General features: G+C 39.2%; 2 protein-coding genes across 4 annotated transcripts; one reads left to right on the top strand and one right to left on the bottom strand.

The window, feature by feature from the left end:
• Positions 1 to 496: 496 nt before the first annotated feature.
• Positions 497 to 10,958, bottom strand: OTUD6B (OTU deubiquitinase 6B). The gene is made up of 7 exons (XM_064706530.1): positions 10,803 to 10,958; positions 8,197 to 8,351; positions 7,027 to 7,122; positions 5,306 to 5,618; positions 3,772 to 3,833; positions 3,076 to 3,182; positions 497 to 2,574 (listed from the first exon to the last, which is right to left on the bottom strand). Exons 1-7 carry the CDS (start codon positions 10,891 to 10,893, stop codon positions 2,490 to 2,492), a joined length of 909 nt encoding a protein of 302 aa, XP_064562600.1. The 5' UTR covers positions 10,894 to 10,958; the 3' UTR covers positions 497 to 2,489.
• A 5,898-nt stretch (positions 10,959 to 16,856) lies between these two features.
• On the top strand, positions 16,857 to 53,981 carry PIP4P2 (phosphatidylinositol-4,5-bisphosphate 4-phosphatase 2). Of its 3 annotated transcripts, none has more exons than XM_064706533.1 (7): positions 16,857 to 16,952; positions 36,086 to 36,234; positions 37,236 to 37,342; positions 39,454 to 39,577; positions 45,220 to 45,272; positions 51,168 to 51,258; positions 52,371 to 53,981. In XM_064706533.1, exons 1-7 carry the CDS (start codon positions 16,928 to 16,930, stop codon positions 52,512 to 52,514), a joined length of 693 nt encoding a protein of 230 aa, XP_064562603.1. In that variant the 5' UTR covers positions 16,857 to 16,927; the 3' UTR covers positions 52,515 to 53,981. The 3 variants fall into 3 exon arrangements, with proteins under 3 accessions (XP_064562603.1, XP_064562602.1, XP_064562601.1); XM_064706532.1 differs by lacking the exon at positions 16,857 to 16,952 and adding an exon at positions 30,075 to 30,299 and having other exon boundaries at positions 36,089 to 36,234; XM_064706531.1 differs by lacking the exon at positions 16,857 to 16,952 and adding an exon at positions 30,078 to 30,299.
• Positions 53,982 to 67,143: the final 13,162 nt, after the last annotated feature.

Raw genomic sequence — 67,143 nt, forward strand, 5'->3', positions numbered from 1 at the left:
GTACACAATTTACTGCAGACCACTAGACAGCTTCCCCCCTGTTCATGTGAGTATTCCTGCTGGCAACTAATCTTAATTAATGTTGCAAAAAATACCCCAAAAATATCCTTTTCCTTAAAAGAAATAGCAGTTGAAGAAACTGAATTACAGATAAAAGCAAGGAAAGCTCCTGAAACACACTTGAAGTAAATAGTGTTATTGTGCAGAGAAAAGTGTAATCTGACAAAAGTTAGAAGCTAAATTGTGAGAAGACCCCCGAAGTTCAACAGGATTTTCAAATACAGTTTTTCAGAAGAGCACAAGTTTAACTGCTAAAATGCAAAGGATAAATTCAGTTCAAAAACAATTTCATACGGAGTGAAGCACTGGTTGCCTGAATACAATCAGTTGTTTTAGAATTCCTATTACAATAGGATCCTAAAACTTAAACAGGTAAGCTTATGCTAGGAAATAAGTGAACATTTGAGTATAAAATAAAACTGACCCAAACAAGATTTGCCACAAATAAACCAATTTATTACTTTTTGGCAAGTCCCATATAGCATAAGCAAGGATCTTTCACTCACTATATTAAATTATTTAACTTTATACAAACTGTAAACATCTTCAACATGACAAACTCTTGGTACAGGTGTTCCCCAATTCTGGCATCTTTTCTCTCTGAATTAATCAAACAAAACTGAAACCCAAATAAACCAAAGAACTGTGTATCTATAAAATGCAGCATGTACATTTTATATCACATCAATTCTAAGCAATGCAGAGAAGAGTACTTTTTATTATTTTTAGTGAAATTTTTAATGGCATTATGAATAGAAACATTGTTTCCATGCTGTTGTATCCTATTCTTTCTTTGAATTAAAACCATCATTTTATACAATCAAATTTTAAAGTAAGCCAGCTGGTTTGGTACATAAACCAGCTATATTTATGACACTTTAACAGATAAATAAGAATGTAAAAACTCCTGATCTGGTTAATACTTTGTTTTCCTGGCAGGCACCAGCCTAAAGACTGCTGTCCAAAAACTCTTGCTGTAATTATCTGGTATTTTTTTACTCCCTCTCTCTCAAAGTGCTTTAATCCAGACATAATCTGACCCACAAAGTGATCACTTATCTCCCTCTTAAGTAAGAGCAGACTTCTCTAAGTTCCAGGAATGTAAGTCTGCAGGCTAGCTTTACTGAAGGACTACAAGATACACACTGTTAGGTCATAATCCTCAAACCAGGGCAAAGGTGTTTAATCTCTTCATGAACCACTTTTCTCCAAACCAACTCAGCAGCAGTAAGATACAATACTTTTATTGACTAAGGCTTTTTAAAAATTAACAATATCCCTTGTTAAAAAACATTTGCATTAAAATTTTGGTTTCAGTATGCTCCTCATTTTGAAGTCACATTTACAGACAACAATCTACATTTCTAATGTAAAAAGTCAAGCCATATTAAAACCTTTCAAGTCTCTGTGCATCATAAGAAGCAATTAAAATAAACTTAACTCTTTTCCAGATCACCTTTGGTTACTGATAAAACCCAAGGTGATTATTTCTACAGCTTGTGTGCAACCAGCTGTTTTAAGCATTATAAAACATCACACTTTAGATGACAAAGTGCTTAGATCAGCAGATCCAGAAATTGTAAATTCAGATGAGTTTCAGTACCTCAAGTGAGGACACTGAGAAGCTCTGAAGATTTCGCATTCACCGAAATGCACAGCTGAAAGACTATGGAGAATGAACAGTGCAGTTAACTTGCACTGACAGTGCAGTCATGTACTGTCATAAATAACAATGCACAAGAGTTGGATTCCTACTGCCAACTCAAAAAACCCCTACAAAGACCCTTGGTAAACATCTTACATGGAAGTCTTTAAAAAGATCGTGCAATTCCTTCAGCCAAGCCAAGATATTCTGCTGCTGGATTTACCTCCTCATCTTCTCTGCCCAAATAAAGAAGGGAATCAATACTACATTGTTGAAATTAGATCCTAATAGGACTAGAGAAACACTGCAGATAATATTCCATAAGCAAAATACAATCAGTTCTTTCAAATGCCTGAACTCTTCCATTAGCATGAAAATCTGACAGAAATAATGGAACAGGGACCTTCAGGTAACCTAAAATTTTCAGCAGAAATGCAGATTAACCAAAACGAATTTTTACCACTTGATATTTTCTCTGCAGTATTGGGAGGAAGCTCTATTGAAAAAAACCTGATCTACACAGCCACCATTTTACAGAAAATCTTCAAAACATAATTAATACCAATACGTTCAAAATATTGTTGTGTGGTTTTGGTTTGGTTTTGTTACAAATCAGGAGCCATGTCTGATTTATAGTCAAATCTTGCAGGGTCTTGTATTTCGTATTTTTTTTTTTTTTACTTTCTAATCCATGCCATTTACTTTCCAGTCTTACTGGGAATTTCCTGGAGCCCAACACATCACGATGCAACTGTTATCCATGTGAATGTACAACTTCTGTATGCTAGCTGCTGTTCTCTGTAGCAGTGTCTGTCAGAACTTTCACAGAATTGTAATGTTCTCCTAATCCATAGGCATGCCTCATATACCTAAAAAAATGTTACAGAAATACTGTTCAGTGCAACAAAAAGTATACATCATGCCAAACAGTAACAGCACTGGAAGACAAATGAAATAAAGCCAAGTTTTAGCAACAAAAATATACAGGATCATTACACAGAAGAGTATTAATAAAGACAAGTTTTAATTCTGGTGACTTATAGGCACAGTTTGACAAATACCCTGAAGAAGGAAAAAAGTTTTCTCCATCTTGTATCAATGTCATTATTATTTTGTAAGCATTTACCAGGTAAAATGACCTTGCAGCATTCTCTAAATCAGTGACTGATACACATCAGACACTGTCTAATTACAATTTCTCCAAAGTAAGTGTGTCAATCACAAACAATTTCTGATCTGCACAACCATTACTCAAGCAGTGTATCAACATCAGATGTGTAACAGAAAACAAAAGAGCAGATGAGAATCAAAGCTGAGTCCTGTTACAGAAATAAGTGCACTAAAATTAAGTGATAAAATTGCATACTTACACAAGTGTTATTGGTTTGCCTGAATACTCTTCACCAACAACAATGGGAGGAGAATCCATCTGCACTACTTCAATAGGTGTTTGTAAAATGTGTGACAAAGCCCTTAGCTTTAAGGCAAAAACAATTTATTAATAGGAATAAAGACAATGTAGGTAGGAGACAGGAAGACTAGACATTTCATTTTAGCAGACAGTTCAAGCATAACATTAGAAATATTTTCAGAAATTATGCTTTATTAAAATAAGCAAAATTATTTTAACTTCTAAAACTTTAACTGGAAACAGATTGCCTCAATCATTGTTTAGAGGATACACTGGGCTAGTTTCATTAATTTGCTAAATTTTCTCTCATAAAAAATAAGACAAACTAAAATAAATATGTATTTTTTGAAGCTCAAGTTCTCATTTCCATGACAGCAACCTAACAATACACGCCACTCATTGTGTCAGTCTTTCTAATGATATTTACACCAAAAGAATTCACTAACTTGCATGTTGCCAAATACATCAGAACAGTGGTGCACCATCAGAAAGATGGTGGGAAAACAACCTATAATGACAAGAAAAAGTTCTTGATAAGCTATTTATGACTGTGTTTCCTTATGCCTTCAGGTATTCTTTCTAAAGAAGCCCTTTTTTAAGGTGTATTCACCCACTTCAGAATTTCACAAATAAAAATTATCAACGCAATACTTACTTCCAGCTGACCTCCCCATGCAGCTGTATTTGCTATATCATCACAGTATTTCTCAAATTCCTCTGCAGGAAAAGACAACATTTAGTACTTGTCTTGGTTAAGAACAAGCAACTGTGGAAAAACACTGATTGTGCAAACTAGAGGCAGAAAAGTACAAACACATTATAAAGGAAAATACATATGTTCACTGAAGAAAAAGCAGAGAAAAACAGTTGCCAAAAAAAAAAAAAACCCAGACTCATTCTGCTTTGAAAAGAAAATTTCAGACTGAAGAGAGGGATAGAAAAAGAGTAAAAAAAGAAGTACAGCTAATACTTTAATTTTTTTATTCAGAGAACAACAGGTAACAACACACATGAAATTGCATACAGTTTCCTTCATGTTAAGTTTCAGAGGATGTTTAGAAACTTTAGAAAAGAATGTGACAGTGAGTAGTATATCTAGTTCTTAAATTAGCCAGGTGTCAGGTATGTTTTAAAAATCTTGCAACTGCATGTAGGAAAACAATTGGCTAGGGTTTATTTAAATTCCCAGATTAGCTGCCTTGTTTTCAACCTCTGAAGTATTTATTCTTAATAGTTGCTCTGTAAATAGCTAATCTTTTCAGATCCTGTTCTACAGATACCAAGTTTAAAGTTTGTAAATTACAAACCCTCAAGCTTTTGAACCTTACAGATTTTAAGAAAGAAGAATCTTCAGATTTTCTGAAGACTGCTCAGAATGACTTTTCATTCATTTCCTTTATAACAGAAAAGCACAATTCTTTGTTGCTGTGCAGAATTTTATTCAGTATTCTCCTGGGACATATTTAACCTGTGACATTAATCTCTGTCAACATGGGAAAGACAGCACCCAGTGACCACATGAAATCCACAGCAATGCCTATTAAACAAATGTAGCATTAAGTTAATGAAATTTATGCAGTCATTTCTGTGGTGTTCAAGGCATAATGAATAAATCATATATTGCTCAAATAAGAGGTACATAAACTCTGTTTTGACTCAGCCTACACTGTTACTTCACACTAAAGCTCTTTATATTTTTTAATTTAGTCTATTTGTAAAAGATGGTCCCTAACTACTTTGCAGCAAAAAAAAAAAAAGAATAAGAAAATGCATCTATTCAAACTATTATAAAATAGATTTGATTGAATTTCACACCCATATTTAACAGCTTTCCTGTGTACATTGAAAATACCAATATAAAACGTGACAAGAAAATAATTCCAACCTGCTAGACAAGCTGTTTATAATAACAAAATCACATCCCAGAATGAGTTCAGACCATCTAGTAACCAGCAAGTTCTGTTTTGTTCTGGTTTTTTTTCCAATGGGGAATAATATTTCCTAGATTAATTTAAAAATATATATTTAATTAGAGATCCAGGTGTACCAAGTTTCATAGCAGATCATAATTCTGTGTTCCATGGAACACAATAAAGTAACAAAGTTACAAAAACCATAAAAGTCCCAACTAAGCTGTAACTGAGACTGAGATTTATCAGAAACAGTTACAATTGTTTTTAAAATCTTACCTCTGCTATACATATCTCCAGTATTAGGGTTTGTAAGAAAAGGCAAGAAGTCATCACAGTGACTTTGCATATACTTTGCTGTTTGGCTCCTCAGAGTTGCAACAGTCCAGGAATTTTGGTGATCCTTGAGCTGATCTTCAATAGCTCTGTACATGCAATGGCCATCTGAAGGGATTTGTTTAATCTCTAAGTGCCTTGCTGCCAATAGGCAGGCAAGTTTCTGACTTTCAAGATGTCTAGCACCAGTTAAATTTTGTATCTCAGCTTCAGCTATTCTTTCTTCTCTTTCTTTCTCCAAAGCAGCTTTTTTCTCCTTAGATTAAAAACACACAAAAATTACATCAAATATTAAAATTTAGAATATGCCCATACGGTTCTTGGCTTAGTGCTTGCTTCTAGCTCTTCCAATGCTTTCTCAGTACATTCCTATCTATAAAATATTTGTCTGAATCAGTACCACCTGACTCAGACTGATCTTGGAGACCTCCTAAACCCAAACTTCACCAAATGCTAAGTGACCAATATATCCCAACTGCCTCCACAGTTAACCACACCCAAAATTATATGACAAGAGAAATCTTAATTAAATCAACATTCAAAATAACACTTTACAACACTTACATAAAGTCTATTAATCATAGTGCTTTCTTCAGGATCAACTATTTCAACACTCAAGTATGAGAACTCTTAATTAAACATCAGAAAATATTGCTCTTTCATAAGAAGTGTGAGATCTACCAGTTAAGTATACGACTGCACAGAGCTCATGCCATGAAACTGAAACTCCCTCAGGACAGGTACTCTACATCATAAAAGACTGCTCCTAACCTAAGGATGGATAAGAATGCATGTAGAGAATATTAGTAGAGATGTAATAATAGAAAAAAGAATTACTTTCCTAGAATGTTTCCTAAGTTCACGCTGATGTAACATGGGAACAAGAACCAAAATAAATAAGCAAATAAACAAGGAAGCAGTACGAAGAATGATCTGTCCATTTTCATACTTAAAATTCACCACAAATCAGCACCAGACAGGTTTAGGCAATAAGAATATGGGAAAACTAGACCAGAGTTCCTGGTTTGCCTAGACATGGTACCATGAATTATAAAGATCCTTTTAACATGTTCGTAGCGATCATTTAACAGGGGATGAAATATGCAATACAGCAGTGTTCCCCTGGCCATGACCCAATATTCAGGCAGGTACAACAAGAATGCTAATCCATCGCAACATGTGATGTTTAACCAGATCTAAGCCTAACAGAACAGGACACTAGGCAGTGTTTCTTAACAACTTGATATTTTACAGAATTTCTGCAGTATTGATGTTCTTTCGTTAAATGTGCAAAGTACCACTAGTTGCATCATTTCCGCACAGTATTTTAATTCAATTACTTTACTTCTTTAATAATACTTTTAGTGAAAGTCTTTTAAAAATAATTTGCTTTACATAATTTCTTTTTTGATGGCTCCCATTTCCTGACCTGTTCTGATACCCGGCTCACGGCTGAGGGTAGAGAAGTACAATTATTTATAAAATCCTTACATATCTCTAGGCAGCAGTTTAACAGATTCTCAAGGCATCCAGTAGGTACAGCATCAATACAGAATTACCCAGGTAATGTCCCCAGTAAAAACGTTTACCTTTGGCTATTACAGTTAAGTTTAGCAGAAGATAATCAATCAGTTATTTGCAAAACGTTTAACATGAAGTCATACCCGCCTCTTCTGTGCTTTTGATATTCGATGATGCTGAGTCTGCTGCTCTACTCCTTCAAGCTCTATATTTGCAACCCCATCAGCTATGGAATCTGTCTAAAAGGAAAAAAAAGTTAAATGTTCTCATTAGTATAAACAAAGATATGCATCTTCTGAAACAATTTTAAGTTTTCTTCCAGGGTATTTTCAAGAAGTTTAACCACAAAGATCCATGTATAGCATAGAGGCCATCAAAGTATTTCACATCCCAAACTACTGTCTTGCATTTTGTCACTTTTCTGCAGTCCCAACAGAATTGAGAGTTATGTGCATCTCAAATTTAAGCTGTATGTTCTCTAACACACTGGTGAACACTCCTTACAGGCTGAAAGGAAAAGCTTTCCTCACCACACCAGCCTAAGAGGTATCCCAACAGCCATTAGCAAGCTCTGTGAAAATTAAAGCAGAAGGGTCCATCCTCTCTATCAAAGCATAACCAGGAGTTGAAAAAGAGAGTTGAAACTTCAAGAAAATTACAAACCTAACTCAGTAAATGTATGAGCTATACAAAAAGATCAGTCACACTGTTGACAAAACTGCAAGACAAAACATACTGGATGAGTCAAACACCTGCTGAAGGTTCCAATACTTTAGTAGTCCACATAAGATAACCAGAGAGGCAATACAACAGTACATTAAAAACATAATTCTCTAACATAACTGACTTACCCATGTAGCCTTAAAAGCAACACAAAATACTGCTTGTGGTGGTGCACCTTTCCCCTTACTCTACGTTTAATTTCTATTACAGCTTGGCATTTGTATAATGATTTTCCTTGTATGCCTCATCCATGGGTTCAGTACCAGAGTAAATCTTGCCATCAAACTTTGTCATGCTTTTGCAAATTTATATTAAACCTGTTTTGAAATATCTTTTACAGGGATTCTTTAAGCAACCAAGCCACTCTCTCAAAAGAGCTCAACAACAAAAATCCCTCACTGTTACAAGCCCCTTCTAGCACTGCCCATTTACTGTAACAGCTAAAGCTTTCCTAAGTTGCAAAGAGTTACTAATAGTGCGAAGAATAGGATAACTGCTTTGAAGTATTATTTCACTAGAATTTTTAAAAGTTAAAAAAGCCCTAACACAAATTGTACCTGTACAACTTCAGGTGAAGTTAGGGCACCTACCTTATTCTGTTCAGGTGAAGCTTCCTTCAGCTGCTTCAATTCCTCTTTGTGCTTCTTTTCAAGTTCTGCCTCTAGTTTGGCTACTTCATCTGCCAGCTGTTTTCGTCTCTTCTTATCATTCTTGGGAACAGCATTTTTCATGCCTTGAATTTTTGCTGTTAGAGAAGCAGTGTAATAAAACACTATTTCTTAATATATACTCTATGATCATTGCAGAAAATGACTGCAATTCATACAGAAAAAGTAATTTACAAACACCAACAAATTAGTATAATAGTTTAGCTGTGAGACTGCTGGTTCCAATCTTCACATTTTCCAAATGCCTATATTTTTTCTTAAAAGATGTAAACTGCCTTTTCTTTTCTTTCTTTTTCCGAAGAAGAGAAAAACTTATGCCAGGTTACTAATAAAAACACATATGAACTTCATCAATGCAGCAGACTTTGGGCTGTTGCCTTGAGAAAGATTATGTGGGCATCAAAATATCAAATCACACAGGAAAATGCATAATTTTTTAATTACTCAGCAGACTAAAATTAAAAACTGAGTTTATCCATCCTTAAGACAAAGTTTCTAAAAGCAAAATGGGTATCGAAAAAAAAATCTTAACTTGATTAAAGCCCCTAAGTATTTCTAGGCTGTAAGTCAATGCTTCATTTCTAAAATCACAGAATACTTTGGTTAGAAATGGTGTTGAATGGATACCTAGTTCTACCTCTTTCTCAAAGTGGGGCTGAATTCAAAGCTGCATCAGGTTATGCCAATTCAGATGCACCTGAAATTAATTCAGGTAACTGTGCAGGGATGAGCATTCTGCAACCCTTCTGGGAAACTTTTTTCCCAAAATTTAATGATTCTTGCTATGAAAATATTTTCCCTTATTTTTCCCATGAAGATTTTTCTTGTTGCTCTTCAGCCCGTGTCTCTAGTCCATCCTCTATACTTTGATGAGTCTGGCTCCATCCATTACATAGTAGAAACTAGAACCACATTCCCCCATAGTTTTCTCTTCTTATGTGTTCCTAAATGAACACTCCCCCTACCTCTGTCACTTCTGTATTCACTGTTTTAGAGTTATATCAGCAATTATTTAACACCCTGCTTGCTATTCATCACCTGTACATTTTCTTGTCCTTTATCCCTGACTGACCCAATTGAGCTGAATATGATTGCAATGACAATGAAACTTTTCAAAGGGAGGCAGGAAGATACTTATACTGAAAGATTTATGTTAAGCATTAAGCCCCACAGATGAATAAGCTGAGTATGACAGAAAAGCAGCTTTGTTCATTAAAATTAACGTAACAGAGGAGAAAGGAATCCAGAATATAAAAGGCACACACAAATACACAGGAGAGAGTATGGGTGGTGAAAAGGGAGGAGGGGATTGTGGAGACAAGTACCATCAACCAGATAAGGTGTTGGATTTTCAGAGGTTGAGATACACCTTGTGTTAGTTCTCACAAACAGCTTTGGTCTCTGGTAAACACTTATCAAAGCAGATACCAGGAATGTATTTTACTAGCAGGTAAACGTACCTACCTGTAAGTCATCTGCCTCTCCCAACTGGGAAGAAAAGGACTCTTCCTTGCAGATACCCCTCCCACCATTTGGTAGCGGAGAACTGCCTTTATCACCTTCTCTAGGGGTAAAATCCCTCTGCCCCTCAGCCACTCTCAGTGAAGGTGTCAAGTGCCCCAGCCACCTCTGACAATGCCTGATTCCTACACCTCTTCAATTTCAATCAAACCTGAGGGAGGAACAGGCCTCTCAAAACAGTAAGTTCCTACAGATTTAGTGACAGCATGCAACCTGAGTCCTTTCCTCTTTAACCCTCTGATAAGAGGTTGCAGATGGGCCTATTTCATTACATACCAAAAAACCAAACAAGGAAAAGGCCGTATCAACATACTAGCAACGAGAAAGGCTTAACAAAAATGATATAACAACTATGAAACTCAACAGAATCCATCTATCAGACCTCCTTAATTATACGAATATATTGTAATAGGGTAGGTCAAATGACGCAAAGTGTTACAAGTTTATACTGAAGCACCGTAAGACCATTCATGATGGATGGACAGGACATGAAAATTCAGTTCAGGTCAACTGCACTTGGAATGAAGAAACGTATCAGGCTGAGCAGGAAGAGCCTCTGTGCAGGCTGTTCAATCTAAAATGCCTTAAACGACCACACCTTTTTCAACTTGAAATCAAAGTACCAAACCGCGAACATCACCGCCAATGGCCCAGCATCAAGTCACGGCTCCCGAGGCCAGGGCAAGGCGAGCTCCGCAGGCCGCCCGCCCGCCCAGCGCTGCTCCCGGCAGTGCAGCCCGGCTGCCGCACCGCTGCCGCACCGCCGCCGCACGCACCATTTCTTCCCGCCGTGCTCGTCCCCCTGCGAAAGCACAGCCAGGGCTGCTCCCTCCTTCTCCACAGCCGCCGCCGTCCCTCCGCCCCTCCGGGCTACCCGCGCTGCCGAGCGGGGCTTCCTGCGAGGGAAGGCGGAGCGGGGACGCCGAGCCCAACCGGCCCCGCGTGTTCCCGCCGCCGCTCCCCAGCCTGCTCCCCGCCCGCCCTGCGCCAGGCATAGCGCTCCTCACCCTGGAGCTCCCGCTTCTCCTTGCGCTGCCGCTTCAGCAGCTGCTGCAGCGGCCCCTCGGACCCCGGCTCCTCGTCCTCCGAGCCCTCCATCCTCCATGGGCGCCCGCAGCCGGCGGGCGCGGCTGACCCCCGACCCCGGCGGGAGGCGGGAGCTCGCCGCGCTTCCGCCAGCGCCGCCCCGCCCGGCGCCGCCTCCGCCGCGGCGTGAGGGGCTGGAGCGGCCCGCCCTCCGCGTCGGGGCTCGGGGAGCTAGGGGTGCTAGGTTCGGCGTCCTAGATTCGGCTCCTGGAAGGGAAAGGTGGCCCTTGGTTTGCTCAGGGGCTGTGAGCGTTTCTGTCCGCTGATCTCTGCGGCATACTCGCTGCTGCCGTGATGTCCTCGTAAAGGACTCCCGTGCGCTAGGAAATAGCCATAGGTTTAGTTCAACCTAGAGGTAGGTCCTGTTTTACAGGGAGGTGCGAAGGGAATCAATTAGGGGTTGTACGTAGTTTACCACATTAAGGAAAAACAAATTATTTAACCTGTTCGTTTCTGTGCAAAGTACACGGTGTGCTGCGTGTGCTAGTTTTTCTTATGAAGCTCAAAAACACTAGAAAGGCTCACGATTTTCAAGTTGCGGTGCTTGTGTGTCCTCATCATTGTGAATTACTCCTCAGAAAATGAAACATTTTTGTTACAGTAAAAAGCCAGACTTCGTGTTCGGGGTCAAATCAGCGCCTCAAATTGAGAACTACAAATTGTTGTGTAGTGAGATGCTTTTGTGTCCGGTGCAGGCACCAACACTGGAACATTCGGTTGATATTGACAAAATATAGCCTATAAAAGTTAATATTTTAATCGTGCTTAAAATTACTCAAACTGATCCAAAACTGGTAATGGAACTGCATCTGTCCTTGACTCTTAATGTTACTGCTGTTACATTACTCCTTTTACATTTTTACGAACAGAAAGTCTACAAGAATACCTCTCTAGAGATATTTTAAAAACAGTAAATATGTTTCTTAGAGATATGATTTGGTGCTGGACTTGGCAGGGCTGTGTTAAGAGTTGGACATCGTACACATCTTTCCCAAACAAGACAGTCCTGAGATTCTATGAAGTACAGTGTCAAGTGTAAAGAAAGGACACAAGTCTAAAGCAGAATCATAACATGATATATCAATCAGGACACAAGTCTAAAGCAGAATCATAACATGATATATCAATCTCTCTTGCTATATAGAACTGCTTATTTTTTAGATCCCTTTTAGAATTAGGTTGAAATGTAAAGGATTTTCAGATTCATATGTCCCTATCTGAAAGTATAATATTCTTTTATTTCCACCTGCTATTCACATCTTGATAGAATAAAAGATGTCACAGATCTGCTAGGAAAAGGGAAAGGGGGGAAGCTTTTAGCTAGGAAAACAGTTGGAAAACACTGGAAAGTACTAGGGCAGCCTTGTAAATATTCTGCTAATCCAAAATAGGGACAAATCCTTGTTGGATTTGGTTTAACTAACATAAATGTGCTCTGAATCAGTTTGTATATGGCCTATATGTGTCTACATATGTATCTATATATACATTTAGTACATATTTTTGAATATACTGTCTATTTAAAAGTAGGATACTGATTTATACTGTTTGAAAAACCCCCCTTGCAGATAATCTCGGTGTGCCTTGGCTGGGGAAAGTGGCTGGGGATCCAGACAACGAGCTGTGAATGGGCAAGGGCTTTGGGGAGCGGCGGCACCAGCCAGGGGGTGGCCGGTCACAGCAAGGCTCCGAGGGACCGGATGAACACTGAGGAGAGCCCAGACCAAAACTGGACTTCACACCGCTGGACCAAGAGCTGTGAGAAATGCGGGTGCACAGACTGAGAGGTAATAAAACTCCAGTGATCTCTTTTGGGAGGGTCCTTCCCCAGAGGCCCCCAGGTGCTCCTCGATTAAATCACTCTCAGGTTAACAGCGCGTCTGGCATTGCTGTTATTCCAAGAGCAGGCAGTGACCCTGTGCCAGGAGCATTGGCCGGCTGTAACCTGTAGTAGTAGTTCGGCAGAACAATGGCCATCGTAAGGCACTTTGTGATCTACACAAATTAACTTTCCTGCGGCAGTGTCTGGAAAATGGATTCCCAGATCACATGGATTATTGTTATGTTTGGAGCAGCAGTGCACGGATGAGGAGCCAGCAGAGGGAAGCCGAACCGGCGGTGACACTGGCGGAGCCTCAAAGCAGGAACCCTGGCGCTCTGCCTGCATCGGCACCGCCCTGCTGATCGCGGGGCTCAGCTCCAAAGCAGGAATGCCGCCGCTCTTTCTGCCTCGGCACCGTCCCTTAAATACTCCTTCAACACCATCTCACTTTTCTCCTGTGGGGCTACTCCGCGTTTATCAAACACTCGTGGAGTCCGAGCGATTTGGTTTTATAGGGAAGTGAGATGCCAAGGCTGAGGGAGGGTAGCAAGAAATGTGCTCAGCTGTAATATATGTACTGGACATGACCCAAGCTGGGAGGGCATGCAGGTGCTTTTGAAAGAACTGTTCTGGCCTGGTGAAAGGGAAAAAGTAATGAATAGCAAAGCAGAACTGGCACTGCAAAAAGAAGGAAACAGGAGCCCCTGGCCAGTGAATGACCCAAACTGGAATGATAATACCGCAGAGGACAGGCCTGCATATCAGACAAGAACCTGGTTGAAGCAATATGATCATGGAGAATGAAAGGTTAACTGGACCAAAATAATGGTATGCAGACAGAGAATGGACGACAATCCTAGAGATTTTTGGGGCTGCTTCCAACAGGTTTTGCTAGAATATGGGGCAATGGCTTCACGAAACTTTAATGGTACACATGCAATTAGTGTCTTTGTAGGTCAGGCAGCACCAGACAGCCAAAAGTAATTTAAGGAGCATATGCCAGGGTGGCAGGGAGTAACACTACAGAAAATTCACGTGTTGCAGTATTCATGTGTGATGGGAGAAAGAAAAAACAGAGGGCAAAGCAAGTAGAGGAGAAATGGGAAATTGGAGAAAGTGGAAAATCTGATGGCTGTTGCCATGACAGGAAATCTCCAGGGGAGAAAATGGAAGAGAGGAAGACCAAATACAATTAGTAGACCTAAACCAGAAAGCAGAAAGAGACAGAAAAGGAATGTGAAAATGAAGCGTTACTATTGTAGCAATTTAGAACATAGGCAAAGAGAATGGCCTTTCCAACCAAGTGGGGGAGTAATTATGCAAGGATAGATTGTCACAATGACTAGAGGCCAGCAATTCTACTGAATTTGAGGGAGCCATACAATTAGAAATATAAAATTTGTGGAGAACACCCAGAACAACAGGGACATATAGTAATAGTATGTGGGGATTGGGTGTCATTGTTAAATTTCTTATAGATACAGGAGCCACATTATCCCTCTTAAACTTTGCCCCAAGAGGATCAGACAAAGTTTAACAGACAAAGTATGCATACATGGAGCCACTGGGCAGGGAAAAATTTAAGTAAACCTGTGTTAGCAATGATAGGACGTAAGGTTGTATTAGTAGAAGATTCCTCAGTGTGCTTGCTGACCTTCTACAGGCCTTAGATGCAGAATTGCATGTGTCACCAGAGGGAATGGATTCAATAGTGGCACTGGGTGTGATTACTGAGAGTTTCAAAAATGAGCAGAAGATACTAGAAATATTGAAAGCTGTATTATCAGGGTTCTGGAGTAAGATCCCTACAGGTGGGGAACCAGCCATGTGCATTAAAACTAAGGCAGACATGCCACCCTCTGTGAGACAGTATCCTATTCCTCTGGAAGCTGGGAAAAGTATCCAAAACCAGACAGACCAATACTTGGACAAAGGAATTTTAAAGCATGTGTGTCTGCATATAACATTCCTATATTGCCTGTAAACCAGAATAGGTTAGATGGAGACCCTGAGTACTTGTGCAGGATTTGTGGGTGATTCACCAACATGCAGTGACCCCTCACCCAGTGATGCCAGGCCCCTTGACTATGCTTTTGCAAAAATACCAGTTTAAAATGGCTATTTTATTGTAAATAATTTAACAGCTGTTTTTTTCAGCATCCCAATAGACGAAGGAAGTCAACCTTTGTTTGCCTTCAAACTGTACTGTTAACACAGTGTATTTTGTAGATGCAAAAAGAGCATGTAAGAGCAGAAGAGAAAATTGTGCTGCTCAATTGTATCAGCACATGCCATCTGAAGTACAGGTACATAATATATAGCCTGGAGATGAAGTTTTAATTAAGGTATTCTTTAGAAAATCCAAGTTAGCACCAAAATGAGAAGGCCATATAGTTTCCTACTATGTCCTTATTTTGCTGTTTCAAGTTTTGCTGTTTAAGTTTTAGGTAAGGAAAACTGGATACACGATTCTCACATCAAATGAAGAGTAAGTGATCAATCAGTTGATAAGTAAAAGATTTCTCAGAATCCTTGGTGATTTTGTATTTGTAATCATTTGAGTATTTATGCACAAGAATTTATGAATTTGTATTCTGCCCTACGGTAATCTTGGTAGCCTTAATTTTGTTGTGTTTGTTACTCTCAATAATCCTGTATGCAAAGGCAATGCTTAAATGCCTCGAGAGTTTTTTCTTTTTCCTTTCAGTACATGAGCAGGAGGACTGTTGAGCAATACACGCAGTTCAGATTGCTTGGTGTGTGATGTGCTCAGTGTGCCCTGCATGGCTGGAGCCACAAGCAAGGAGCCATGAAGGAGCACTGACCTTCTGCCTGCAAAGGCCACAGGGACCTGCCACACCAGCCAGGCAGGGATGGTCAGTCACACAGACACTCTGCAGGACCCACTGAACAACAGGAAGACCCCAGACCCAAACCACCTTTGGATCAAGAGGTGCTTGAAGCACAAGTGCACAGACTGTGAGGGTATAAAAACCCAGTCATCTTTTCATTGGGGTTTCTTCCCCAGAGGCAACTTCCCCTAAGTTGCTGCATCACAATTAAATTACTTAAAAGGTACAGGACATCTGGGCCTCTGCTATGGGAAACCTGGGGTCAAGCTGATGTGGAGAGCTTAGGTCTGAGTGTGGGAGTCAAACATGTTACATCACTGGATTTACTTGCTGCAAAGGGGCTCCTGTCCCAGCATTAAAATTTGGAGTAGTGCAAGTGGGACTCCCAGATTGCCATCAGAATGGTCAGATGGGAGAGTTTCTTTAACATATATCCTTCTACATTTCCAGGGGTTTTTTTCAGAATGTTAGAAATTACAGCAAAGTTTAAAAAAAAATCCTAATTTTACCATACAAGACACTATAATTAGATGTTCAGAGATGACACACTCTGTCTGCCATTCAAGCAGGCTGATCTCTCCTGTGTTTTAGGAGACTACAGCCTTTAATCTTTCAGAAAAAAAAGGTAGCTGAGGTTCCTTCCCTCTAGCAGAACTATCCCCAGTCTAAGGGTAGTCACTACAGGGATCCAGTGAAGTCTCTGCAGTGACCACTGGTTTTAGCCCAGGCTTCTGTTATGTCTTTAGGAGTAACACAAAAGAATATAGAATAAATACCAACAACCAAGTAAATATCTCAAGTCACCAAATGGACAGTGCTGAGTTGATTAAAGCTAGTCTCATTTGAACAACACTTAATATAACTGAACTCAAATTGACACAGGAGTGGAGATTTTAGTGCACACTAAGTATGAGGGATGTTGAGATGTTTGAGAACAGCGGTGCCACGAATGCTGGGCAGGTCACGCTGCACAGCCAGCTAATGATGAGTTTCCTCTGCTGCCATGAAACCTGGAATAAATGAAAGCTATTAAGAAGAGCACTTCCATCGCTAGCAGCAGGCCACAGGCTCAATGCCCCAGTTCTGGCCTGCAGTGCTTGTTATCAGCCTGTGGTGAGAGCCTGTCCTGGGAACTGGAGCTTTGTGCCAAGACGGCTGTTATGATCTGCAGTTTCATGTGGGATAACAGCAAAGGCCTTGGAAATACTGAAAACAGAGGAGCCAGCATTATAAACTAACTGATACCAAATTACTGCTTGAAGAAAACCACATCACAAGTCAGTAATGCTTTGAGCCCATCAAAGGAAGCAGCAGTTGAGCTAGAGAGGATCAGCCAAGCAGCAGGAGGAGGCATTTGCTGAGGCCTGAGAAAATGACACTCTCCGGTATCGCCAAGTGTGAGTATGGCCTGTGGGGTGGAGACCAAAGGCAGCTGGCTGATCAGAAATCATCTTATAAAAGGAAAATACATCTGAATTTGGGGAAAATGCCATCACAGGGACCTGCAGTCAAGATGTCTCTGTGAGACTGTCAGGGCAGCCTGTGTGCTGCCTTCTCTCTATGCCTGCCCCTGCTCCAGGGGCCTTCCCTGTTCCTGCCTGCTCCTTGCCTGCTTGCACCAGGGTTCCTCAGGGTCTCTTGATCTGCCACCTCATCAGCATTTTCCCCTCCACATTTTCTGGCTTTCCTCTCTGATAGTCTTACAGCACCTAGCTTGAGCCTTCCTGCATATAAGCTCAGTTTATCTAGCTCCTGAGTAGAAAGGGTGGCTTAACAGATAAAGTCATAATGAAACATAATGGTTAGAAGCTGAAAGGAGGAAAAAAAAAAGACGACTGAAATCTGAGGTAGCCAACTGTGAAGCACTTTATCTAGGATCCGATAGGTTTGCTGTCACAGAGGTCTTTAAATCAAGACTGCAATACTTCCTATGGATATGTGTTAGCTCAGATCTGAGTCACAGTCTTCATGCAAGTAGCATTTACTGACTTTCTGAATTCAAAGCAGTCTGAGTGGATTGCCATAATGGCCCTTTTTGGTATTAAAATTTATGACTTCATTAATCCATTCTGTAGGAATTTGAACCTCCCATTGAAATCAATGATAGCTTAGGAGGCTCTGTGCCAAGCACTGTCTGTCTTACACACTGACAAAATTGAAACTTTCAGAATTAAGGGGTGCTTTTGCAATGCAACTGAATATTGTCAAGTTAGTCACTGAAGTCAATAACTCCACACCTGTGATATCAGCTGATTTGCACAGTGAATTAACCAGCTGCTGTGTTCACTCTCTTTCATATTTGTTTTCTGGGGAGGAAAGCATGCATGGCTATTTAAAGTACTGCACTTTGACATCCTTTCTAGTATCGTTCTCCCAGTGCTGTCACAGTATTTAGTAACAGCTGAACTTCAGGAAGGTTGGTTGTTCATTCATAAGTGAGCTGGGGTGGGACCCCCACTACTTCTGTTACTCTCCAAAAATCTTGATTTTATTTCTTCAATTGCAAAGCCAATAAGCTGTTGGCAGACAGTTTTCATGACTAGTAGTAAAGACTACCCAAATCTTACTGAGCTTAATGATATAAGCTAACATATATATAAAACATTGGTCAAGCAAAGAAGCTATCTTACTGCTTTTGCATCAGTGTGTATCTCATTCCCCCCTATTATCTACAATATGTTTCTTGCAGAGCATTAAAGTGAATTATAGGCTGGTTACAGCTATACATCAAACTGTTAAAATGGCTCTGTTGTTTTGCTAAGGTTTTGTTGAGAGTTTTCTGATTTATGTGCTAAATAATCAGTGAATCTGGGTCACCTGAGCTCAGATACTGAAGGAAAAATAGTTAAATTCTCCTTTTCTTTATGCCCTAAAATTGGCTGGCAGTAAGGTTTTGCAATTAGTCTAAATGAAGAAGAACTATACATGACCTTGCAACGAAGCCTCCACAGAACATAAAGCTCAATATGGCAAGTGCTGTTAGACTCCTAAAATCTCCCAGCATGGTATATGTACTTTCTGAAAGTTCACTTAGATCAGTAAATGAACTAGGTGAGATTTTCCTATTGTTTGTTTATTTTTGCTGGAAACAGTGCTATCAGGTTTTCACAGCAAGACATCTGCAGCTGAGATCCCTCATCTGTTAAACTTTTCTAGTAATTTTTCAACACAAATCTGACAAGAGTCAGGACCTAATGTATAGAAAATCACTTAACAAAATCTGTTATGAGTCATTTATCAGTTAAATAAAATAGTGGGGCTTATTTCTGGATTTGATATTTTTGAGCTTACAAAGACCAATGTATTTATCTTTAATATTTGTAAAATCAGGAGTTGTAAGAAAACTTGGGTTTCTGTTAATGCAAATAGATTCAGTGTCACTCACTCACAGTTGTCTTAATAGTGCTGGGGTACAGAAAAACTTGTTTTTCTCCAGGCTGTTACCTGGAGATGTCCTTGGTTTTTGTGAAGATTGCTTTTGAGAAATGTGTCTGTTAGTGCTAGCACCTTTTTGCCAACCTCAGCAGATGTACTGTGAAATTTGCAGTGTTTTGCTTTTTTAAATTTTAGCAAGGTAGAATGGTGACATTTCATAAAAACCCATGAGTCTGGATTTTTAAGCAGTTTTCTTGGCTATATGACTGAAATGTGATCTTTACTTGACAAGAGGTGACTTGAATGCATTCTAGATGCTCAGAAACAATAAGCAAAGAGAAAAAGCTCAGCTGCAGCTCTTCACACTGCTTTTCATGAGGAAAAAATATTTAAAATTGGACATTTGGGATTTTCAGTATGTAAGTACCATTCCTTAATGCATTCAGCAGACACTTTCAGTTGGGTTTCACAGGGTTAGCACTGGATATCATCACATTTTGCTGGTGTAGAATCTTGGCCAATAATTCAGGCCAATAATTCATAACCCCTTGAAGCTGCTGTCATTTTCACCATACTTTTTTATTTTCACCATGCTGTTTACTTACTTTCTACACTGTGGAATTGCCAACTATAGCTCATCTTATTGTTGTAAAACAAGGAAAGAGAGTGTCACATGTTAAGCAGACTTTTTTTTTTTTTTTGCCAGATAATCTTCCCATATCTCACGATAATGAAAGAAAAGACAAGAGGAACCCTAGGCATTCCTTAAACTGCTAAAATGAGTAATGGGTCAGTTAGTGCTATCTCTGAGACTCTCAAAGTAGTATTCAATAGTAAGCAGTCCAGCTAAAACTGCATTTTACTTGTACATAGTCTTCAAGACAAATATATGACTAAGTATTTGCACTGTGATTTGTGCACTATAAATTCTTATGGCAATAAAATACAGTTATACCTTTGTATAATTTTTCAGCATACAGAAGTCTCACCATAATTTCTAGGATACATAATTGCTGTCACAGCTCAATCAAAAGTATTTGTCTGTGTCAGATAACCTTCTGGCCAGGGATGAAGTACCAACCCAGGCCTATCCTCTAATCCCAACCCTGGACTGCCAGTACTGTCCATAGGGCTGGTACTGGACCCCACCTCTAGGGCTCTCATCTCCAGATACCCTGGGGCAGGGGAAGAAAGGAATCTGCCCGAGTGCCCTGAGGACAAGGAAAAGACAAGCAGAAGATTCAGAAAAGGAGACTGGTGACCTGGCACAGGGAAAGGAAAGGGAAAACTGCCTGAGAGTTCTGAAATGAACTGTAGAGGTGATTGCTGGTGAGAGATACCATGGCTTTGACAAGAGGAAGGAATGTCTGGACCCAGAGGAATTTGTAGAGGTAATTGGAGAAAGAGTGTTTGACAAAGGGAGAGAAATTTGAGGGTGGCAAAACACTGAAACAAGTTGGCCAGAGAGGTGGTAGATCGCTCATCCCTGGAAACATTCAAGGTCAGGTTGGACAAGGCCCTGAGCAACCTGTTTGAGTGGACCATGTCCCTGCTCATTGCAGGGGGTTGGACTAAATGACTGTTAAAGGTCCTTTCCAACCCAAACTAATCTATGATCCTATGAATTCTAAAATTGGAGGATGAACAATGGAACTAGGAGAAGTCAGAGAAGGAGGCAAAGAATCATTGATCCCTATCAGAGATAGGTGAAGTTAGGAGATATCTCTGGCAAGAAACAAGGCTTCAAGAGAGATCTGGGGTAAGCTGAGTGGGAAACCAGAGAGGAGGACAAAGAAGAGGCTGACCAGGGTAAGGACCTGGAGTTTTCAATTTGAGTACGGGGGCAATGAAATGGTTAAAAGTGATTAACAAAACAGGTGGACAAGCTCCAAAATTCTGCAGTGCAATCCCAAAGTGAGTGGGGCCCACAAATATTCTGATTGACAGAGACATTGCTGCATACACTCCAGAGAAAATTATCACACCAGCTCCAACCCTTACAAACACAGAGCAGATTAAGTAGTTGAGTTTGACAACAGACTTTCTTCACATGGAGTGATCTACAAATGAATTATGAAGAAGGATGAGATGGAGTAAGACACAATGGATTTGAAATGACAAAGCTAAATTATTTGAAAAGGTGCAGAACAGATGTAACGGATACAGCCCTTGGTAAATGAAGAAAGAATAAGCTGTACATTATGATTACAGGCTGTAGGTACAAAAGCACTACTTCTGACATTTCAAACCAGTGTTGGTACTTAACATCAGCCATCATTCCATCCTTTCCCCAAAATGCTTCATGCCTTTTTATCTCCAGATTGATAGAACCTATTAATAAGCAACCAGCCAGGGCTTTCTATACCTTTGCAGTATATCATCTAGAAGAAAAGAGAAAATCCAACAGTTTCTTCAAATCCAAAGCAACAAAACCCCAAAGCTGATGTGTATTTCCATTCACCTTATTAAGCAGTTCACAAAAATAATTTTCCATACTTATCAGCAAGTGATGCTTAAAGAAACAAATGGTGTTTTCCTTCTGAGTCAATTTTTTTTGGTTGTTGTTTGGTTTTGGTTTTTTTTCTTTTTTTCAGGGGGAAAGAAAGCTGCCTTTAGAGCTTGACTATGTGGCAGAACTGAATTTTCCATTTCCTTGGAAATCCTAAACCAGTGCCTTTCTACTCCTTTCTACTCTATTAATTGGAGAATTAATACAATTCTCCAACATATTTTTGAGGAATATATATTGGAAATTGAAACTCTTCAATTTCCAATATATATTCCTCAAAAATATGTTGGAGAATTGTATTAATTCTTGCTTTGTCATTTGTTACAGTAATGTGCCCAGAGATTTAGGTTGCTGTTAAATGACAAGGTCATATCAAAGAACATAGAAGTGATGCATTTCTTACAGAAGCTATTGGGGTTTTTTGGGATCTATACTAGGGACCTCAAATGGCACAGCAGGTCATCTGGGAGGGGCTGTGGAAGGAAGGCAGAGCTGGAATTGTAATGGTTGCCTGCAGGAAACAAGGGAAGTGGAATCTATCCAAACTGCTATAGGCACATTGAATTATGAGCATGGTGAAAGGTCTTCCAGCTCTACAAGGAGAGAGCAAAAAGTGAGTAATCTGATAGCAAAATCAGAAAAAATAATTTGTCACTGGCTCACAAAGCTGGTGCACATCAAAATAGAACTTGCAGAGATACAGTGGAGCAACTAAGTCTCATTTCTTTTTCCCAGATAGAAAGATCACAGGAATCCCATTTCAAGCATTATGTGCAAACAGTGTGCAGAATCCATAGTCATTTGCTCTTCATTAGGAGATCTACTTACAAAGATACTGCAATGACAGAAAATACATTAATTTCATTGCACCTTTTTCAACTCCATGGGTCTTGAAACTTGTTTGTAGTACTGGTAAAGGCATTTTTTCTATTAATTTGCTATGTTAATTGCACTATTTTGCATTCTTTCTCCTTGTTACAGGACCTGCATGTTTTCCTGACAGTCTTAAGATTGATCAGTTGATAAGGATAAGAAAATCATGGCTCTAATCAAAAATCATGGTTTTAACCTTTCCCAGAAGGATATTAGGCTTTGTATCAAGAAGCTGTAATACTCTTCTGATGCCGCTCACAATAACTACTGGTATGATTCCCACATCTTTTCCATCAATGGGAGAATACAATTTGTTTCTGCTTTTCCCTTTACAATCTATGTACTAATAAAATCTAGTTAAAGTCAAGATACAGGCAAAAAAAAAAAAAAAAAAAGATAGTTCTGTTATTTCTATTCTTATAGCAAAAAATTCAGCTTTCCACTAGCTGAATACCCTCCAGCCCTCTAATTTGTCTGGTTTCTTATTGCTACAATGTTTTGTCGTTAATTACAAATTCTTCTTTATTGGTGGCTGTGATTAGACTAGCTGTTGCCACCCTTGCATTCCATGCTGAGAGGCACACAATAACACTCCATATCTGTAAAACTAAATTATTTCTTTATGAAAAGCATCCATTGAAGAGATTCTGCAGGTACAGCCAGTATTTAGATGCAAACATGCAAACAGTTTAATTTCTAGGTATTGAGAGTAATCTCATTCTGCCTCAAACTCTTTTCTTTCACTTCTGGTTATGTGAAGCTTTTCTTACTCACAGAAGCTTTGCAAAACTCCAAGCCATAGCAGAGATGAGCTCAATGAACTTTAAGAATTTCATTCAGACTTCTGACATCTGCACATTCTTTCTAAAGCAGCATCTGTCTTGGCAGCTCCCAGTAGAAAAGCTTGCCTTGGAGACAGGCCATCACCAGCATTGTCCCTCCTCCAGTCTGATCTCAAATGTTTTCTTCCAGAGTGCTGGTGATTCAAAGATCTCAGTTCAGCATGGCTGCTCTTGATCACATTTAATAGAATCATAGAATCACAGAATATGCTGAGTTAGAAGAGATCCACAAGAATGATTGAAGTCCAGCTCCTGGCCCTGAACAGGACAGCACCAAGAATCACACCATGTGCCTGAGAGCAGTGTCTAAATGCTCCTTGAACTGCATCAGGCTTGGTGCTATGACCACTTCCATGGGGAGCCTGTTCCAGTGACCAACCACCCTCTGGGTGAAGAATTTTTTCCTAATATGTAATCTAAATGTTCCATGAGACATGTTGATGCTGTTCCCTTGGCTCCTGTCACTGGTCACCCCAGAGAAGAGATCAGTGCCTGCCCTCCTCTTCCCCTCATGAGGAAGTTGCAGACTGCAGTGAGGTCTCCCCTCAGTCTCCTCTTCTCCAGGCTGAACAGACCAAGGGACCTCAGCTACTTCTTATGCAGCTTCTCCTCTTGGCCCCTCACCATCTTTGTGTCCCTCTACCAAACACTCTATGTACTATGCTAACAAATGCAGCTACATTTAAAAAGGAGCACTGTGCCACTTCAATCCACACCATCCATACCTGTGTGGAACAGTCTTTGCATTTACACCACTTACAGTGTCGCCATAAACCTACTAAGCATTGTCATCAAGGATGCTACTTAGCTGAAGTAGAGATTGGTGCTCACATAAAATAGCTAGAGTGGCAGGCCTTGCTATTCTTTCTTATTATTCTGGAAAAATCATGAACTGTATGTTTATCACTTCATCAATTCCTGAAATGGAGCAACACTTTAATGAACATGTTGCATGAAACGAGTTCCAGTTGAAACTGAAGAAGGCTGCTCATTGAGACTGAAATGGCAAAGGGAATTCAAGTCAGACGCTTAATTATCCGAACTGGAGTTTGACCAAGATTCTGCTATTCTTGTGATATGTGTCATGGGATAGCTCGTGATCAAAAGCTGCTGTAACCTTCACTTGAATTTGGAGCTTCCTTCTTTATACTGCGTGTCCACCAGGTGCCAGGAGGGTACAGCAGCTCTGTTCTTCCCCAAAGCAAAAGCTGCTGTCTAGTGAAGCACCACAAGTTACTTCAGATCTTTACCTGCTTTTCTTCAATGTATCTTATCCAGGTATGGACTGAGCCGGATATTGCTTGGTTTCATGGCCAAGACTCAGAGAAGCTTCTGGCTAAAAAGTAAGTCCACTGGAAACTGAAAAAAAACCCTCAAAAGTGTAGGACAATATTTTCCTCATTCCCCTCAAACTGCCCCTCAGAACTAAAAATCAGAGATCAAATTAAAAATGTATATGATACCAACATTTAGAATTGTCAAACAAATTTAAAACTACCTAATTATCTCTGTAATATTAATCCATTCAATAATAGAAAATAAAGTAAAAAGAAAGTAATTAAAAGTTTATTCAAATACCATTTGACTGACATTAATAAACAAATGGAATGATTTTACAGAAGAAAGAGATCTACATATTTAGATATGATATAGATAGTTAATAATAATATAATACTTATTGGGTAGCAATCTCTGACAAATAACAATGGCAAGAATCTTGAGTATATGTAATGTGATTAAGAGGAGATTAATATATTAAATAAAGATCTTTGAAAGTAGCTGGTGTCTTCAAGACAACCAAGAAAGTGCTTAACGGTTATGGTAACACATAGAGATAGAGCTGGAATGTAAAGGAATTTAAAACCCATAAACAATTTTCCTGCCAATAGGGATTATATTTAAGAAGCAGTGTGAACTGCTTCTTAATTGAGACTGAAAATTCTTCCATTATTCTAAAAATAAGGTTAACTGGAAATAGCACCAATACTGTAAAAGAAATTACAGATGTGCAATCAGGAAAAGATGATAACATGAATAAGCTTTACAAGAACTTCAATTCCAGTTACAAATAAGAGAAGACGCCTCTCTTTGTGTAAATGAAGACTTCTTTACCATTATAATTTCTGTCTGTCATAATCTACTGTAGTAAAATTAATGCAGTCCAGGAAATTGCAGCTTTGTAACAGCAGCAGCCCTACATACATTTGCATGAGTACTCTGTAGTGACAGGACTAGAATATATGGCATAAAAAGTTACTAAAAATAGACTTGTCTAGTCACTGGCCAAATGCTCCCGTTGCTTTTGGGAACAGAGGGTGTCGACAGGAGAGGCTGTCAGTGCAGCCAGCCTGACCCTTCCCACAGCTCTGGTGTGCTGCTCTCCTGTCTCCACAGCCCTGCAGGTGGGAAGGAGTGAGTTGGAGGAACAATCACTTTCTGCAACATTAGGTGCTGTCAGCCTCCCAAGTGATCCCTGAATAACACAATGTTCCTTGTCTGCGTGTCGCCAGTGGGAGGGTGACTTATCACACAACTGCAACGGGATGAGCAGTGTTGATGGGAATAAAGGTAAAATTCTTCTGCAGATAGGAGCTTCATAATTAATTCCTGTGCTCTGTAGATCTGCTGTCTAATATCTGCAGAGAAAAAAGCCCTTTTCCAAGTAAAAATATATATGGAATTGTACGACGTTCCCATTTTCGTGGTGCTTGTACAGTCTTTCTTGTGAATAAACTACAGACATGTACATTAAAAGAAAATAAAGAAAAGAAAAGAAAGTTAAACATTTCAGCATACTAACAGTTCCAGAGATTATCACATTTTTGTGCATATCAATGCCATGTCCCAACCCTATCTGGAGTTGGAAGCCTTCACTAGGTTGTAGCATGGTACAAAGGACAGAACTGAGAAGTATTTTCAAAAGCCTTGCCTATCTTTCAAAATATGCTCTGAAATACTATTCTGGATGCTGTATCACAGTTATTATTTTGGTTTACATTGCATTACCTTGCCTGAAACCACATATTCAAATCTATAGTTATTTATTTTTATAACTGGTACAGGATTATTATATTCTGCATCTCAGGCTATACATAGAAATGTAATTACATTTCTCAGACTATGCATAGTATGAAATTTTATCTTGTCATAGACTTGATCCTGCAGCACAGGATAGCTTTGTGAATGGAAATCTTGAAAGAATTTTGTGTGCATTGTATATGCTGCTCCTCTGCACCTCTCTGTATTACAGTTTTAAAAATAAAACTACAGTTTTAAAAAACTGTAATATTATTATAATTCAATAATAATTAAATATAATAATATTACAGCTTTAAAAAAGAAAAATAAGCCAGGTCTTGTGTTAGCTTACTATGCCTCTCCCAATGTAATGAATCTGGGAAAATGTAAAATAAGCTATTTTCCTGCTATTTTTATTCCATATACTTGCCATGAGGAAGAAACATGGTATAGAAACACAGTCCCTTGACCATATTCCAGTTCTTACACTGTGAGTGAGAAGTTATGGGAATTTGCATAACCTGTATTATGTCTGAATATTTATTTTTATCTTTTTTGCCTTTTAAGCGATCAGGGTATTTCTCTGTGTCTTTGAACAGCTTCTATCGCAGTGGGTTTAGGCTTGCAGACTCTAAGCATTATTATGAAACTAAAAATAACAGACAGATAAAAAATTATTATTGGAGGTTATTTGTTCTTAAACGTAACACAGAAAATTACAATGGTACCTGAAAAAGTCTGCACAATACAGATTCCCTGAGATATATTTTCACACTTCCTACTTAGTAAAGAGACAAGATTAACAAAGAGTGGTAGTTGTTTATAATATTGATACACAAATACTTCTGCTCTTGACAATGAGCTTCGACATTTTCAGTGGTTGCTCTTATGCAAAAGTTAAGATTCTTTTATCTAGGGAAAATTTAAAAAAATCTATGAGAATGATGATTTTAGAATGAAGAAAAATTAAACTTGAGCATTACCAAGCTTCTCAAAATGTCTCTCTAAGCATGGGACATTAATAAGAATAGAGGAAGAAAATATGTTTTACCCTTTTCATTTTATCTCTGCTAAATGTAAGCCTTGTCGGTAACCAATGTGCTGCCTTGCTCAGCCCTCATTTATTGGGTACAGAAGTTTATATGAAACAACAGGACTGGGGCAGGACAGAGGTACATGTGTGATTCCGCTCTGTGACACAGGTGAAGACACCTTGAGGAACCTTCTGTAGGGCTGCTTTCAGAGGTGCAGTTGGCTCATCTGCCTGGGTCACGTTCAAAGCTGCATAGTAGCGTGTTTTCAGTAGGAGGCATTTCCCATGGAGGCACGTGCTTGGGTTTGTAGTCTGTATCATTCAGCCTTCAGTGCTGGCAACCCACGAGATGCCTTGGCAGCACAACCAGGTCCCACAGCGAAGGCTGGGGCACGTGCAGGCTGTGCCGGGACTCGCCAGTCGAAGAAGCTCAGGGGCAAGTAGTGCAGAAAAGCACCTCTGCTTGTGCAACAACACTGAACTCGAGTCATGATGTGTCTCTGGGTGGCTCAGGCACAAGCAGAGCTTCTCAGAGCAGAGCATCCCACCCACCAGAGACGGCAAGGTTTTCCTAGAAGGAAAACTGCACAGCAGTTTAATTAAACATGTAAGCATGGCAGTTGTATCCAGAGGAAGAAGAGCAGGAAGAAAGCAGCAAGTTCTCACTGCCTAAGCTGTCTGCAGCCTGGCATTATCTGATGCTTGAATTCTTCCTTTAGAGCCTGACTAGCATCCAGGGAAGGCTTGTTACCAGCCAAGTGCATCCCCTAGTTTCCTGGTACACATTTAGGCACCATCTAGCTTCCCATGGATACAGCAGGCAATGCAAGCAGGTCTACACATCAGGCTGCAACATTTGAGTTGGAGTTGGTCCTGTAGACCTTTAACTACATGGACATGAAATACTGAACAGCAGAGACAGGTGACTGAACTATTAAGTAATTTCTGCTATTGAGACTACAGCAGCTCAGGTGACTATGGTTTTAAGAGCTCTGAAAAGTCAAGTCAAGGAGCTATAGGAATGCTGGTTTTGCTTTTTTTAAATCTAAATGGGTCCTTATTTAGATGACAGTCATATTTCCAAGAATAGGTCAGCATGCTGGGATGCTTAGTAATTCTCAGCTGTATGTGCAGGCTTGAGCAGTCTGTCAGACTGAGTTGTGGCACAGCCTTCCCTGCAGGTCCCTGGGAGGGAATTTGAAGTTTATAAGTCAGAAGAGCAGCTCAGAGGAGAAGAAGGTCCCACAGAGGCAATTTGCTGTAATTGCTGCAGGATGGACCAGGCACTGGTGGAACTCAGTGCAGCCTAGTTGGCAGCTTTAAGTGTATGAAATCTTTTCTGTCTTTTCCCATACAAAGAAAAAGAGTAAAGAATCTGGTTGCTACTGCCAGTTCCTGCAATAGGACTCCAAAAGAAGGCCTTCACCTCTGTTCTTGTTGAAAACTGGGTATGTGATAGCAAAATCATGTGCTAAAGACACAACCTGACTGGTGATTTTTATGATCTACATTTGACCTGACAAGGTTGGTCTCATGGTACCTGATCAAGAAAGAGTTTGGGGCACAAAACACTTTCAGCCTTAGAAATCCTCACAAAAAAGCTGTTAAGCATTGATTTGAGCTTGAGAGTTATTTTGGAGCTGACTGATCACTGAAAGTTCAATATAATTAATACTAAAAAAGGCATCTTGCAAGTTAGTTACCACATTTTCTGATAGAAAAGTGGTTTGCCATAGCATTACTGCATTTCATGCGTGATGAAGACAGCTGGAATAACACAACCAGCTGCCTTGTAGCATGTTGTCCCTTACATCAGAACTTACTCATATTCAGAATTTATCTCTGCAGGATAATAATGTTCAAAACCACAATTTTGCACCAAATGATTAGTTAATTAATTCCATATTACAGTTATTAAAGTAATAATGATTTATATCTTCGAAAAATAAACCATATCAGCCCTCATTTAATTTAATGTTTTGATTATTTCTGATAGACTCTCATATACATTAATCTGTTTTTGTACAACAGTTTCATTTTCTAGATTCAAATACGAAAAAAGGTCCTGTACAAAATTTTACACACCATGCAAGAAATCCTATTTTATTTTATAAATTGTATTATTATAGAAGGAATATGGCCAGCTTGTGAACTCCCAGGCCATGATCTCACCTTTACCCAAAAACATCTGCCTTCCATGCGAGTCGTTCAGGGAGCGCTTTGGTTCTGATCGCACCGCACGGGTGCCGGGGCCGCCTGGCAGCCTGACCGACGGACAGCAGGACAGGGCACAAGGGGGGACAAACATCAGTTTTATCTCAGTATGGTCTGAAAAATTAATCAGGGGGGGCTATTTTCCCTCTTTGCCAGAGACTTCCAGATGGTGCCCGAGCGGCAGAAGGAAATTTAGTCCTTCCGTCCTGAGAGCTCAATGGTACCAGGGGACAGACATCCCCGCTGAGCAGCAGATTTGATAACGCGTCGATTTGTCTCCTCACGTTTAGAGCTGTTCCCACCGCTGTCACCTCGGAGAGTTCCTCCTCCATCCGTCTGCAGCCCCAGAGCCCTGCAAAAGGCGACTGCTCCCAGCTAAATCGACTATAGCACTTCCCTGGTAGACATGTCAACATCCAAACACAGAGCTTAAAACAACCTTAACAAAACAAACAAACAAACAAACAAACAAACAAACAAACAAAACTAGAAAAAACCCACACGTCTCAACAAATGCACTCTTTTTCGGGAAAAATTTATTTACGACAGAAGGTAGTTATGTTTGTCTAGACACCGCCCCCGGCCTGCCCCGCTCATTACCCCGTGCCGGGGGCCGGCCGTCCCTCCTCCCCGCCCCGCCGTCCCTCCTCCCCGCCCCGCTCTCATTCATTCCCAGCCCCTTCCTCTGCGCTCCTTCCCCTTCCCCGGCGCCGCCGGCCCGGCCGCCTCCCCGCCCCGCGCCCGGCAGCGGGCAGGGCCCTCCGCGCCGCAGCCATGGCCGCCGAGGGGGTGGACGAGCGCTCCCCGCTGCTCTCCGCGCCCGGTTCCGGCAATGTCACCCCGACCGCGCCGCCCTATCTGCCGGACAGCAGTCCCCGAGGTAAGGCGCTGTGCGGGGCGGGGGGCGGCCCTGGCTCTGTGGCTGTGACTGTGTGTGGCGGGGGACGCGGCGCCTCCGCCCGGGTGCGGCGGTGAGGGGCTCCCCCCGCCCTGGCCGCGGCGGCGGGGCCGGGCCGGGGGCTGCCGGCGGGGGAGCCCCCGCCCCGCCCTGGCCGGTGGGGAACAACAGGTAACGCCGCTCCGTGCCCGGCACAGGCCCTGCTCCCCGCCGCGCTCCGGCCTGGGCGGCTCAGCAGGAAAAATAAAAGAAATTAAAATAATTGTTTGCAGGGGCAGAACAAGCCCTAACCGGTCTGCTTATTATAACTCGCTCGCATGCCGCAGCTTGCGTGGTAATTGTTGGACTTGGGTTTCCCCATTAATTAGGAGCAGGATTAAGTGGAAGATCCGGAGCTGAGCAGCTCGGCTGGGCACAGCGGCTGCGGGAGGGGCGCAGCGCGGGGCCGAGCGCGCAGGTCGCCATGGCCGGGCAGCACCGCGGCCTCAGCCCTGCCCAGGTGTGGCCAGCCCGTCCCCGTCCTGGCAATCCCATCGGAATAACGAGGGGACTCGGTGCAGTGTGGCAGCTGGAGTCCAAAACCGCCAGGATGCCCTTGCAAACACGTTTCAAGGCCATAGCTGGTTATGGCTTTATTTTTAAAGCAAGTCCGATACTGCGGTTACAGATCTGTAGCCGTGGCATAATTATATGGTATTATCTCTCTTGCATAGACTTAGGAAAAATCGTCTTGTTGATCAATACTATTTAATTAGTAGGTGGGAAAAATCACTTAGAAAATGTGAATCAGGATCTTACCAAAATACATTAGTAGGATTTTTTTTTTCAGTTAAACGTTTTGGAGCAGAAATTGAGGTGTGGAGAAAGCTGAAGGAATAAAGATGAAATAAGATTAGAGTAGCTTTGCTAGCAGTACCCTTTTAAATGTAAGACTACAATTATCATCTCAGTAGGTCCAGTGTGTTGGCCCTTTCTTAATGATTTTTATTAACTGTATAGATTCATGACATGCATGCAACTAGAATGAGTGAGCATCTGTCTGTTTTGAATTATATTTAATCTCGTGGAAAGCTAGTCCTCTTGTCTTGATACAGAAATGTATTTCAGTTAGAGCTGTAGCAGGTGTTGACTGTTTACTTTGATTTGAAGTGGACAAAGGAGTATTGGCTTAAAAAACAGCAGAGATTGGATGCTTTGGCTTTTTAGTTGGGGTTTATTTGCCATCAATTTTTTAGTGTTGGCAGAATCCCCTAAGTAAACAAACAAACAAAAAAATCCATTTATCTACCTTAGTTTACATTCTGGGGTTTGATATTTTTATTCTTAGTTTTCCTTATCCTGTAACCATTTTTGCATACATTTCAATCTGTTTTTCATTTTTTGGGTTTTTCTTTTTTTTTTAAGTCTTTATAAATTTAAAAAAGAATGAAAATGCATTCGATTAGTGACTCTTGTTTGACCCCAGGGTAAAACTCATGACCTGGAAATGAGCTGGATTTGAAATGCTCGTTTCAGTTGGTAGCCATGTCCTCCTTCAGTGGCATCTGTTACTTGAGATATCTGGCTGGGCACCTGTGGTGGGATGTGGTGCTTGAGACAAGTGGTTTCTTCCCAAAAATGAGGAGGAACCAACACAGAGCTTTCTTGAATGTCGAATATCTCTTGTTTGATCAGTCCATGAGCAACTAGGCAGCACTTGAGAGCTGCTCTGCAGAGCCCTCGGACAGCTGTGGAACAGAATTGTGCAGGGCTGTGGCTCAGGCCCGTGGCTCTACTTCCCTTCTCTGTGGGCTTTCCTTAGTAAAAGGATCCCTGCAAGCTGAGCTGCCTTTCCAGCCGACTGGCAGGCTTCATCTCTCTCCCTAGCACAAGGCTAGGCTTAGAGGGAAGAATCATTCCTGTGGAAGAATTGGCTTTGCTTCCAAAGTAAACTCCTTCTGCTGAGCTTCCTTGATTAGCATCATCTGGATAGTGTGGGGTGGCAGAGGAAGGAGGAAGAAGCCCTTTGGATCAAAACTACCACCTGAATGTACATTAATAGGTTTATCCCTATAATTATCTACTGTGCCAAATACATCATCCTCAGCTTTAAATTAGAGAGACCATGTTTTGAAGGTGGCCTTCTCTTCCCTTGCTGATCTGCAGCTGAGACCCAGCTGACCCTTCCCTGTGTAAAATGGTTGAATCCTGGTAATGGCTCAGTGTTCTTAATGATGCAAGCAAGAAAAATCTTTTCAGTGTGGATGCAGGCCACAGTATTTAAGAAAATTTTCACAACATTGACAAAGGGTGAAACTATCAATTCTTTTCCCTGGAGTAGGATGGTTAGTCAGTGTTTTTTTGTTTAGGATTTTTGGGCCTTGTCCAGGATTTCTTAGTTTTTAGCAACGTATCTCTGACATCAATCATTAAACTTTTTCCCTTATCCACCCCCTCACAGGCCATGATAGAGAACTATTTTATTTTTTTTAAATAAAATAAAATTAATTTATGTTTGACCCTGGTAGGCTTCTAGTGGTTCTCTGTTATTTCCACCCTTCAACTACCAGGGGAGGAAAGTACACAAGGTCCACAAGGAGTTTCTCGGGTTGCAAATGGGATGTCTTCCATTGCATTGCTGTTCTGTAGGGTGAAGAGGGAGTCAGAGGTACTGTGTGGTAGGACACTTTGCTAATCTTCCTGAACTAATTACTGTTGGGCTTTTTTTTTTTTGTTTGATTTGTTTTTTGGGGGATTTTTGTTTGGTTTTTTTTTTGTGTGTGTGTTTTTTTGTTTGTGTTCTTTTTTTTTTTTTTAAAGAGAAATACATAATATAGCTGTAAACTTGTGTGTCAGCAGCAGGGAATTCACTATCTAATTACATTCTCCTGGTGTGTATGTGAAGCTTGCCTACCTTCCAGTATGACAGACTGACAGACCATTATAAACTGGTTTTAGATATTCTGGTTAGCCTGAAATTCAAGATGTCAAGGAAAAAAAAAGGTCATACTGAAGTAAGCTGATGTGCTTTCAAGCCTTTTTATTAAGGGGTAAGGAGTAGCTAACTCTGAGACAATGTCTTTATTTTCCTTTTCACCATCCCCCACCCCCTTACCCCCCCCCAAATATACTCTTTATATTTAATTTTTTTGGTGGCTTCTGCTGGCTTGTTTTTTGGACCTCTTCAAAATGCACGTTTTCTTTGAGCATGAAGGTTGCAGTGCCAAGATACCTCATGCTTTCTGCTCCATAGCAAATGTTATTTGCTGCAGCAGGGCTCTGAAAAGCAGCCATTATTCGCTTGCTATCTGATATTTGCTGAGGCAGCAGGACAGGAGCAGCGAGGCTGCTTACCTGGAAGCCAGGCAGCTCCAGTCTGAGGCTGAAGCAGTGGCTGGTGCTGTGTGTAGGGGCTCACACACCTCAGTTTCATAAGAGTTTATCACTTGGAAATGGGTATAGAAAATTATAAATGTCTAGAAGGTATGGTTGTCAAATTTTCAAGTATTCCAGGATTGTGGAAAGCTGAAATGTTGAAAGCTGAGATGTTGGTGGCTGTGTGTCTCTTCACTTTCTGGTACCCTTAAAGATCCTGCTTACCTTAGTACAGCCACCCTGTTCCCAGATGACAGAATTGAGCTGCCACACTCAAAATGGAGAGGACAAAGTTAAGAACTTTTGTAAAACAACTGTTGCTTTTCAAAAAAGCAACCTTAAAGCTGGGAGTGAGCTGTAAAGGTGTCTTGACAGAGAGTCTGGTGTTTAGTCTTTGGAACATGCCCTTTGTTTTCTGGCTGCCTGTTCCCCTAGCCAGAAAGTGTCAGCTGCTCGCTGCAGGAGCAGTTAAGCAGTCTGCTGACTGCCAGAACCCACTGGAGCAGCCTTGCCTTTGCCACGGTGGTTACTCTAACCTGATTTCTGGAGTGCTCTGGTAGGCTTGAGCTTGTCTCTGCTTGCCAAAGTGTGTGGGTTGAGATTTTGTCTTGTGTGTGTTTGTTTTTTAATGTCTTGTAATGTCTCATGTCCTCCGTGTGGCAGCCTTGCTTAAAATAGGGTATCACAGTATTGCAAAATATTGATATTTAATATTTATTTTTCTGTATGCTGCATTTTTTCAGAATGTATTTCCTCACAAACAGAAGAAATAGCAGTACTGTTACCTGATATTTCTTAAGGATGTTGTTTTCTTTAACCAGTGTATCAGAGCTGAACATGTGAAGTTCACTTCCTCAAGAAATACAACATCAGTTAGTGTCATGAATTCAGAGTTGTATTGCTGCATGTAAGTTGATTTTGTTTCTCATCTGAAATAATTCACATATATTGGATGTGATTCTGAGACTCTAAAGGTATCCATCTTTTTCCTGCTGCCTTTGTGAGTTAAAATCAAGCACAGGTCTGGGTCATATATAGACCAAGTAGCAAAAAGAGATAGCAACATGGCTGTTCAGCATGCCCTTCAAAGATGTGTGGTGACTTATGGATCTGAAGGGCAGACAGGGTTTCCTATATCCCTCCAGCTTATGGCATTCACTCCAAGACAGCAAAGGAGTGATGAGTGCATTCTCACAGGCTTAAATTTAATACTCAGGCTGTCAGCTTTGATAGCAGCCTGTGATTTCACTCACCACCCTCCAGCAGATACTGCTCTCTTCAATGCTGTTGGTAAATGGGAAGTAGGCTGATCTCTCATTGCTTCTCTGAAGATTTGGTTAGCTGCTTGGATGTAATTTTTGAAAAACTTATTGAAGCCCAAGGCTGCAGAGCATTTTGAACTACTAGTATTTAAGAAAGCTAAATATGAACTACTGAATATGCCTGTTCTGAATTTGCTTACCTGAAAAGCCCTGAACTTCTTGATGAAGTAAAAGTCAGTGCTAATATATGCCAAAGAGTGGTGATGATAAGCTTGTGAGAGATCACTCTGTTGAGTTATTTTCATTCCATGGATTCTTAAGCCTTGGATAATCTTCAGTGTTTCCTCCCTGTTTTGTTGTGGGCTCAAGACTGTCAAAGCTGGAGTGTGAGGTCTGCTCTTCCCTGGAGGCCTGAGGCCATTAAAGCCTTCCCAGTGTCAGCCTCTCCGGAGTGACTGAAGACCTTCTTGTGCATTGGTACTTTGGCTCCTGGACAAGAAAAGTATCTGGAACCCTTAAAAGCAGAAACTCTGAGACTTCAGGGTTTTTTCTTCAAAAAAGCATACATTTGCTGTTGTACTCAAAAAAGAAGCATTCCATGCCACTTCCTATCCTAAGACATGTTTTCTTCACAGGACTTTTTTGTGTTTTTATCTGTAATATCTTTTAATATATGATAAACACTTGTCTGTATTTCAGTCTTTTTAGATCTTTGTGGACGCTGTTTTTGACTCTTCCTACCTGTGTTTTATTTTCTGGGTCTTTCTCTTCAGAAGCCAGTCTCTACTAATCTGTAGTAGGTTTGGGGTTATTTAGTGCTTTTTTCTCCATGTGTTTTCTATGGACTACAAAAAGTTGCTTTGAAATAAAGTTACATAGACGAGTTCTGTTGGATCCAGATTTCTGGGGTGGTTTACTGTGTGTTTGTTTTGCTGGTTTGCTTTACCTACAACTAAGCATGGTGTTTGTGTACACAGAAGTTGTGGAGAAGGGGAAAACAAACTTAGTTTTGTTCTGTGTTTATACTAAACGCTGAGTTTGAGGTGTAAGGGTTTTTTTCTTCTTTGAGCCTGTGCCTGCTGGAAACGGTACTTGCTGGAAGCGTTTTAGGATCCTCTGTTTTTTCAGCTGAGATTTCCTTGTCTCTTGCAGCAGAGCTTCCCCCTCCATACACTGCCATCGCCAGCCCAGATGCCAGCGGAGTTCCTGTGATAAACTGCCGTGTGTGCCAGTCACTAATCAATTTGGATGGCAAGCTGCACCAACACGTGGTTAAATGCACAGTCTGCAATGAAGCCACGGTAAAATGGATTTTTGGTGTTTTTTGGGGGACATTGGGGGTATCACTCATGTCCTCACCTGGACAGGTGGGTCCCTTCCTGCCACCCCTGAGGAAGAGGACGAGCCAGCCCAGCTTGTCCAAACATATTTGTTTCTTCTCCTCTTAATTCAAGTCTTCACTATTTGGCCTCTTGCTTTTATTTTTCCTCTTGCTTTTATTTTTTTCCTCCTGCCAGTTTTAGTTTTGGGATGTGATACTGCAGTGCTTCACAGCTTCTGCAAGCGTTTGTGTGAAAAACACGGGATTAGATTTATTACATGGATTTATTATAAATATGTTATATTAAAAGAACATAATTTAATGTCCTGAAAACAGGAAGCCTTAAAACTGCAGGATTTTTTTTTTCCACTTAGAAGAGAGAGTAGAGAACCTGCTGTTGATAGTCACTTTCCTGTCCAATATATAATGTTTCAAGCCAAACAAAGTATTGTGCACCTTTTGATTTGCTGCATGAAAGGGACATTGAAACTTGACTCCCAGGTTGGAGAAAGATAATTTCTGTACAGTTTAAAATAAGATTACAGTTCGGTGATGTCTTCATGGTCTCTTAGTGACCAAGAAACAGACTGTGGTCCTTTCACTATTGAATAAAGCCATTGTACCAGGCAAGAAGGCTTGGTTGATGTTTTGACTGGTTTTGAGTGATTGCTTTTTATTAATGCATCACTATTTAAACTCACATAAAAAAATAATAACTGCACTGAAGCCTTGAATTGTCATTGCTAAAGTATGAGTGTTTTTTTTCCATGAGTGAGCAGAATTTGCTTGTTCTAGTGAGGAAATTTTCATTTCTTAAGAAATTTTGTGTTGACTCTGAAGTTTCCTCTGTAAGAGGAAGCGCATTTCTGTTAACAAGAACTTTTCACTGGAGTTGTTCTGCTTTGTGTTCCTGTTATGTGGAAAAAAGTGAATTGCTATGACTTCTGATGTGTGTTCTCTGGTGGTTGTGGTTTTTTTTAGCCGATCAAAAACCCTCCTTCAGGGAAGAAGTATGTTAGATGTCAATGTAACTGTCTCCTTATCTGTAAGGATACATCTCGGAAAATAGGCTGCCCAAGACCAAACTGGTAAGAATAAAACACTTCCAGTGCCTTGAGATGGTTTTCTTTAAAGCAACTGTTGTCTTTGTGTTGACACCTCTTTAAAACTAAAAGAGGTTCAAAGCCTTGGTCTCTTTACATGGGCACTTACAGGACTAAAATAAAACACTGCTAAATCAGTTTGGTCAAGTTTTGTAAACAAGTAATACTGGTTACCTAGTTGTCCTGTAAATGTGTAAATGGATTCTTGGGAACAAGAAAATAAAAGATGGATTTCTTTTTAGAGGAGATTTATCCCTAAGGAAAAAAAACAAAACTGAGGGAGATAGTCAAGAGGTAGGAAAATGCTCAATAAATACCCCAGTTCAAAACTTTGCTCACAGCAAAATCTCTTCATACTGACAAGGCATGAGAAAACACATCTTTCTTTGCTCATAAAAATCATAAATTTCTTCTCAGCATTTAAATGGTGTTTGCTGTAGGTTGGTGGTGTTTTCCATACGAGGATGAGCTCTGATTTTGATTTGTGGCTCTAGGACTTAGAACACTTTCACTGCAGACACAGGTAGTGCTAGTGTCCATTTTGTATATATTTTTTTTTTAAAGTAAAGAAGAAAAAAAGTTTCTTCCTTTTCTTTAAGTCTCAGGTGTGTGTGTCCCATTATATAACTACTTTGTAAGTCAAAAATAATGTAAAGAGAAATAGAAGAAAATCCACTTCTCATTTCTGGGACTTAATATTCATAATTTCTTGGAGACTTAGTTATTGTAACCACACAGAATACTCACTTTGCTAAACTCAGAGTAGGGATTGGGAGTGAGATAGGAGATGGAGTAGTAGCTTGACTTCAGTTTCCTTAGTTACGCTGAGTTTTCATTCTCCTCTCAGCTCTCAGATGTATACAATTGTTATAAAAGAAGCAATTGTGATTGCCATAGTGATTGCTCTTACTGTTGGGCTTAAGGTGTTAAAGATTCCACCGAGGTAGGAGGAGTTTGATTGGAAGTGGTGCAGCTCTGACAGGAGAAAGGGAGAGGAAGGCTGAGTCTGCAGATGTGTGGAGGGGAGTTCTACCCCACCAAGTGCCCTAGTTAGTCACCAGTCTATTGGCTGTTCTGGTTTTCAAACATAGTTTGGGACTTGTGGGAATTAACTCTTTTTTACTAGCGCTTGGTTGGGTAGGACTTCAGAACATTCCAAACATTTTCTCAGAGTGAAAAATGTTCATGGGGTAGTTCAGTTATAATATATCACATGGTTGGTAACTAAACTAAATTAGAAATTCCTTAATTTTATTAAAAAATCTCAAAAGCAAACATGTAAGCAGTAAGATAGCCTGTGTATTTGTCTTGCTAGAAACTGAGCGAAATTGGTGTAGTGTACTTTGAAGGAGGGAGTTGGGAGTGTGACCTAAATGGAAGACTCCAGATTGAAGGAAAGGCATTTAGAATACAATTTTGGTTTTAGATGGAAGAGATGCAATGCAAATTAAATATTGCTATAATTTTCCCCTTCACTTTTTTCATTCTAAGAAGTCTCCTCCTCATTCTGAGTTGGTTAATTTGGATACTGTCATTTTGGACTGACAAATTGTGTAACTAAACTGGAAACATGTTGAACATAAAAGTAAATAATTAGTTTAAAGTAAATTGATTTCATTTAGTCAACCTAGGGTGGTTTTCATTTTTAGTTTACTCAATGTGAATGGAATTTTTACTGTGCAAATATGGATATGCTTCTTATATTGACATGGTTGTCAGTAGTGTGGGAAAGAGAGCTAGATTATGGAAGATCCATACTCTTTCTACATGTTTCACATGGGTATGTACATTTCAATTCTCAGGCTTGCTCAGCCTGGGTATTAAGTTTTCATTTTTCTGGGGAACACGTCTGTCATATGCTTGCAAGTCTGATACCGGGTTTAGGCTTGTATGGCTGATCTTACAGGGAAAGAGAATATTTTTAAAACTGAAAATACTTTAGAGAGTGACCAAAACTGGGTGCATCAGCTGTTTAACAAGTAGATTATAGTTTAAATGTGTAAAAACATTTGGTAGTGACTGAGTTAATTGCTTGAACACATCATCCTTCTCTTTTGCTAGCTTAATTACATGTGTATCTAATGTTCTTAACGCAGTAGGCGCATCATTACTCTTGGTCCAGTGATGCTGATTCCAGAGGAGCAGCCAGCTCAACCTGCCTTGCCAGTTCAACCAGATGGAACTAGAGTGGTGTGTGGGCACTGTGGAAATACATTCCTTGTAAGTAAAGCATCACATTCTCCTTCTTGCCTCACCATGCTATCCCTCAAGCTGTTTGTTGTAAGCAGTTTTTAGGGTGTATTGCCTCACTCTCTGCCATCATTGAGGAACTAAAACTTCTTTACTCATTAATATAGTGTATGGTCTGGTTTTGGTTTTTTTTATGTGTTTCAAGAAAACTTTTAACGGTCTTTCTGTATGTGGATAGATAAAGCCCATGTCTTATTGTTTTATGATATGAGAGTGGGCAGTGCTGGAAGAGGAAATTGGTTTTCCAGCTTCTGTTGGAGCTTGCAGTGGTGGCTGTGTTCTGCAGTGGCCAAGGGAGCAGTTCTGTCATTGCTGTATGAGCCCTGGAAAGCTGTTGGTTATGGCACTTGCCATTGGCATATCTGTAAGTTGTTGGAGAACTGGAGGTTTTGATTTATGTGTGAGTGCCAGTTGAACTCTCTGTAGCCTTCTAAATGGACAAGGTGCTGCTACATTTGAATTTTGATTGCCATGCACAAGCAAGCTAGCTTTGGCTTCATCATCCAGCAATGACTGAATCTCTTTCACGTTTGTGGGTTGTAGGAAATGGCTAGATTAGGGGTACAGTTAAAGAAAACAGTCACGAGGGAGGTGGTGCATTCCTGAAACAAAGGATTGTAAGATACATAAAGATCAGAGAATACTCAAGTGCATTTCCTTGTGCAAGGAAAAAAGCAGCTTAGGGGATGCCACTCCATGTCAGCTTGTACCAGCAGAGAGAGAAGGGCTGGCTTTTGTGGCAGGCTCTATAATGGCTTATGCCTTTAAGTCTTCACTTCAGGTTTATGGATCAGTGAGGTGCTTTTGTGGCTTAACACCACCCAGCCCCCTGCCCTGGTGGTGGGGAGAACTGGGGAAAAGGTAAAACTTGAGGGTTGAAATAAAAGCAATTTAATGATTGAAATGAAAAAGAATACTAATAATGATAGAAATAACAACAATAATAGTAATGAAAAGAGAGAGAGGAATAAAACCCAAGAGAAATAAGTGATGCTTAATACAATTCCTCACCACTTGCTGACCCAGCCAGTGCCCCAGCAGTGATCAGAATCTCCCAGCCAACTTCCCCCAGTTTGTGCCCCAAACGTGATGTTCTGTGCTATGGAATATCCCTTTGGCCAGCTCAGCTCTGCTGTCTTGGTAGTGCTCTCTCTCAGCTTCTTGTGCACCTCTTTGCTGACAGAGCATGGGAAACTGAAAAGTCCTTGACTTAGGGTAAACACTACTTAGCAACAGCTAAAATCTTAGCTTGTTACCAACATTGTTACTGAATCCAAAAGAGAGCACTGTACCAGATATTAAGAAGTAAATTAATAGTCCCAGCTGAATCCAGGATGTGCTGTAATGTTTTAACTATTACAGTAAGTGATGAGTGCAGGGAGCTGGAGATGGCCCTTGTCCTTCTTTCTTTTTTTTTTTTTTTCTGAAAAGAAGTAGGAATATGATGAGGAATTTACAAGTAATCTGCTAATTGGGAAGCAATTAGAGAAATGCTCTAGAAATATTCTGTCTACTAATTCAGCCTATGTACTAAAAATACATATTTTCTTATAACCCTTGCTAAAGAACAGTAGTGTGAAACTGAAGATAGCTGAAGTGGGTTTTCTGTTTGCCTTTTTTTTTCAGCCTATATTTAGGGACTTTCACAGGCATAGGAATTTTACCTGTCTTGATCTCCTGTTTACTTTATACAAGTACATTCCAGATTAACTTTGCAGTTTACACTATGAACTATTCAGGTGAACATAAGGGAAAAAAACCAAATCCATAAAGTCTGGTTTTGCCCATAACTACTGGATTATGCCTTAAAAGCTTAAGTTTTCTAGTTTGGGATATGTGCATGCGAGTTCCTATCATCTGGCTGCTTTTGTGAACTGCAATGTTTTGAAATTCATAGTCTGCCAGGATAAGACCAATTTGTCACTTTATGATATGTTGAAAAGAAACTCTCTGAACCATTAGAAATTGGAAGCTTGCTATTTTTTTATGCTGAGTTATCAAGAAATAAACCCTTTTTTGCCTCGTGTTACACAGCTTTCCCATCAGTCTTTTGCTTCCATTTTTTCTGTAATTAAGTTTGAGATTCTGAAAATAAAATTTCTGGTTAAGAAAAATAAGGAAATTGTTGGATTTCAGAATGAGCAGAGAAGCAACAAAAAAGTGTTTTAGCCAGCCTGGAACCTCAGTTTCTGAGTTAATATTTCTGTCTTTTGATATCTCCATGTTGTGAAGAAAATATGTAGTGCTAGATGCATCTCTGAGCAACTCACTAGGCTATCCCTTTTACTTTACTTGACAATTAAAAAATAAATAAAATAGACAAGCAAAGCTAGAATCCCTGGGATGGAAAAGTCAAATTGTCATGTTCTGTGTTCTTTTAAGAGTATCAGCTTGTTCACCACCTTTCCAAGATTTTATTTTCCATTTGAAAACATGACTGTGTTTTGCTTGCCTCTGCACATGGGGGAGTGTTTTTTACAAATTATGAAAACCACACTGCTTGCTATGGTGTGCCTCAAAGTTTCTGTCTTAGCTGGAAGAATGGCTGAGTACTGAAGTGAAATTGTAGCCAAACTATCGATACTTCACATCTTGTTAATCAGATTTTTTTTTCACATGGTAAACTGATATAAGTTCTTTCTGTGTTAAGGTTTCTACTGTTTCTGGCAGGTTTGGACTTGACAAATGAAAAAAGGGATAAAATAGAAAAGGAGGGCAGGATGAGGGTTTAACTGTGTTGCTAAATATCAGTTTGATCTGGTTGGGGCTGTTTTGGGAGCTTTCGACTTGGACTGTTCAGTTGCTGTTTCTGCCAGCAGTAAATCATTCCCTGCTCCTCCTCTGAGGGACCTCTGCCTGCAGTGCTCTGTGGCTGTCAGAGGCTGAGTTGCCTTTGGAAATGGGGGACAAGGGAGGGCTGTCCCTGTGCCCTCTCCCTCTCTGCCATCTTCCTGCTACTGTCCTGTTTTTGGAGGGACCTCAGGGACAAGAAGCCAGGAGCAAGCTATGGAAGCCACAGCCTGCAGGCTAAGCACTATGCTTTGTCAGCTGTGCTTTGTCAATTTTGTTTTTTTAAAGTAATCAAATATGAAAATACTTGCTTCTGAAATAATTGAATAGAAAACCCATTAAACTTTTCAGAAAAATAAGATACATTTTAGTTGGTGAAAGTATTTTGCCTTCCCAAAGAACCAGAGGGGAATAAAGAAGCTGCTTTTGCAGCAGCAGCTGTATGTAGGACTGTGTATGTATTTATGTACCTTATTATTTATGCTTTTTGTTTTGTTTTGGGCCTTTTCTTTTTTCCACTATCTTGTGTTGAATGCACTGAGAACTATTATAGGCTTAGAAGGAAAATGTTTGACTGTTCTTCTAGTAATTCCTTTGATGAATGTCTGGTTTTGTCCACAGTTGACATATTGACGAGTTCTGTATTCCTCATCTCTTCATCTGTGTTTCAGTAGTTCCAACAAGGGATTTGGGCTGTATATTGTATTGCTCCAATTAAAAAAACATCATTGTATTCTCAGCAGAGAGCTAAATTTCATGTAAGTGTAACTTCTTAACAACATGAATCAATATTAGGTACTTTAAAGCACTCTGCAATAGGAGTAAAAAATGCTAGCTTAAGCATGATTTAGAATGTACACAAACATAACCTTTCCCCACTGTGCTAATATGATTTGAGTTCTTATACTTTGAAAGTCTTGTCACAATTTTGCTCTTTTTCTACAAATACTTCTGGTCTGTGTAAAAGTCATCATAGCAGCTACTGCTTCTGTTATTTCCAGGTAATTCTCAAAGAAAACAGATTATTGCTGACTCCTTTTTCCATCAATAATTGGAGCCCAAATGCACTTGAGTTTGTAGTCATTAATAATTTGGGCTAATAATTAGAAGTTTTAAAACTCTGGAAAGATAATTAATGAGTAACCAAGGAAATGGAGTTGCCTACACTGTGATATAGAATTGAAACTGGTCTATAGAAGTGAAGTTGAATTACTGTTAGGTAAAATATAAATCCTGGAATTAGACTTCCCTTTATTTCTGGAATTGCAGTTAAAAAAGCTGAAATAACTGCTCTCTCCATCCCCGATACTGACAATTGCATTTTATCCCACTTTCGCTGTGTAGAGTTAAGGGAAATTGAGTAGGTTTTTGAAAGGGACGCAGAAAAATACTTAACTTGCTCCTCTGCCAGGAATGTGGAAGTAGAATTAATGCTCTTAAAAGGCTTTGCTTGGGTGGGGAGCATTACAGAAGTTTTATTAAGGACTAAAATAAAACTAAATCAGTTTGGTCAAGTTTTGTAAACAAGTAATACCAGTTACATAGTTGTCCCGTAAATGTGTAAATGGGTACTTCGGAACAAGAAAATAAAAGATGGATTTCTTTTTAGAGGAGATTTATCCCTAAGGAAAAAAACAAAACTGAGGGAGATAGTCAAGAGGTAGGAAAATGCTCAATAAATACCCCAGTTCAAAACTTTGCTCACAGCAAAATCTCTTCATACTGACAAGGCATGAGAAAACACATCTTTCTTTGTTCATAAAAATCATAAATTTCTTCTCAGCATTTAAATGGTGTCTGCTGTAGGTTGGTGGTGTTTTCCATACGAGGATGAGCTCTGATTTTGATTTGTGGCTCTAGGAGTTACTTTCACTTCAGTAGGACAACTTCAGATTTCTCATGGAGATAAGGAAGGGCCTCATGGAGGCACTGGGGATCTGCACTGTGGCTTCTTCTCCTGCTTTTAACTTGCAGTGTGACTTTTTGCATCGCCCAGAAAACTTCCAACTACCCTCCACTTGAGAAAGGCAGGGGAAGAGAGAGAGAGAGAGCTGCAGTTACAAAATAACTGCTAACAGGGAGAAGAAAGAGAGCCTTATTCCCTTGATCAAGGCAAACATGTTTAAAATTTTTGCTTAATACTGTTATCACAGAGTGAAATAGAACAGAACCTGCTGTTTTTAAGTGGGTATATCACGGCGTATCCCCTGGTTGAGTTAGTTCTAGGCATTGGTTTCACTAAGGCTGTTTCCCACATAGGTTTCAGTCTGAGCATGGAAGGTGGTGACATGTACAGTTTTACATATCATCTTTTTAAGTCATGTAAAGTAGTCAGAAATGTTCTCTATTTCATTGATGTAAAACCTGATATCTACTTTCTAAAATATTCTTTACCACATTTTTTTGTATAACCAAAACTTAGTTTTCATAAATGATGCAAAGGTTGGGAAAAGATTGGAAAATAATTGTCTGTAATTGTGCCAGAGAAAACACACTTATTTTGATTCAGGGTATATTCATAGTCTTTAAGTAAGAGAAGAAAACCTATTAATATTATAATGTTGCGCATACTACGCCTGTTGATGCAACCACATTACGTCAAGCAAATTTTGTAATACTAAGACAAGTCATGGGAAATGTTCACATGGAAATCCCAATCCCATGTTGCCACTGACAAAAGGGCATCCCATTTATAGAAGAAAACAAAAAACAAATCAACGAGTCTGAGAAGCAAAATGTTTTCCTAGTGACATTTAACATTAAGTGCAACAGCCATTTTCCCAGGTCTGCTTTTCAAACTTTTTATTTTTTTCTCTTTACAGTGGATGGAACTGAGGTTTAACACACTAGCAAAATGCCCACACTGCAAAAAAATGTAAGTTCTCTGAAAGCAAGGTTATGTAAATTACTGCAAAGTAGCCAGTGTTTCTTCTGTAAGTCTTTGGAGTAAAATGTGTTGGCTGTGCTGGTTATTTTGCTGTGCTCACCTGAACTTCAAGGCTAAAGCAGATATTGTGTGCATGTGAATTCTCCATTCTTTAAGCAGAAATCAGTAGCTTTGGCATATCCACCTGCATTTATGAAAATGCTCTGATTGAATTGATAGAGGCAGAAATAAGCTGCTGACAATGGACAGGAATAGGTTGCTAAAATTAACTTTTTATGTCCTTGAAATTTTACCTCTTCATAGTAGTAATCAGATATCATCTTTAAAGGTAGAACTTGAATCACTTTATTGTAAGGGGAGGAAAGGAAATAATCTTGTCTTAATTTGAAAGAAGGTTTACTGATACTATAAACTCAACGCCCAACTTGTGTTAAGCATCTTAATGCATTATCTTGGTTAACGTTTATGAATGACTTGGGTATAACTTGTGTGGAATAACTTGGGTACTCATTTGCTATTATTACTTAAAGAAGAACAAGAAAAATTAGAATGCAAGAGCTGTAAGCTTTTTGTTTTGGTTTGGGTTTTTTTTGGGCGTCTCTTTTTGAGTATTTGTTTGGCCTTTCCTATCTGAGCTTGGGAATTCTTAATTTGAATTGTTGCACTAGTAACATACTTTAATACTTTCAGCCACATGGTGTGAAATAAGATATAAATATTATTTCAGAGACCTTCATGTCCTGCTGATTTATTTAAATATTTGTCTTCCTTTGACAGGCAAGTGGGACTTTCAGTTAAAGGAACAAACATGTTTTCCACTGGGAATGGAGAACCTCAGCTGTGTTACATGTTGTAGAAAAACTAGCAGGTCCCTTAGGAAGGAGAAGGTGTAGGAAAAATGCGCTATAGGTGTGGGCATGGCCTGGCCTTCAACACTGACTGAAGTCTTATTTTGGAGTATTTGATAGAGAAGTCAGTCTAGTGCCGTGTTTAACCTCAGGGGTGTAGCTAACCCAGTATGGAGTTGTGGACATGTTCTAATTTGCTTAGATTAAATAAACTCAGTCTTAATGAGATGCTGCTTTGCAGGGGTGTGTGTACTGACACATTAAGTCTGTTCAGTCCTTGAGCAGACGTTGGGAGTTTTGCTGTTTGGTTTGTTTTAAAACTAATTGCAATTATGTTTTATGTCGCCCTTGTTAGCTGACCTTGGCTTTTTTCTTGACTCTCCTTAGGTCAGTGTTATTTGTTGTTTAACCTTAAAGACAGAAAACAACCAAACAAAAAACCCTAACAATAACAGCAGCAAAATAAGCTGTGCTCCAAACAGCAGTCAGAAGTCACAGCATGTGATCTTTTGATCTGTCCTCTGTTGATTAATGTTGCTTCTGTTTTAAATTCCAGCCAAACTCAAAGTTTTTTGTAGTGTTCTCCTCCATAAAGTGCAAAGCATGCCATCCATATGTAGGAAAGTAGGAGCCTCTCTGCAGTGCAATTTGTGATAATTACAGCTTGCATGGCAACTGTATTGCAGAATGCAAAACAAATTTTAACAAGTGGGCACATCTGTCCTTGGGCTGAGGATGCAAACTGTGGAATATTGTAATTTAGCTTTGAATGAGTTGCTCGGTGTTTTCCCGCATTTGGGATGTGATAGTTGGGAGTAGTGCATTTCCAGCAGCATAAACATTTCTGATACATGGATTTAGGGCACAGCATAGGTGAGACACAGCTTTGAGTCATGATGATGGAATAAATAACTGCAGTGACCTGCTTTCTATCAGGTCTTTATCAGAGGTCAGCATAGCCAAGGAGTTAAAAGGGAATGTAGGGTTTTATCTTATTAATGCAAAACTTCATTCATTAGTAGCTGAGTAGTCAGATGTAGAACTGTTCATTCCTTCTGTGGATTAAGTTGATAATTGTCACTGAGAAAAGGATAGTGTAGACTAAGGCAAAAGGAATCCTGAATCACTGCAACAGTAAGTTTTCCAAGGAGACATCAGCTGACACTTTTTAGATTAATAATTTTGTTTCAAATGTTTTTAGAAGTGCAGTGAATCTATGCAGGTAGTTTGTTTGTGACCTTCCATTTGGTTGATGGATATTAGAACTTTATATTACGAATGTCTTCTAAAACTGCAAGGGAAGATCAGTAGTTATTACTTGAAAAAGTTAAAAATGAAACAGTGTTCAGGGAGAAATAAGGCCATCATGCCTCATAGTACCTAAACAAAGGAACCTCTCATATCTGAGTGTATAGGCAAGTAGGATCTTCTTGTCTGTTTTTAATCCCATCTATGTGCTACCATTGTGATACAACTTTGTTTTGTGATGCACTTGTTTTGTCTTGAAAAATAACTTGGGAAATGTAGGAAATTAATTGTACTGTAGAGAATAAAATCTTATTTGGTAAATGACCAAATCTCTTTGGAAGTGGACTGTAAACCTGTCATGTTAGTCTAGGTGAAGTGTTTGGAGAAGCCTTACTGATGTGTAGTGGCTGCCTGACACAGGCCCTTACTTGCATAGGGAAAATAAATGTAGCTAATGAGGAAATGATCATTATATAGTTGTATTTTATAGTGACACCTGGGAGTGGGGAAGAAATGGTTTCTTTTTGCTGATTTAGTGTTCTTCTGCATTTTTAAATACCAGATGTTTATCAGCTTGTTTTCCAAAAGTGAGAGATTCAGGGAAGGCTTCTGGTATTTTTCTTGTTTAATGATGAAGAAGCAGGAGCTGGTTTTTTGTTTGCTGTTCTCTTTCTCAAGATGTATATTAAATCATCTAGAAAATTCAGTTCATTAATGCAGTTACTAGAAAGGGAATTGAATGGTACAGGTTATTATTACAGAATGTCAAATCTATTTTTTTTTCCTTTAGAATCTATCTCTTTTACTTTTTAAGGTCTGCCAAAACTATAAACCCTAATGAATTTATAGCGCCTTTGCCCCATAAAGGACTTTTAGTAAAGAGAGAGATATTGGAACCCCATCACTGCTGTGAAGGCTAATTTCAGCAGTGCTGTTCACCTTCAAAATATTGGCATTTTAATTTTCCTCTTAAAAGCATGTTTGAAATCCTGGTCATAATTCCTATTACTTGGAGCACAAGAGGCCCAACATTCCTTCCTGTGGTACTACTTTTATGGCCTTTGTCCCATGTGGCAGTTTTCCCCTCTTCTAATTACTCCATGATGCAGTATTGGATTTGACATCTTCTGTATCTGCTGCTGCCCAGAGTTCTGGCAGGTGCCTTTGCTTCCTCAGCAGCAGCTCAGAAAGAAGGAACTGCTGCTTTCTACAGAGTTCCCTCATATTCCCACATGGAACTAATTGGGTGTTTCTGTGATAGGAAGAAAGTTGTTTTGATCCCCTTTTAATATTGCCAGATGTGCTTGTCAGAGTTTTCACAGTTGGTAGGTTTTTGGGACAGAGTTTCAACTTTCTTTATTCTAAGTTAATTTGGGGGGTTTATGTGTAATTTGGCGTGGGTAGAGGAAGCCTCACTATCTAGAGGAGGCCAGTGGCTAACATCACTGTTGGGAGGTGACAAATGAATAATGATTTATTTGGACTCTTAGGTCTGTTACACGACTGTAGAAACTTTAATATCTTTATTTAACCATTGCTTTCTGTTGAAAGAGAGAAGCAGCTAAACTGAGCCATTCTTTGCATTTCCATTTTGTTGTATTTGAGTTGATGGTTTCTTCCCCAGCCTTTCTTACTGGATAGGAGGAAACACATGAGAAATACAGATGGAAAATACGCACAGCACCTGCAATATTATGATTAAAAAAATAAGACTGTAAGTCCGCTCTGAAAGTGAAAGTCTCTTTTCCAGAATGAACTTTGACTCTGCGTGCAATACACAGTTCAATAAGTATCATGTATGTTTTAGCTGTATTGAACATGACATTTTTACCAGCTTATCCTATGGTATCCAGCTCTATAATAGCATTAACTCTGAATACATAGCCACAAAATCCTGTAAAGGAGGGAACCTAAGGTCAGTTTGGCAAACTCAGTCTCTTCCCTAGTTCCCTTTTATAAAACTACAGTTTGGTTTTATTATTTTTAACTCATGTAACTTTGAATTGAACAACATATCCCTTTTCTAGAATGGCTGTAGAGTGGCTTTTGGGGGAGTGTGTGGAGGTATGTGTGTGAGAGGGTAAGATACCATTATTTGCCCAACTGGGAATTCTCTTACCCTAATCCTACCCCAGGCACCCTCCAGTGTCCTATTTCACTCTGAGTTGTGAGGTTTTGCTAAGGAAGTAATTTCCCCATGGAAGCTAATGAGCAGTACTGTTTAGGGACTTTCTAGCTCTTCTGAAAATGGCTTGTGAGTAGTCACTTTAATCAAATCTTGCCTTGAAAGATGAAGCTCATTGTGTTAGCTTGAGGACTGTGATGGTGTTTGTTTGTTTGTTTTTTCTCATGGAGCATTTCAGAAATTCCTTGTAAAGAAATAACGTTGAAGTAAAGCTGCTTAAAGCAATCTATTTGAAGGCTTTCTAAGACAAATACTTAAAAAAATTTAGTCACATGCTAAGCATATGAGGCCTTGCTATGTGGTTAATTAACTGGAGCCAGAAATTTGGTCAGTCATATGATGCATGTACTGCTTCAGTTGTTCAGCAGGGCTTTTTTCTGTTACGCATTTATCTTGAATAAATTGAGCTATCATGAGATGTGTAAAAGCATTACACATTTCCTAAGGTGTGTTGATCTCCCAGAATGGGATGAAGTACTTAACTAATGATAGCATGCTTCAGGATGCTTCAAAACACCTCTAAGATAGATAATGCATGCTTTATAAAACCACTTATGCCTCTCTAGTCCTTTTAACTGTGTTTCAGTGGACTTAAATCATATTCCTATTTTCCTCATTACTAAGCTGTATGTGATTGCAAATGTGTGACTCAAGATGTATTTGCTAAACAACGCTAAGCTTGTAGAATAATTTTTCTAACTTGTAGTAGATAATGTTATGGTTTATCTGCATTTATAGTCTGTTAGAGTGAAGCACTGTCTTGATGCAGCAGGTAGAGACAGAGCTGTCTGTCCTGGAGTTCATAGTCTTGATGATGAGTGACAGAACTTCCAGGGGATTTATTTACCTTGGTTGTCAGAAGTTATTTGTGCAGCTCATCTAAATTGTGATAGAACTCTGAAAGAAATTGCAAAGTAAGAAGAACTTGTCATGTTCTTCAAGTTCACTTAATAGCTTAAGGAATTTCAGTATTTGGAGATGTTGAACATGGAAAAAAATTACATGTCTGTGACTAAAATGATTTGTATTTATCTTCAGAGCAGTTTAGTCACTGAATGGTATTGAGTATCCAAGAAATGGATACTGAAGGTTGTTATTCTATTAAAGACATGTAGCGGTGGTAGCAGTTATTTTCACTTACTCAGATGCGGTGAAGTATTGAAGCTATGTGCTGACGTACTGAAAGCCTGAAGGGTGTCTTGCATGGAAGCTGAAAAGCAAACTTGAGTTTTGCCATCCAAAGGCTATCCAAGGCAATTACTGGGATGTACTGTGGGTGCAGAAGGTAGACACACTCAAACTGTGGGTGTGGCACCATTCCCTTTCTTGTAAGCACCTAGATTTTTAGGTACTAGATAATCACTGGCAGTTCTTTCAAATAAAAATGAGGACTCTGTCCTGTGCTTCGTAGTATAACTGTAGACTTTGCTTGCAGCTCTATAAACTGGAGATGGTGTATTGCCATTCTCTTTCCATTCCGCATTGAGACTGAACAGTTACTGTTGATAATGGGGGTGGTTTTTGTGATGGTTGTTATTTGGTTGGTTGGGTTTGGGATTTTTTGTTTGCTTTTAATTTACAATTCCATTTATTTTCTAACAGTTCTTCTGTTGGAAGTGCACTGCCACGGAGGCGCTGCTGTGCATATATCACAATTGGGATGATATGCATCTTCATTGGTGTTGGATTAACTGTGAGTGATGTCCCATGATAAATTTGCAGCTGTGTGCAGGGGTGTGTGTGTTCAAAGGAGTTCTCTTAGTTGACCAGCTCTTCTTTTTCCAGCATTTGAGTAAAACTTCTTAAATTGGTGTGGTTTTTGTCATCTCCATTCAAATTGTGAACTTAATCATCTGAGTAGGCCAAAAAAAGGTACTCTGGCACTTTGATAGTCTCTTTTTTTCTGATGTTAAATTTGACTCTTCATCTCTAAAAACTTGAGTTTTATGAAAAATGGCTCACTTCACTGTAGAAATACTGAACATCTTGCTCTTGCTAGAGCTCTCAAAACTTCCATGTTTCCAGAAATACATATTGCTGTATAAGTTCCACTGCAGTAGAGGTGAATGGGATTCCAAGCACTAAAAATATGTATGAGTCTTTGTAATTTATAAAAGCTGTAAAGTGTAAAACCAGCTCATAAGGTATTTACAAATGAGAAGGCTCAGTCTGTTGTTATTCTGTGAAGTGGAACCAGTGGTATCTGGCTTACCAGTGTCTTATACAGGTTACTAGAGCCAACTTTATACCTGGGAATCCTAGAAAATTTCATGTGAGGAAATACCTCCAGTGAATTCATATGTGTAATTCTCATTATGCCTCTAACTGGTGTTTTAACTTGAATAATTAATTATGTGTGATCTTAAATGAATTATGAAGGATTTTCCAGGTTCCCTAATAGAAACAAAGCCAGAAATAAAAACAGTGAGAGACAAATTTCTTTTCCTTTTTTTCATTACCTTACTGAATTGGAAAATTATGTGAAAACATCTTTCTATGAAGTTTGTCTAGAGGCTTGTGTAGTCTCCATCCTTGGAGTTATTTGGGACCTAGCTGGGTTAAAACCATGAACAACTTGGTGTGACCTTGGGGTTGACCCTACTTTGGGGAGTTGGCACTAGAGGTCTCCTGATCTCCCTTTCACGCTCAATTATCCTATGGTTATGTAAAATCAAGCTAATAAAACACCTAATTTACCCTTACCAGAGTGGAAAAGGTGCTGAAATGCTTCTCCTTAATATAACTTGCTCTTCTCTGAAGAACAGACAGTGCTGTATGTTTGACACTACTGTTTTCTCTTTTTAGGTTGGAACACAAGATTTCGCCAGGCGATTTCACGCAACATATGTTTCTTGGGCTGTTGCTTATCTCTTAGGTTTAATCTGCCTCATTCGAGCCTGCTACTGGGGGGCCATTAAAGTCAGCTATCCAGAGCACAGTTTTGCATAGAGAAATTGTGAGGTTATAGGTGAACATCTAGTAATTCTGGATATTACATTTTGGACACTTTTAAAACCTTTCCTGTAAGGATTCCATTCTGTTCAAAGTAGTTTAAAGACTGGGGGTCTCTAAGAACAAATGTTCATTGCACTACATAATATGCAAATAGTTTGTTTTGCTGCTAGATTCCCTAGCTCTGAATACTAAAGCTATGTTTACATGTTCATAACTCTGTCTTTATAGGCGTTGAATTGTATTTCGAACAGTATTAAGTTTTACATTTCCTTTATGTTCAAATCCGTCTGCCATTTTTCTAGATTATCAGTAAGAATTCAAAAGCAAGAGTGTTTATAAGTGTTTCTACAGTAGCTTCACATTTGTACTTAACATTTTAACTAAAATTATATTCAAGTGGCTTGCTTTAAAACCTAAGCAATAAGCATTTTGCTTGAACTGCTTTACTGCATCTTTTGCCTAAGATCATAGTGACCTTATTCAGGAAATGAAACTTGTGAGTGTTTAAGACTGACACTGTTGCTAGAGAGACATTTGTAAACACTGTATGCTTGGAGATTTTTCAGGTAGAGAGATGCTATTTTGGTAGTCCAATTAAATTTCCATTTATCCAGGGTTGGATTTCAGTTAGGATAAATGCTTTTTCCTCAAGGATCCTGGGACTGAGGTCTTGGTTTTTGGTTTGTTCTGGTTGGTTTTTTTTTTTTCTTTTTCTTTTTTTTTTTTTTTTTTTAACTGGCAAATCCTAAAAGCCATGCTCGGATTATGGAACTTAACTCTGGTTATTCGTACAAGTTCCTTTACAGGGTCTAAGGGAAGCATTTCATATGACTTGGTTTGTAATACTTCAGTGTCATGTAGATGACAATAAGACGGTGGTGGGTTGCCTCTTACTTTCCTCTGATCTCATCAGATTTTCCCTGCATGGGAGAGTTATGACACTGGTCACTGCAAAGGGAGACACTGTAAATTCTCATTAACTGCTGTAATAAGGAAATTAGTAAACTATTTCTTGGACCATTCCATCAAAGTACATCTTATCAATTTAGCACTGACTTGCCAAGAGAATACGGAAACAGAAAGTTTTTTCTAATGATGTATTCACAAAGGATTGAGGGACCAGTTCTTGCACTGCCCATCTTTATAATTTTAAACAAGTTTTTGCTAAATTCAGAAGGAATGTCCTGAGTGATTTAGACAACTAGTAATTTAGCTAATGGGGTCAGATGGGTAAATTAATATGGATGTTTCAGGGATACATGTAATTTAAATTATCTATGTTCCTGCTAAGTCAAAATGATACTCGGATAAGGATTTTGGAGCACAATAAATGTAAATGATCGAACTGTAAATGATCTGTCTTTGTATGACGCTAAATGTATAAAAGCAGTAGCTCAGGATTACAATGTACCTTTTACAAATAAACTAATAAAGAAATAAAGATTATTATTCAAACTTAAATGTATTTTGTTATTTATATGTATATAAGAATGTGTAAGTGGACGAATTTGCTGATATGATACAGGAACCACAAAGGTATGGCACACCAAAGGTGACCTCTGCATTTTTGCCAAATGGCAGCCTCAGGAATATAAGATAGCAATAATAAATTGCAATTATCTTGATGTTTAGGAAGAATGAGGATGTAAATAATGGATGAAACCAGTGTTGGGATTCTCTTTTCTTGAGTCAATGGCTTATTGATGGACTAATATACTCCCTTCTTTTCCTAGTGCTTTTTACATCCCTTCACTGTTGAGATTTGCTGTATTCACTTGCCTTTGAATCTCTGAATACTCTTTCCTGGTACTTGATGTTTCAAAATACTGCCTGCACTCCACAGTGTGACATAAAGTAGGTTAGGGCTGTACAGAAAATCATCCACTGCTTTTGTAACTTCAGTGAGGGTGGCATTGGGAGTGGGAGGGGGCTGGGTATGATGTTATTTTAATGAATCAAAGGAATTTGTACTTTTCTCCCCTGTGTTAAGCTATACTTTATTTCCTGTCTTGTGTTTCTTCTTTTTCTTCTCAACCGTTTTCAGCAGAAGGGATGGACAGAGCAACTTAATTCTGTCAGGATCAGGGTACTAGCACAATGTTTGCTGCTACTTCCTTTCGCAAAATAAAACATGGTAGTTATTCCTATCAAGTGTCATTACATGTCAAGATAGCATGTACATAGAATTGTCATATTTTTACCAGGTAAGAAGTGTAATGGTAGAATCTGATGGGACTTTGAGGGACTCCAATGGATGTAGCTGTTTGGGAAGCAGACTTGTTCGTAGACAGTTGTGATGTTTGTGCTGAACTACACATCAATCCAAGAAACTTCTCTGAACTTAAAAAAAAAAAAAAAAAAAAAAACAACATCCTGTCCTGTGCAAACAGACCACTAGAACAACTTTCAGGTTTTATAATCACTCATTGTTTTTGTTCATTTTCAATAGTCTTTTCCTGAAGGCATTATTTTTGTGTTAGATATGGGAATGTCTTATTCAAATTAAGGATTTTTGTGTTAGGTATGGGAATGTCTTATTCAAATTCAGGATTAAGGACTTACGTTTTTGAGGTTTTAGTTCCCCCCCTTCCCTGTTCTCCTTCCACTCCTTTCCACCAGAGCTTTTATACAAACTGTGTGTCCTTGGCTAGGAAGCACTTCAGATCTTAAAATGTGTTTAATTTTTAAATGATAAACCTACTGATTAATAAGTCTTTGACTGATTTTATTTATACCCACCATACATGTTAATATGTTGTCTTACAGAAACACTACCAAGAGGGTAGTGTTTCTGAAAATTAGGAGATCTTTGTCACAAGTAGCATGTTGAAAAAAGCTAAATCTTTCCGACTACTCTGATAAGAAATTCAGCATGAAGTGCTTGGAGAAGATGCTGGAGCAGCTGTGGAGTCATGAGTGGTTATTGCTGAGAAATGGATATTGTCTTTCAGTGTATGCCTTTATAAACAGAGGGAATGCCAGGGCAGCAGCTTCATATGAAGTTCTAGAAAATCTTTGCAACTAACTTTAAGGCCTTGAATAATAAATAGGTGAGTAGCAGCAAGATGATTTGTCATGTTAGATCTATCTCACTGCTTTTTCCAACAGCAGAAATTCCACACTGAATGAAGTATGCACTCTAAAAATATCTTGGAAATGTTCTTCTAAGCAAGCTTGAGAAACCCATCAGTAAAATTATTCAAATATAGGGATTATCAAGCTGTGAAGATATGGCAAGCCATGCATACCAGCTTTTTGGAAATACTTAGTCAAGTTTGTATGCTGTTTGTCTCTTATAATTCCAGCTGTTAGAAACTGAGAGCAAGTTGAGTGACTTCATTATATTAATTCATCCTGGTTTCCTGCTTAATTCCTTGTGTGATTTGGATTAACAGTGCCAGGGACTGAACTTCCCCTTTCAAAAAATCTGTTGTGGGAAAATAGAGCAGGGTTGGAGAAATGAGTATCACTAAATGACTTGAAATAAAAAATTCTAACCATAATATTTCATAGGATGTATAGTATTTGAAAGCTGGACTCTCATTGTATTAAATCCCCCTTCATACCTAAAATTAGTCTCTTTACAGGGGAGTTACAATGCTTGTCTCAGTTGCCAGATTAAATTGTCCCCATTCCTCAACCTTCCAACTGTGCCCATCCCAATGCCAGGATTTAGCTGCAGAGTTGTACTGGAGGAGTATGAGCAACTGCACTGTACACACATCATAGGTGTAGGACAATATCCTGCTTGGAAATAACTCTGAAAGTGCCTCCTTAATTCAGATTTCCTTCTGTGATTTCGCTGATGCTGTCGATCTGCAGCACATTGCATGAAGGTGAAGGAGCAAAGGGCTGGGTGGAGGTCTTGAAGGAGAGGGGAGAGAGGAATTAATCTGATTAAAGTTATATGCAAGATTTTTGTTATGGATATTTGAGCCAACAAGAAAAGAATATCTAGGTTCAGTTTCCTACAGCTTTAGCCACAAAAGGGGTTTTATTTTAGAACAATAAAGCTGCTTGTTAGCTTGATTAGCCAGCAACTTTTCATGTTACACTTCAGTGGAATCTGGGGGAGTCTACCAGGGAGCTATCCCTGTATCACCTCCTCTGCTTTAGTATTCATTTGTAGGCATTCATGTTGGCTGCTTTTGGGGAAAAAAAAAGAAAAAAAGGACATTACAGTAACAGACTTTGGATCTGGACCTCTGTAGTGGATTTATGGTTCTTTTTAACAGTTCATTTGAAAGAAGTGTGTTCAGCTAAATCTTATGAGCAAAAGCAGTAGATATGACTATGGATTGGCAATTAATCCAGATGAAAAGCTGTGTGTCATTGCAGTGACTTAGTGAAATGATTATCAAGTGGGTCAGGGAACACTTATGGCTAAAAGATAAAGCTGGATGAGGTGCGTAGGGTCATAAAGACAGTTGCATATTAGCATTTTATCCGAAACAGTACATTGTGCAATGGAGAAACCACCATTTATTTCAAAGTAAATTTAATAGGAGCTCTTTTGCATGAATTTATATAAATTTGTAATGACATGGTTATAATAAGTTCCAGCTTCCTTAGATTTGCATGCATTGCTTAATGTCTAAAACCACCCCAAATAATTGGAGAAGGGAATTAGAGTCTGAGACTGAGGTTAGAAAACACTTCTGAGGGCATGCTGCCTTTTTTTGTTGTTGTTGTTGTTTTGCTATATTTCCTAAGGAAAATTATTTGGCTGATTGAATTTCAAGACTGATTTGTGTTAAATTGTATGAGAAAGAATTTGCTGACAGGCCAAATAACATACAGCATATTATGCTCACAGAAGGATCAAGCATCAATTTTTAGTATTTCCAAAGCAATCTTTAAATTTTCATTGTCTATTAATGAAATCTCTTACCCATGCATAATATCTTTCTTATCATGCTTTCAAATTTGTTAAGAAAATTAGAAAAGCTGACAAGATAGGAAATATGTAGAGAATTTTATATTATTTGTGTAGTTACTGGAGTATATTGGGTCTTTTTTAATTTTGTAAATGGGATGATGATATTTTTCTTTGCATATTTTAAAATTTTCTGTCTGTAACTGATACCACTGTTTTATCTGCCAGTTTCTCAAGTTAAACTTATGAAGTGTACCAAATTCTTGCCTGTTTAAAGAATGCTTTAACAACATACTGAATATAATTTCCAACTCTATCAGAGAGATAAAACATAGAGTACCTTGAAGACGTGAATCTTTATTACAGAATTTCTGTTCAACAGTAATTTGAAAGGTATAACACAACTTCCAAGAAGCTCTGCAAGCTTGGAGCCCTATGCCCTGAGCAGGCTGTATGGCAAGGAACCCCAAACAGCCACCAACCACATGAACCAGCAGAAGAAATTTTCACAGGAGTTCTCTGGCTGTATTTCATTGAAAATGCAGGCACCTAAAGAGTCTTCCTTTCAGAAATCTGAGTCTGACAAAGTGGCATTCTCTGGTTTTTGGGTTTTTCCCCCCATCAAAAATTACTGAGCTCACTCTAATCAGTGTGGACGAGGGCTAAAATAGTCTATAGTGTTATTTGTAGTGCACCTTTCTTATTTAGGAGTAAGAAAACAATACTTTGCATTATTTTTAGCATAAATGCACACTATTCTTATTTTAATGGACAGGTCAATGAACTACGAAGCATGCTTTAAAACCTGAGCTATAGCTTTCTCTTATTTTGCTTTGATGTTTATAATGTCAAATATTAATCTTTTAGATAAAAAAATTTCCATCCCAAAAGTTTCATGTATATTTTCTATGCAGTTTCAGTTCAAATAGTACTGTTTTGCCAGGAATGAGAACAGGGAAAAGCTTTTTATGCTTAAATAAAACCACATAGCTCTATACAACTCCAGGTACCCCTGGACCCTGATTTGGAGCAGTTTGGTAGGACCTGTTGGTATTTTAACTGTCCTGCAAAGTGATCTGAAATATGCCTAGGTTCTAAGACTCAGGAAAAATTTCACCTGTGTGTGAGAACAAACCTTTTTTATTCATCTTTATTTTAAAGTTTTAAAGAAAGCAGAAAACAAAATCTGTTAAATATAGTGATTTTAAGCTAATGTCATTAGTACAGAACAACACCACTCTGTAGCTCTTCTATTTCGATTGAATTTAAGACTAAAAATATAGTGCAATTGGATTAGGAAAAAAAAATTATTTGTTTGTTTTTAGAACTCCAAAGTGAAAGCTTGAAAACTATTGATTGTTCCCGTGCTTTAGCATAGGAAAACAGTGCAGGTCAGGAGTGTGGAGAGCTCACTCTGCTGCATGGCAGCACGTGGGGACAGCAATTTTTGTCACAGGCACTGCTGGGGTGGGACCCTGCCCTTCTCTACGGCAGAGAAGCAGCCTGGCTGTCACAGCAGCAGCCCTTGCTACAGTGACAGGAGCAGGACGCTGCTTCCATCACACAGTGCAGAATCTTTATGCCCACAGCAGCTCATGTATTTTAATACAGCATCAAGTGTTGCTAATACCAATCTGATTGCTGACAGTAGGTAAAGATTTTTTTTTTTTTTTTTTACAATTGCACTGTTTGTATTTGTGAGATTCCACAGAATTCACAGAAATTCACAGAATCACTGGGTTGGAAGAGACCTAAAAGATCATTAAGTCCAACCCAGCCCCAATACCTCAACTAAGCCATGGCACTGAGTGCCACATTCAGTCTTTTCTTAAACACATCCAGGGATGCTGACTCCACCACCACCCTGGGCAGGCCGTTCCAGAAATTTATCACCCTTTCTGTAAAAAACTTTTTCCTAATATCCAGCCTATATTTCCCCTGATGCAGTTGGAGACTGTGTCCTCTGGTTCTGTCAGTTGCTGTCTGGTGAAGGAGACCAACCTTCATTTACTTCTCTACTAGGATTAGCTGCTTTTGGTCTCACGCTTGTAAGCATAGAGGCTGGCTGAGCTGGAAAACTTGAGAGGAATTTTCAAGTAACAGCAGATCCTAATCTTGGCTTGAAGGAAAGCCTTGGCATGAGTTGATTTAATGAGATATTTATGTGAGTTGACTGAACCACAAGTTTCCTATTCAGTTATTATTTATGGAATCTCTGCCATTCTTTAAGTCTACAATATTTTCTGAATTGATGAAGAAAATATGCTACACTGAATATAACCATTTCTTTTTCTGACACTGACTAGAGTGATAGAACACTTTCTGTTTAGTGTAACTATAGAATGTAGTTTCAACAATGCTAACTGCTTGGATTCAGCACATCAAGTTTGGATCACTTCTCCTGCAAAATACGGCATTGCTGATAGACTGATAGCACAGCGGAGTCCCTGAAGTCACTTTCCAGAGGTGAGATAAGACTGAACAAATTCCTGATCCAGGGCAGCACATGCCTAATGTTCAGTGGGATTCTGACAGCCCTGTTTAACTTTCCTGGGTGGAGAAGGTGGGACAGGGTCACAGCAGCTCACATGATGATTCCTCATGGAAACTGATATCCTGGTGATAGACTTCTCTGAAGAATGGCTGAGAAGACTCCTTCAAAATCGCAACTTCCTACATGCTCTTGTGCTTAATTAAAACCTTTGGATTAACGACTTAATAAATTGGGTTAAATTTGTTGATTAAATTTGTTGATTAAATTGCAAATGTTATTTGCAAGATTACTCCAGAAATGTACAATATTTTTCATAAAGGCTGGGTTTGATTCGTAGTGGCAGTTAAAAGCATGAACGTTGAAGTAGTTGTTTAAAAATAGTTTTTTATATTTACAAATTTGGAGGGAAAATGTATTTTTGTTTACACAGTTTATATAAGCAGACAATTTTTTTGCACATTTCTTTCACTATGCTCATATGATAAGCACCAAATCCAGATTAAAGCTACATAAAAATGTATTTTAAAAAAATTCTAGTATTGTGGCAGAATAATAAAAAATAGATAGATATGATGTTCTGGTATGAATTTGTTTCAGACCAAGACATATTATTAATGTAATACTTCTAAAGCCCTAGAAAGTAGGACTTAATTAAAACAAAGGAACACCTGTAACTGCCTTATGGGGCCAAATGTCTCTGCAAGCTTGTGCTCACAGACTAATCAACAAACACTATGTCCTACACAAAAATGAGAACTTGATCTGATTTTTTTTGACATTTCTTTTTAATTTTCAATAAGATGAAGTTAAAATCCTTTCGTTTTTGCCAGCTGGGGGCTAATACGTGTGCGTATTCTCACAAACGTCAAAGACTTCAACTGTTCATTTTACAAGCAGCGAATTTTTTTTTTCAGTTCTTATACAGAAAAAGACACTTTTGCATATTCTGAAAATCACATTAATTTAATTCCTGGGGTAGTTACAGGGCTTCAGTTCCAAAATAGAATTTTTAGGTAGTAATTTTGCTTTTTTTGTGTGTGTTTTTGTTTGGGTGCTTGGGTTTTTCTAATTATTTCTGTTTGGTTACTGTCAGCAACAATTCTTTTGTTTCTGACTTGATGTTGTTGCTGCTTCTCATTTGCTTTTTGGTGACCTCTGCTTTGTCCTTGCCTTTATGTTTAAGAGACACACAGTAAAAAATCAAGAGCATTTGGGCGAGAAGAAGTTCCTTCTTGGCCAGAACACCCTGCTGTCCTGAGACGCCAAACAGCCAAAATGTGATGGGTCCACTGCCACAATGAAGTGGCAAGCTTAGATAGCTGAGAGTAAGTACAGGATGGGTGCAGTGGAGCATGAAGTGTGCAGTTTCTGGCCTCTTTTAGCAGGATGATCTGCAGCAGGCAATGCCAAGCCAAGGCACACAATGCACTCATTTTCCCTTAGTGCACACCAGTGCAAGTGTTCTCTCGCCAGAGCTCTCCTGCTTCTGGCAATTAGTTTCGATCACAAGGAGTCCCTGCACAGGCAGAGAAAGAGCAGCTGCTCAGCAGAAAGACAAAAATTGCTAGACTTTGTTCTGCACTCCTCTGAACTGCTAGTTCTCAGATTGCTTCTGTGCACTGTCTTGGTTCTCTCATGCAGGTTCACATGGCAAGAGATCACAGTTCCACACAGTGAAGCACAACATTTTGTTCTTTCTTACATTCTCAGGCTTTGACAGCACACGCAGCAGCCAGATTATCTCTGTGCAGGGGGTAAGGTGTAAGCTCCAAACTCTGTTTTAGGACAAGACTAATGCTCATCCCCTGGCTCTTCTGAAATGGAGACAATGTATTTCATAATGCAGAAAGATCAAATACGCACTGAAGTTACACTGGCTGCTGTCTTGTCAGTTCATCTTTGGAGGCTACCAGATATTCACTGCACAGAAGAACAGTGAACTGATGTAAGGCAGGTACTAACTTAAAAGCTATAGCAATATTAATCTTTCTCATGTAAATAAATAATTTAAATAATAATATAAGAAAGTAACTTTATTCTGATTCCTTGTAAATCAGCCATACCTCACATCTAGCAAAAGATAAATGAGGTCATAATTATTCCACTCCAGTAGTTAGCAATATGCATTTAGCCATTTTACACTGTATTTCAAGGTGGAAAAGCAAATCTTATTTCTCAGATTGAGCATAAAAGTGTTTAAAAGTGGATTAGTTTACAAAGGATTGATTTTCAATTAGGTCATTCTTAATCTCATGTATATACATACATCTGAACACACAACAGTTGTATTAACTTGAAATGATATTTCCTATTTGGCATGTAAACTAAAATTGTCAATGATTTTGATGACCATGTCACAGCTATGACACAAACAATTATCTCAATCAAAAGAAGCATGAATGCATAGTTTTAATGTGTGTATTTTTTATAATCACTACTCTTTTGCACAGTTAATATGTTTCCTTATGTCACATTCCAAACTTTGGTCTTCTTATTTTTTTCCTGTTATGCTCTTGGTCCTGACTATTCTGCCCACATTCTACTGCCTCTTTATTTATCAGTACAGGTTTTGGTGCCATTTGCTGAATCATGCTGATTGAGTCTGAAACTAAAGGTAGCAACGTCTTAGTAATAAAACTCTATATATACTCATGGTATTAAAAGCTATGACAACAAGCTCAATCAGCCTAAAAACTAAACCCAACTCCCATGACTGAAATACTGGAAAGCAGAATTCTTCATTGCATGGAAGCATGAGCTGATTTCTATTGAAGATTTTTTTTCAGATTCAGAGACTAATTCCAACATATATAAAGGTGTTGTAATTCAGCTATGACAGATACATCAGGTGTAAGAATTCAGAGTAAAGGAATCTATACACATAACAAGTGAAATTCTAGCCCAGGAAAAATGTGCAAAACTTTCACTAAATTTATTAAGCTGTGATTTCAGAATTTCAGTTCTCCCAAAGCAAAATGAACTCTGATAGTAATATTATTAGTTATTAAAGGTGTGAGTCTCTTTCCCTGTGAATATCTAAAACCACACAAGTATGTGTAGGGGTTTTTTTTGTCTTTTGTTTTATTTGTTCCATCTATCTACTACTAAGCATATGTAGTACATTATGTTAGCATAATGTTAGCATATGTTGTAGACTTACAGACATAGATGGTAAAACTTTGTCATAAATAATGATAGATTAATTTTTATTGATTGATCCTAAGCAGAACCACAAATCTTTCCTAACTTCTTTACCTTATTATATTGTTACTGAAAACAAACAAACAATCCACAACAGATACCTTGATACTTGCTAATACTGTCCTTTACATGCAGAATAAGTTTGTCAAGCTATTACAGTTTTTCTTCTCTAGGCATCAACTGCCCCATGGCAGCTTTTTCCACTGTCCAATGCAATCACATAGCAAACTCAAGCTCTTCATCTGAGTTTTGCTCTCCACAGGCTAATTTTGTCAAGAGAGACATCATTCTGTGTATCAAACCAAAAGGGCAACTCTGATAAAGGCAGTAAGCACACAGCCTGCTGCCCAGCTCCTCTGTGACACAGCAGAGCCTACATGGGCCGTTCTGCCCTTGAATCCTCCTGCCTGTGGCCTCTGGGATCCCTGTCAAGAAGCAGGACATGCAGCTGGTGTTTCAGAGCCTACAAAGTAAGGTCAGTTGAAACACTGATGTTGAGTGTATGCAATACTGAGAATATTCAGTGCATCCTGAACTGCAGTTACTGAGAATATTCAGTGCATCCTGAATGCACCTTCAGTTCAGGTGCAGGAATTTACCTCTGCAATTTTCCTCAGCGATAGGGACAAACAAGGCAGACCTCCCCCAAAATAATGAATGTTTAGTTTTGATATGTATTTTATTTACAAAATATTTTTGTCTGTCATGTAGGGATTCTTTACTACTTACACAGTGCTTTTGACCCACATTGTTGAGATTTTTTTCTCCACATTTAAAGGAATCAGAAATTTAAAGAAAAATATTGAGAATCTGTTACAATTAATGTTACCAGAAAATTAATTTTAAAGGAAGATACAGAATCCTAATTTGAGAAGTGTGACAGTTCACAGACTTGAGAGAATTTTTGTATATGAAGAAAATATATTTGATATATAATTTTATATAGTACTATGTGCTGATCATAAACATTCCTCTAGTTGCACATAGCAGAGCACTAAATACAGCAATAGCTTCCCCACTTTTAATTCAACAGTTTCTGTAGTCAAAAAGAACAAGATTAATACTTGTGATTAATATTCTGAATTCTCAACTCTATGGAAAGATGAACATCAATATATTAAGTAGCTCAATTTCAGGAACAGTCAGGGGTAGAAGAGTTTTTGTGTTCTTTCCCTGGGCTACCTCTACAGGGCAAATTGCTAGTTTAGCTGAAAGTAGCCACTTCACAAAACTACAACCAAAACATTGTGTGTGTGCATATATATATTTACATACGCATTATTGTCTCTTGGTGTTTGTTCTGTTGACTGACTTAATGAAGCATACAGTGTTGGAAATAATGGCTTGGGGTGAGGGTTGGTTTGGTTTCTTTTTTGCTTTGTGATGAAATTATTATGAAAGTGGCTTTAAGAAAAAAAAAATCTCCCAGAAAAGTACTGCTAAATAAATTACAATTACATATGCAAATATGATTACATTTGGCTGCAGGACTGAGTATCCAGTTACACTGAAAATGGCTTTTTAAACTTGCAACTACAAGCGTGCCCTCAGGCTGACCCAAGAGTCCTTTCATTTCAGCACAAAGCCATTATTTTGCTGCTAAGTGCCATCCATTACAAACCTAAGATCACATACAATTACAATTACACGCTTATTTAGATGTGCAATTGCTCATTTTTACATGTGCAATATTGATACTGTCTTTAATAAATGTTTTCTGCTTTCCTGAATCATATCTAGTACAGGGAACAAGAATGCCTGTGTCACTTCCTGCAATCTACAGCCTTTAGGAGCACAATCAGTATGTTAAAAAAATTATTTCCTTAATTATTCTGGGAAATAATAATAATAATAATAATAATAATAATAATAATAATAATAATAATAATAATAATAATAATAATAATAATAATTATATCAAATAGAAAAGTAATTATTAAAACTAATAATTTTTATTATTAGTTCATCAAATAGAAAAAAACAGATGGTTTTGGGATTTTTTTTTTCCTTACATATAAGCATTTTGTTCACATAGATACAAAAACCTTTAATATTTATATTTTGCAACACATAGTAAGTCTCTCTTGGCTATACCAGTCATTGGCCCTTCAAAATAATTACTGTATGTATCAGGTGTTTGAGAGGACACTGGATTATCATCATTTAAGAACATAAACAATACCAACCAAACGAAATAGAAATTTTCAGCAGTGCAATTGCCAGCACCAGGGAGACAAGTGATAAGCGAATGTATTTTCCCCTTCCCGCAGGGGGAGGCAGGATTCTCTCCGGGCACAGGTGAGGCTGCTGGGCAGGCCAGGCTGCCGGGATCTGGCGATGGCTGCAGCCCATGCGGGCAGTGCCAGCTCTCATTGCAGCGTGTGGGGTGATAACTGCTCCTGCTGGCATGGGCAGCCTCACAAACAGCCATTGCCAGCCCCAATATTCCCATCTTCCCAGCAAGCTTTCAAAATACCTGGCACACTCCTTTTTTTCCCCCCGTATTTTTGTTCCTGCCCTTTCTCCTTGCCCTACAACCCAGCAGCAACTCAGTTTACAGCCCCTATGAAAAACACGTGAGGTTTTTACTGTTTAGTTCATCCTTAGCATATTTAAATATGCAAAAACACTGGAAGAATTCCTATTGCTACATCTGTAGGTGATACCATTTCAGTATGCCAAGAAGGGCAGTGTCACTCTTGTGTAAATCTGGTTTGCAGCACCTGACACGCTTCTTTCAAAAAGCACAACAACCCTATGAAAAACCATATCTTTATTTTAGTTGCCCCATTGACTTCCCCATCAGTAACAGTTCTGGAGTAACAGCCAGACACATTTAATATTTATGGGCACTTACATATTAATAATTTATAATTAGCTCTTATGTAGCTAAGGGAATGGTTGATAAGAATAGGAGAGCAACTGTTTTACATGATGATCTTGTGAGAATGGATGGTGGGTCAGAAGAAACAGGACATGTCTGAGTATGAACTAATTCACTTGGGAGAAATTACTTTAAATCCGACTTTAAATAGCAGCAAATGGGTTAGTGAGTATGCAGATTACCAGTGTCTGTAAAGAGAAGGTTGATAGCACATCATGCATGAACAGCTCAGGAAACCAACTGGAAGATGATGTGTTAGGAGAGAAGACTGTAGGAGTGTGACATCTGTATATAATAGCCACTATTTCGAGGACAGTTTAATCTCTGAATATCTAAGTTAATAAAATTCAGAGACTGCAGCAAAGCAGAGCCAATGTGGTTGATGGAAACAACAAAACAGTCTTTATAAACTAGCCAGGTAAATCTTAACATGGGATATATTAATAATTAGTTGCTTGTTATTTGTGTGATTATGTACTGGGCGTTACCTTCCTATTCTGTACTTCTGGAGTTCTTAGTAGGTGATATGAAATACATATGTTAGAAAAAAATCAGCAAAAACTCAAGGACTTTTAATTAATATTGCAAACTTAAGTAAGGTGAAGTCTAGCAAACTAACATCAAGGAGCTTTAATGGGAGTTAGCAAGGTGCATTCATTGCTACTCTTGATTACATGTTGTGAGCAAAAATGAGAAAAACTCTGCATTTCCAAACCATACAGCATGCCATCACTTCTGCAACTGAGAAACCAGAGGCCATTCTCTCGTCCCTCCTGCCCCATGCCATGAGGGCAGCTTTCCAACGCCTGAAAATTGCCCTTTTCTTTCTCGATGGAGTTAGCTGTAGAGACCCCACAGTTGTGTTCAAAAGCCACTTATTTCTCCCAATTTCCACTGTACGGCCCTGACGGGACATGACTCCGTCTGTGGGACAGAGGAGGAGACACCTTTATCCATCTCCAGTTCCTCTCAGCTTTAACCCCAGAGGGAGCTGGCCAGCAGCACCTCAGCTCCCCTCTCCTGCTCCTTGGCAGGGCCTCGTAGGGCGGCTCTCAGGTGTGCCCCGCTGCCCTGAATCCCCGGGGGCGGCGAGAAGCGGCGGGAAGCGGCGCCGCAGCCCCGCGGAGCCCCGGCCGTGCCCGGCCCGCGGCGCGACGTTGAACGGCCC

The sequence above is a fragment of the Zonotrichia leucophrys genome, chromosome 2 (genome assembly GCF_028769735.1).
Source record: "Zonotrichia leucophrys gambelii isolate GWCS_2022_RI chromosome 2, RI_Zleu_2.0, whole genome shotgun sequence".
In the NCBI taxonomy this organism is placed as follows: Eukaryota; Metazoa; Chordata; class Aves; order Passeriformes; family Passerellidae; genus Zonotrichia; species Zonotrichia leucophrys.

Bases quoted from the DNA above. Each gene is read 5' to 3' on its own strand.
- PIP4P2 (XM_064706531.1), top strand. From the start codon at position 30,194: ATGGCCGCCGAGGGGGTGGACGAGCGCTCCCCGCTGCTCTCCGCGCCC. The intron at 30,300-36,085 runs GTAAGGCGCTGT...TGTCTCTTGCAG, and splicing joins GCCGGACAGCAGTCCCCGAG to CAGAGCTTCCCCCTCCATAC. The intron at 45,273-51,167 runs GTAAGTTCTCTG...ATTTTCTAACAG, and splicing joins TGCCCACACTGCAAAAAAAT to TTCTTCTGTTGGAAGTGCAC.
- OTUD6B (XM_064706530.1), bottom strand. From the start codon at position 10,893: ATGGAGGGCTCGGAGGACGAGGAGCCGGGGTCCGAGGGGCCGCTGCAG. The intron at 7,123-8,196 runs GTAGGTGCCCTA...TTTTCCTTTTAG, and splicing joins CTTCACCTGAACAGAATAAG to ACAGATTCCATAGCTGATGG. The intron at 3,183-3,771 runs GTAAGTATTGCG...TTTGCCTTAAAG, and splicing joins CATGGGGAGGTCAGCTGGAA to CTAAGGGCTTTGTCACACAT.